Here is a 55,988-nt window from a genome sequence, read left to right as displayed (position 1 = left end):
AAGAGGATAATAGAAATGTAAATGAAGAAAATAAAAGCAATAGGGATAAGGAAGCAAATGAATATGAGAATGTGAAAGAAAATGAGGAAGCCGATTTTGATGATGACTTTGTGACGAGCCCAAGAGACAAGAAAATTGTAGAAGCTGTTCGGTGAGTATAGATCTTTCCAATTTTCAATTCTCATGAAATTTTACTTTTTAAAGTTTTCATATAATATTTGCGTAACTCTTTGTTAACTATATGCATTTAAACTCTACAGAGATGTTTCTCAAAAAGAGGAATGTGGTATTGATCAAAAGAAAGAAACCTCATCCATCAAATGGGCTGTCAGAAAGAGGAAGAGGAAGGATGGACCTTCTGTTACTTCACCCTATTTGCGTCTAGATCAACCCAAAGAAGGCACAAAGAAGAAGCATGTCATCCAGACATTGTATAGTCCTGAGGGAGCTACTAAAAAAAAGTGCAAAAATGAAGAAAGCTGTATGCCTACATCTTGCAACTATCCAGGAAAGTTTTATACCTCGTTGTTCTGGAAAAAAATTTGTACCCATTTATTCACATTTTTGTACCTCTTTAGCATACTTTTATACTCACTTATTCAAGTTTTATACCTTGTTCTTCTGAAAAAAAAATTTGTACCCACTTATTCTGATTTTATACCTCTTCAGTATAATTTTATACCCACTTACTAAAGTTTTATACCTCGTTCTTCTGGAAAAAAAAATTGTACCCACTTATTCACATTTTGTACCTCTTTAGCATACTTTTATACCCGTTTACTCAAGTTTTATACTTCTTTCTTCTGAATAAATATTTGTACCCGCTTATTCATATTTTATACCTCTTTAGCATAATTTTATACCCACTTACTCAAGTTTTATACATCGTTCTTCTGAAAAAAAGAATTGCATCCACATATACATAGTTTTTGCTCAAATTATCACATTATAGCGAAGCACATCCATATAACCACATTATCAACTTTGCAAACAAAATGTACTCTTTTCTAAGAACACATAATTGCATCCATACACTTTCAATAACATTCTGAAACACATGATTATTTTTAAAACAAAATGAAATCCACCAAATCCAAATACTACTTTGTTGTGGCCCTCCATTAGCTTTCTCGACCTCCATATGCAGCATTTTTCATCTACAAAAAAAACACCTTTATCAACACACATGCATTGAAATGAATTATCACATAAAATTAAGATTAAATATAATACCTTAGCCAGAGGACAACTCGTTATGTAATGTCATTTTCCCTTACAAAATCCACAATCTTTGCTTTTTATACTCTTTTCCTGTGCTATCTCCATTCCGGACTTAATTCTAATAGCATGTGCTGGTCGTCGCTTCGTGGCAACATGCTTATCAGGATCACGAATAGTGATTTGAGTTGTTTCCTCTATAGAGATGAGTATGGATGAAGTATGCATCTTATTGCTGGCGTTGCTCTCATTTCCATTATCCTTAAGTTCCTTCTCTTTCTTATATGTCTCAACTTTAAAAATGTGTCTAAAAGAGCACTAAACTTATCATGAAGTGTTCTTGATATCAATGTATCTTCTAGTGCATTGTTACATCTACTCCTAAGGGCCCATTGTTTAATGATATAAAGTTGGTATTCACTATTTGTAATGCAATTTCTAACAACTCCGAGATCAACATGTCTTGCGTTAATTGTCCATCGTTGCATAATATATCTTGATTCTTGATGGGATTTCTAATACTTGATTTTTTACCAAAATGTGCAAGCTATGTCTGCATAATATCCTTCCATCTCAAATCGCGCACAAGAGCACTTAATTCTTTTTTCTTCGGATGCATCGAAGACTACATGATGCTTTAATATCTTCTTGTTTTCAGCCTCCCCATCTATATTCCAAACGGCATGAGTAGCATTTGCGCCATCCTTCGACAACCTTTCATGAAGCATAGAGTAACTGTCTTTGAGTTTTTTCTGAAATATAGTAAACATATTCTTTGTATAATTATCCCTAGCTTGTTTTTCAATTGGATGCTCGATTATCAATGTAGGAATTGAGTTTGTGGACTTAAAATCTTGCTCAAGTTCAGCGGCTCGACGAGCTTCGACGGTTTTATCATATTGCTTAACAAAATCATGTAACTTAGTATTGGCATTCACAAAATGATCAAAAAAAGCATTAATTTCCTCATTCCGCTGAGTAGATGTCATTCCTGCAGTAAAAGTACCTTTAAAATACACAGCAATCCAATGACCTCGATGATTGTACAAATTTACTAACCAACTTCTCTTATCTGCCCTATATATGTCCCTCATTTCTTCCCAATGTTTTTCAAAATTTTCTATTGTTTTACTCAAATACCATTTGTTATACTTTATAGAAACTTCCTCGCCATAATCATTATGCACAAATTGAAGATTTTGCAAGGCATTCCTATGAAGGTGCCAAGAACAAAAGCAATGACAAGTTTGAGGAAAAACTTTGTGAATTACACAACACATAGTTTTATCTTGATCAGTGATGATTGTTAATGGTGCTATACCTAACATACATTTTAGCATTGGCTAAATAACCATATAAAGGTCTCCTCTGTTTCATCGGCCAATAGTGCACACCCAAATAAAGTGGATTGTCGATGATGGTTGACACGTAAATGGTGCAAACGATATTTTTTTAAATTATTTGTTCTATATGGAACATCAAAACACATCTCCAAATTGCAAGTAAGAAGTCCTGACCCTACCATCCATCCAAATAACACTTCGCATCGTACCATCATTTTCTAAATCTAGTGCAAAGAAAAATTATGGATCAAATATCTTTTTCTCTTGAAATTGACGAACGATGTTCACGCACTCATGACCGACATTGTTTATTCGTTTATTTCTAAGATGACGTTGCCATTTTTGTTGAGTGAGAGAGCCTTGTTCATTTCCATGAGCAACGTCTACAACCTTACAAATGGTAGATAGGCATAAACCTTGATTGTCAAGAGTATCTATCAATCTTTTTATCGATTGAGATCGATGAAACGTCTGATGTGAGTGGTGCTTCTTTACCCGGTTTGGAGTGGTTAATGGATGACCATTATGATTAATGTTAAAATTTCGGACCACCCATTTTCCAGTGCTTCTATCAAGTCCAATAATCATCCTTGCGTTGCATCCACATCTAGTGTCGGACTTTCGAATTACATTCCGACCATCTTCTCTCTTATCTTTTAAAAATTTAAAGCATTCTTTGTCACATACAAACGTTCTAGATATGATTGCATCTTTCTTTCTCGACCAAGATGTATGACCCTTGCGAATACCAAATCCCTTAAGTCGGGCATATGCATTGTAGAAATTATAAGCTTCCACATGAGTAGAGAACTCCATACCGATATATGGATCAATAGCAATATGTTCGCCATTTTCAACACCAATAGGCTCATTAGGCTCATCATATCTAGAACCATGCTCGGATGCCTATAAAAATAGAGAAACAAAACTTATGAAAAAAAATACTCAATTCAAGCTTAAAGACAACTTGTTGTAGATAGTGGATATTTTCACCTGAGACAAAAAACTTGTTCTAGATAGAAGATCATGTTCCTCGCCTTCAATGACAAGGGTTGTAAGATTGTTTTCATCTTCATCGATTGTTGTATCACGTGAGAGAATTGTTGGAGTGTCCATAGCTGAAATGAATTTACGTATAAGTTCATATTCATATAGCAAATATTCCAAAAATTCATATAAGTTCATATCCAAAATCAACATAAATTACAAAATAAAAATTTCATAACTATTAGTGGCAGTCGTCATCACAGCACTTTTCACCCCTCAATGCGCAAGGAAGAGAAGTATTTATTGAAGCCTATCATACTCAAAACATTATTCTCAAAATTACGAGTGACATTAAAATAGTTGAAAAATGATAACTTCTACAAAAAGTACTGAGGAGAATTACTTGCAATTGAGAGGAAGGGAGGCACGGCGTCTCGTCGGTGTCGTCGGAGGAGGGGATCGCGTCGGTGGGCGCGCTCGGCGGAGGGGAGTGCGGACGAGGGAGAGGTCTCGTCAGATCTGAGCTGTGCGGGGAGACACTATTCGTTCGGAGGCGGGCTCAGACCTAGTTGTGGCGGGGATCGTCCAAGGTCGGTCTCAGCGGAGGAGGTCGAGCGCGACGGAGGGGAGGTGAATGGGGGAGCTGTCGAGCGGATCTGAAGGTGCCGCGCGATCCAGATCTAGGCTGTGGCGGAAGAGAGGAGGAGACGAGGACAGGGGTGGGTGTTTGGGGGGAAATCTGGGAAAAGGGTTTTTTAGTTTGGGGATTTTTTAGGTGATTTGAGTTATTTGAATGGATGGTTGAATCCATTTGAGGAATAGTAAATGGACGGTTGAGATTTCGCAACCTTAGATGGACCTAAGGAGTCACCTTAGGAAAACATTATCCATATATATATATATATATTATATATATATATTATATATTATATATATATATAGAGAGAGAGAGAGAGAGAGAGAGAAATATGGGTATGCTTGGTACCAAGCACAAAAAGTTATGCTTGGTAGTGAGGTGTCACATTTCCCTCCACTCATTCAAATGTGGGACCACATTCACATGGGTAATGAGTGGATGAGGATGTGACACATCACTACCAAGCACAAAATTTGTACTTGGTACCAAGCATACCCATATTTCTCTCTCTCTCTCTCTCTCTATATATATATATATATATATATATATATATATGCAATATGTGTCATTTGCATTGATCATGGCAACTCCTCTATACAGATAAAACCTATCAGAACTTACCTGTCTTGATGTGTTTGAAACCGAAATTGGAAGCAAGTTTTCAAACCTCAGTCCAAATGTTGCTATAGTTGGCCACCAGAGACCGTTTTAAGTTGATAGCTCGCTGGTGTTTCATATGCATACCCATAGGCAATATTTGGTTAGGCTTGTATGCTGGAGTTTTGCGTACCCATAGGCTTTTTTTAGTTAGGCTTGTATGCTATAGAGTTCTGCCTTGAATAAGCCAGGAAGTATGTGCTAACTCAATACCAATAGAAGGCCCATTCAATGTAATCTAAGAAAATCCTCACATTTAATGTTTGCCATCTGCTTTAATAAGTGAAGTTCCTTAATCTTGAATCCTATGTTTGAGCTGTGGGCTTATCTTAAGCAAGCCTTTTTTGTTAGGCAATTTTTATTTAGGCTTAAGTATGTTGGAGTTCTGCCTGGAATAAGCTAGAAAGTACGTGCCAACTCAACGGTCGTAGTAAGTCAATTCAATATAATCTAAGAAAATCCTCACCTTTAACGTTTGCCATCTGCTTTACTTAGTGAAGTTGCTTAATCTTGAATTTTATGCCTGAGCTGTGGGCTAATCTTAAAGCAAGCCATTTTCTAACCCTCTATCTATTTCTTGCATTCTTTTTCCCCCGATAGGCATTTACGATCACCTTCCTCATCATCGCCGTACTCGATTCAGGTCTTCATGTGGAAGGCAATCTCACCATCTTAATCACCCAAAAAAATCTGAATGCCAATCAAGCACGACTTCTTCATCAGAAGCTTGTTTCATTGTGGATGCATCAAGCATTAGCAAAGCAACCAAGAGTGGCAAAGAAGCACTCCCATATCTCCATCATTTTGGTATGTTTAACATGTTTCATGGGTCACTTTTACCATCTGCATTGAGATGCTTAGTAGGTTAGCATCCTCCTAGGATGGTGACTCTGAATTCCTGTTGTTCATGGTTGACATGCATGCGATAGCATAATATGGGTCAATTATAGGGAGATTTAACCTTCCTACAACCTTCACTCCTTATTCCTCTCATGCTAACCTTCCTACGACCTTTACTTCTTATTCCTTTCATACTAACCTTCCTATGACCTCTAATCCTTATTCCTTTCATTGCCCCCTCCATATTTTAATCTCAAAACAGTAGCAATCAAGATCACACTACTACTACTACTACAAAGCTGCCTCTATCCCAATTTTTAGACATTGGCTTCATGAATCCTGTCTACTGATTGCAGTTATTAATTTACATCTGTGAAGTGGCAACTAATCTTAACCGAAGTGGCATCCCATACTTGCACTATCTATGGTGAAGAAAAGAAAACACGTCATGCATGAATCACTTCTTTCTTGTTTTTATTTAGCTGGTCCTACTTGATTGTGCCTGTGATAACATCAAATTAGATCATATGAAGTGAATGTGGAATTTTTTATGTTACAATTTGTCTGTCATTATGTTTACATATTCATTTTGCGACTTACTACTGCGACATCTTGGTGGTGGTTTCATTCATTGGTTTTTGGTTCTTTTTAGATCATTCTCAACCCTGATTTTATTCTTCTCATACAGAGGCTCGATACAAGTTCTTATCTGCACTTGAGGGAGATAAACAACAATTACAGCGGTTTTACAATGCATGCCGGGGCCTTTCTCAGGTAAAGAATATATTTCATAAGAATAAACCTGCAACCATGCGTGATTGACAATGAGAACAATTCTGATATGATTTTGACTTTTTGTGAATTTCTTTGGTTTATAGGGCAAGTTATAGTTATATTAGTACAACGATAGTGTTTCTCCGGGTGAAATAGATTTCTTTTTCCAAAATTTTAAATGTATTGGAAATTGAGAGACCCAATTCTGATAAAGATGTTTATCCATGAGTTCACAAGTCTGAACCAATTAGCACTTCAACTTTTGCTTGAACGTGGCTTCAATTTAAGTTTTGGATGAAATTGTTACATCATTAAGTATCCTGGAAATATGAAATATAAGAAAGAAGAAAAAAAGATGATGGCTAGGTGACTCTTGGAAAAGTAACTATGATATGTACTAGGCTGAGCGATTTCTTCTTCTTCTTCTTCTTTTTTGGGTTGACAATGATTTGAAATTTATAGGAACAATGTAGCATAACCACCATCACCCAGGCTATTAATATTTTGCAGTATTTAGTCAAAGAATTGCGTAATAGTTCTTTATGCATTATCCTATGTCTTATGGCATAATATTGTGAGGGGGTGAAAGTTCTCTGGTGTTTGGGGTCCATTTTGTGACTGATGATTTTAGGGGTACTTTTCCACGTAGATTAGCTTGAGGGGACAATACCAAATTACTCTTAGCTTGCTACTAGTTAGTGGAGACAATACCAAATTACTCTTAGCTTGCTACTAGTTGCTTATTGCAGCCTGCACAGAAGTAATCCAATCTATTCTTCGTCTTATGTATTGTTTTCTTATTTCAGCAAAACAGTTACGTTCCTGTAGCACCACCGGACGCAAGACCAACTCCCAACCCATGTTTTCTTATTTCAGCAAAACAGTTACGTTCCTGTAGCACCACCGGACGCAAGACCAACTCCCAACCCATCACATATACACTCAAATGTGTCAGCAGCGCACCACCGGACGCAAGACCAACTCCCAACCCATCACATATACACTCAAATGTGTCAGCAGCACCAGCACCTTCACATTCTCCTGTTCCTGAAGATGTACAACTAGCCATGGCTATTAATGCCTCCATTCAATCAGCCTTAGCTGAGGGAGTCCCTATTCCTAATCCCCAACCTGTTAACCTATCAACTAACACCAATGGCTGGGCTCCCTCAGAAAATACCACCACCACCACCTACAATGGTTGGGGCCAATCAAGTGGAGCTCCTCCGCCATCAAAAGTAGCAACTACTTCAGATCCATTCAACGGGTGGTCTGGAGTGAGGCCAAGCAGTAGTTCACCCCACCTTCACAATAGCCAGCTTGAGACTCCATCAGTTCTTCCTTCAGCTCATGAGGCACCTCCTACTGTGACAGTTCCTTCAGCACCTCCTACTGTGACAGTTCCTTCAGCACCTCCGTTGGCTGAGGAAACATTCTATCCGGGACCCGTCCAATACCCAACAATAGATTCCAGCCAGGTGGACTTAAGTGTGCCAGCTGCTGGGAGCAAGGCAGAACCTTTTGATCCAAAGGAGGACAGCAGCGGCGGCGAGTCATCCTCTTGTGTGATATGTTTGGATGCTCCGGTGGAGGGAGCTTGCATTCCTTGTGGTCATATGGCTGGATGCATGTCATGCTTGAATGAGATCAAAGGGAAGAAATGGGGTTGCCCTGTGTGCTGTGCCAACATAGATCAAGTTATAAGGCTGTATGCTGTTTGAGAGTGGAAACTCAAGTTCTTCACTGAGTAATGTCTATATGAAATTATCACATATTTGGTGCTTTCCCGCACGCTATGTTCATAGAAGTTTCCAAGGGATGACATAGTGATGTATGTATATAGAGTGGACGTAAAAATTTGTGAGGATTCAGCAGGGCTTATTGAAGGTTTCAGCAGCTGAGATTTGGGAGGGCTGATCTCATGAAACCCTGGTGGTTTACCTCGGCCATGGTTTTTTTTTTTTTTTTTGCCAAAGCTATGTCGTTTCACATGTTGGCTTGTTATGTGCAAGTACATGACAGTTTAGCTCGAGGTTCTTGGTGCCAATTCTTTTTGTATCATGTTGTTAAATGTTATGACTTTTTGAGTATTTGGATGGAGTGGAAATGTTGCATAGTATAGATACTGAAAGGAGAAGTGGAGCTCTTTCATATTATGTTCTGTCTATGTAGCTCTTTCAGTTGAAGATATCTCTAGTTGTCTGATCGTTTTTGTTCGCGAACCTTATTCAGAGTCGAATCTATTCGGAGTCAAATCTGTTTGCATTTGTTGCATAAACTTTATTCAGAGTTGTATCTGTTCGTTTTTGTTGCAGGAACTTTATTTGGACGACCATTCTGGAATCATTTACTTCATGACACAGACCTTGCATGCGGCTGAGTGAATTCTCTAGTACAATCACAAAGTGAGCAGCTGTTTTCGAGTGGACAAATTTTGAAAAGCATCTCATTTACCAAAAAAATCGCAAAAAAACGACCTATTCTAAAAATAATTGTCAAAACCGGCCTACTTTTAGCCGTCGGGCTGAAACTGGGTTGGTTTTGACTAAAAAATATGAAACTTGAAGTTTATCAGTCTATAATGACGTTAATTAAGGGCGACAATTCTTTCACGGGATTTCAAGTCCCGTGAAATTTTTTAGTTGAAAAAACTTCACAAAAGTCCCATGAAGTTTGAGCTGAATTTCCAGCCTCTGGAAATTCAACCTGCAACTTGACGGTTTTCCTGTGAAGCTGCATGTTTTTTATATACACGACGGTTTTCCTAAATATATTTCACAACAATATACATGAAGTTTTCACCATGAATCAAACAATATATACCGAATTACAAAATTATTCTTAAATTTTCGGCCATGAATCAAACAATACACACGAAACTACACATGTGAACAACAATCAATCACATATATATTGAATTACAACAATATTCTTAAAATTCAGCCATGAATCAAACACGAATCAAACAATACTCAGAAAATCACATATATAAACAATAATCGATCCACAAAAGTGTAGTATTTGAAAAATCATAAAAGTAACAAATTTCAACAAAAGAAAATCACATACAACCCAAAATTCTCCTCTCCTTCCCTCCATCTCTTCCCCCTTCCCCTCACTCTCCCCCTCCCCCCTCCCCCCGGTTGTGTATGAGGCTGAGAAGTACCAGCTCCATCAGCATGCGCCGTGCTATGAGAAGTGCCGGCTCCATCGTCACCTGACCTACGTTGTCGTGTGTACATTTGCCCAAATGATCGAGACTTGTCCTTACGGCCTGCAAACTCGTCGACACGAGTCTTATGAAACGCACTTGTTATTCTCTGTTTGATCCTGTTGAAGACCCCTAAGGCCGTCGGATCCTGGATGTCACTGATGTGCTCATCTATATCAGCTTCAATGTCATCAAATGCTTTGATCTGCGAGTTAATAAATATATACACAATTTAGCAAATAATATCTTAATAAAAAAATTGTCGTTTTAATTTATGTTAGAAACTTACATAATCTCTCTCGATCATGGCACTAGGGATGTAACTATCTGTCGGTGGACGTGATAGGTATCTAGCTGATGGTTGTGGGTCGCGTGCGATCCATCTACGTGTGATATCCCAATACCAACGCTACGTGGTATAATCAACATATGTATCTCTCTCATCATCCTCGGATTCGACACTTGCACTATCATCTTGATGGGCCGTGTTAGTATCAAAGGCATTTGAAGTGCCCAGATGCAAAGGACCATTCAAGTAATGTGACTGTGTCCAGCTTTCATCTTGTTGCGAAGATCAAAAGCAGATGGAGTCAACTTCAAGGTCCTCCAACATGAGAGAGTATATTTTGTCGTGATTCACCAATTTGCCCAAATTTCTCTGATGTTTTTCAATAAATAATTCCACTGAACGCTTCTCGTCATGTAATACTCCAATAAGACTCATATCATAGTCACTTGAGATTTGAATGCCGCTTGTTCTGTTCCCAACAACAGGATAATTGTAAATAACATTGAGATGATACTCACGTGAGTTGGTTAATGTAAGTTTGTGTAAGTCATTAACCAATTCATTGAAAGTACACGATTTTGATATAAACAACGGCTTCATCACACCTCCTTCATAAACGGGCATATTATTTTCGAGATAGTTAATCTTCCCATCATATGAACAAAGAATTACGATTCGATCGCTCATCGTTAACTCTGAAGAATAAAATTTTCAATATCAATATTACACGAAAAACTTAAAAAAATGTTACTTACCATTAATCTCTTATATCGATTTTAGAAACCCATAATTTTAACCAAATGTCAAACCTTTGTAGCAACACTAACTTTTACATTTTTTGATAATTTCCCCTCTGAATACACAAAATTATTTAATTTTTCTTCACAAAATTCGTAAATAATTCAAAAATTATTTCAAAATCTAATTTTTCATAAGTAATCACCATGAAATAGTGAGAATATATAAAAAATTAGGAGATTTTTTTAAAAAGATTTTACCTTAAAATTGTCGATGCCCTAGTTTCAGGTGAACTCCGGCGATGACTGCGACGGTGCTATCCGGTGGGGGCCGACGGGAGGCGACGATAGGACCAACATCGGCGGCGGCGATGAGGGGCGGCGGGTTCAGGTTCAGTGGGCTAGGGTTTGGGTCGCGTGGGGGTGTGGGCCTGAGTTCTCGGTTGTGCCTTGTATATGCAAAGCCAAACTCCATGGGGCTTGAAGTCCTATGGAGTTGTAGGCCGCATTTTCTAAGGAGTAACTTCTCTGGAAAATGAGACTGAAGCTTCATGGGACTTGAAGTCCCGTGAAGCTTCGTAGTTGAAATAAACTTCACGGGACTTGGAAGTCCCGTAAAGTTACACATCTTAATTAAATGGCTACTAAACTTCACGAGAGTTCAACTCCCGTGAAGTTTTAGGGGTTTTTTTATCAAAACCAACCCAGTTTCATCCAGATGGCTGAAACTATGTCGGTTTTGACAATTATTTTTAGAATAGGTCGTTTTTTGAGATTTTATTTTGTAAATAAGATGGTTTTCAAACTTTGTCCTTTTCGAGTCGACCAGGGTTCAAAAGTGAGAGCTTTGAGCGCCTGTATTCTCGTAGACATTGAAGGGTTTGAGTTTCATCGTCATCTCCGTGTAATGCTATGCAGATTAGATGTTGATTTGTTATGAAATTTGATCAATTTTGATTATATATATATATCACGATTAATATATATATACTAGTAGGGTCAACAAGCTGTAAAGTCAACTTGCAAATGTACAATTAATATTTTGTTTTCATGAAACTTCATAGCTCAATGTTGCCATATATCACGATCTTGAATTGTTTTTTGTCGTTATTTGTCATGAAATTTGCAGCTAAACAAATGCATGTGTGCTGGATTTTGAGGTTGTTTCACTGGGCTACCCTAGTCCATGTACGTATTTCTGTTGTTTAATGTGTTTCCTTGCTAATTTATTTCCAAAAGATTATGTTAGGTTAGCTCCATTGCAACTTTAAATCTTCATTTCATACTTACAGCTTGAGACCCAAGTCTATTAACTTAGAGCTTTTCAGATGTTCTGCTGAGTTATAGTTACTGATTTGTAACATATTTTATTTTGTAGGCTTTTGGATCTGACAAGGAGACTACATTGAGATCCTTATTTCAAAGTGACAGAAAGATGATAAGGAGTTTGAATCAATGGCGGGTTCTCTTTTCTGGGTGGTGTGTAGTGTTGGAGATACAATTTATATACATTCATGTGAACAGGATAACTCGTATGCATTCAAGTTAATATGAATACTACTGGAGATACAATTTATATACTTTGTTTGGCAACACCTTGCTTTTATTGTATTGACTAGCCTTTTCTGATACCTGCAACTCTGGATTATATTGATTTTTGGCCAAAAATTCGGAACTGGATTATATTGTATCACAGCGGTGTGCAGTGTTGGAGAAATATTTCTTTCTCTGTGCTTCTCCTGGTGCATTTTGTGGTTTTGGCGTAAGCATTCTTGTTCTTTTGTAAATATTCAGTTATTCCTGCATTCTTCCTCATGTTTCACAGTGATTGTCGCCATGCTATATCAATAAGTGATTAGTTTGATTCTTGCAATAGAGGATTGGAATGCGAGAGAAGGCTGAAAGTTGAAACTTGAAAGTACTGTGAGTTGAGATATTTGTTTAGTCTTTGTCACCTAATGAAGACAATGTGAGCTTGTATGTGCTATTTGCTGGCTTCAACTGGCATCTCAATACTCTTGGAGATGTCCACAAGTCTGCCAATGGCTCCAGCATCTAAAACTTGGTCACTGTCTCAGCATCTTTAACGATTTCAGCCTCTAATGGTGAGGTTTTAGTAAAAACCTCCTTAGCCTAAAAACTAAAAACCATTGTGGGTCATTGGATCTATCTCATCCAATGGTTGATATTAGATCTTATACTGCAGTGAATCCAGATTCAGTGATGACAATAAATGCCATTATTAAAGAGTGTAATAAATTTATTTGCCATTAAAGAGTGCAATAAATGTCATTATTCTTTAAAAAAAACACTTCACATAACCGAATCTGGATTCACTGCAATAAATATCATTATTCTTCAAAAAACAAACACCTCACATAACTGAATCTGGATTCACTGCAGTGAATCGAGATTCACTCATACGTGTCTTCGTTTTTTCAACTGGAAATCATCTGTGACGCCCCTGGGTTCACACAAGGCTGCAGTCCAAAGTGAAACCAAGAATGTCAAACCTGCCATGCACCATACCGTGCAATAACATGTTTCACCATCACAATTAACATCTATCTAGTAGAGTCAACAATAGGTGTAGGTACAAAAGCAAGTAAAAGATAGTGCAAGAAGTAACTGATGAAGTGAAAGTGATCCCATTAATATCTCATCATCCAACATACAGAAATACATAGTCAATATCTGAATAGATAACTGAAATACTCAACAAGTCTCAAATACAAATATCCGACAAGAGGAAATAAGGCACAAAACCTTTACAACTTCTAGAATAAGATTCTCAAATGTCTAACAAAACTACAGTGGAGCTCCAAAATAAAACATAGCTAAAATAGACAGCTGAACACTAAAGTGTGTCGCCATCAACCTGCGACTTTCCGGGCTCCTGGCTCGTTACCTAAAAGGGGGAGGGACAACGAGCGTCAAAGTGCTAGCGAGCAACATCACAACCAACCCCAAGGGAACAGGGCTCGTTGTATAAGAAATACAGTTAATACATATAGATCTAAAATCATTGATCTTACTAAAGAGGATTTTAGTGTTTAGAAATTTACAACACGAGCATAGGTACATCGAGCGAAATAATCCAAACAAGGAAACCCTCATGTATATACCTTGTATCTCAAATTGTAAATCCCTAAAATCTAAACCCGAGGTTCTAGTACATGAAACAATAATAAAAGGAATACAACTAATCTCAGAGCATAAATACAGTGCCATATCATAGCTTACATGAGTATCATGTTATAACTTACATGTATGTCATGTTATAATCTACATAAGTGTCATGTCATAAACTCCTGTGAGAAAGTCATATACAGGGTTAAGAAATATGTCCGATACAGGAACTAAATACTGTGGTTTCCAAACACATGGAATAAGTGGCAAATGTCCAACACGAGGACTGAAATAGATTATAGTCCAACACGAGGACTTATATGGATTATAGTCTAACACGAGGACTGTGTAACTGTGAAAAGTATATGTGGAAAGATATACGTAATCTAAACTCACCCGCATCTCGGTGTACATGTCTAAACTTATGTCAAAAGTCAGCCCACATGTACAGATAAATCATTAACATGGTAAACTAGGGTCAGGTTATCGAGGCGACCCCGAAAAACAACTCAAACAGATCAAAAATCTGTAAAACAGCTCATCAGTCGACTGATGACGTCGGTCGACTGATATGTCGACTGATAAGGTTCAGGCAGCACAGCCTCAGCTCACCAGTCGACTGATCAGTCGACTGAGAAGCTGAGAAAACAAAATCAGCCCGTCAGTCAACTAATCAGTCGACTGATGACTGAAAATTTCAGCCCGTCGGTCGACTGATCAGTCGACCGATTGACTTTAGAAACTCTGCACAGGCTATTTTTCACCCAAAATTTTGATCCAAACTCATCTCCATCAATCCCAAGCATGAAAAATGCTGATATCAACATATTTGCACTAAACTGAAATGAAAAATCACATAGAAACATTTATCAAAAACCTTAAACACATAAAAACATGTTTAATACGTTTTGAAATCAATAAATCATGAAATAACTCTTGTCAAACGTTTTTTCAGATCTAGATCTCTTTAATAAAACATTGATGATCTTTTTCTAAACTGAGAAACTCAATACTTCACATCATATACCATAAAGATTTATTCTTTGTACTAAAAATACGTTTTTGGCTCAATAAAAACTCATTAAACTCAATAAATTCGTGTAAAACAAAAAGGACAGAGTTGGGAGAGATGTTACTCGCCTTTGGGTGATGAACAACTCCTGGATCTGAGAGAGAGTGGATCCCCTTTGCTGCAATGAGAAGATTTCACCGAAAATCCTCCAAGTTCTCCCCCAAATCACCAAGAACAAAATTAGGGTTTAAGATAGGGGAGAGGGGGCTAGGGTTTTCTCAGTTCTGAAGATGAGGGGGGTGATTTCGGGTGAGAGGGAATATATACGAACAGTTAAACCCGAACCAAATCAAAACAGACCCGAAACCTGAAAAACTGGAAATCAGCGTATCAGTCGACTGATGTGTCGACCGATACAGTCAGTCGACTGATGTGTCGACTGATCTGGAAAAATTTAGTTTTTTGTGCATGTTTTACTTATTTACAAAACCAACACACAAAACTCTACACCCAAACTCTCATATCATCTCAAATAACTTATTATAATGTATATCGATGACCTCAAGCTATTTATCATAAAAGAATTATTTATTTACTAATAATTCACATATATTCATATAAAAATTACGGGGTTCTACATCCTCACCCTATATATGAGTGAATCTAGATTCACTATAGTGAATCCAAATTCACTAGAGTGAATCGAGATTCACTGTAGTGAATCCAGATTCAGTTATATGAGGTGAAACTGGATTCGTTGGATTGAATCTAGATTCAATCCAGTGAATCTGGATTCATTGGTTGTTTGTTGTCCCCTATTTATTACACTCAGTATAATAATGATGTTTATTACACTCTTTAATGATATTTAGTGCAATAAATAGGTTTTTAGTTTTTAGGTTAAGGAGGTTTTTCTTAGGAGTGGCACTACAAGCATACTCTCCACCACACTCTCCACCACACCCTCTCTCCTGCTACAGTACATGAGGCCCACCTGAGATTTTTTAAAAAATCTCAGGTGGGCCCCCCTGCACTGTAGCAGGAGAGGGGGTGTAGTGGAGAGTGTGGTGGAGAGTGTGCCTGTAGTGTTTTTCTTTTATTAGAAGCTCATCGTATATATATATGCACACACTGGTTCGTACTCTGTACTACTGTCACCACCCAGTAACTTTACCGTACGCTAGGTACAACTATTCACACTCCCAAACAGTAACTTTAGGGTGTGTGAGGACTAAATTGTCATTCTCTCAAATCAAACCAGGCCAAGACCAAAAGGGCATTTTTGGCAATCCGACTCCCAAAGTTACTGTTTAGGAGTGGATATAGCAAACATGCTCACTCTGGGAGATTCTTCTCTCTCTCAAATTTTCAAGTTCTCGAAAGCGCCATTGATAAGAGGAAGCTTTGGGGAGATTTTGGACGAAGGAAATGAGTAGGCGATGAGCTGGTGTTCTCTCCTCCCTTCGATCCAGATAGCGATGTCCGTCGTTATCTCCCCCTACGAAGTAGGAAGCCAAACTAAAATTCTCAAAACCCCCTGTTTTTTTTTTTAAAAAAAAAAGGGGAAGAAAAGATAAATCCACAGAGAAAAAGTTGGAGACGTGTACGACAATCTTGGTTGGAGTTCCACCACGTGGGCGACTTTGTTGCAAAAACCCTAATGGCTACCTGGGGTTTTTAAAGCCTCCCAACTTTTTTCATGCTTCTCACCTGAAACTCTCTGCTCCCTTTTATTTGGTGTAGAATTTAGGTAAAAGGTTGGATTTTGGGTTCTGGGTCTTGCAGAAATTTGAGGGTTTTGCTCTGGTTCTTGGATTAGAGCTCTGAGATCGAAAGGTAACATACTTTCTCCTCTTTTATTATTTTTCACGCAGAGTTGTATAAATGCGTTAATTTCCATAGTAACACGCCCATGATTAATACTCAATTTAGTAAATTTTTTCAGAAAATGGTCACTAGAACAGTTGTAGACCTTCGATCTGACACTGTCACCAAGCCCTCTGAAGCAATGCGGGCTGTGATGGCGACCGCCGAGGTCGAAGATGAGGTTTTAGGCTTCGATCCCACAACCCACTTGTTAGAGTCTGAGATGGCGAAGGTTACAGGGAAAGAAGCAGCCCTTTTTGTGCCCTCGGGCACAATGGGGAACCTGATATCGATCATGGTTCACTGTGAGATTAGAGGGAGTGAGATCATACTTGGTCATGATTCACATATACATGTTTATGAGAATGGAGGGATATCTACAATTGGAGGCGTGCACCCGAGAACAATCAAGAACAATCCTGACGGTACCATGGACCTGCGTGCGATCGAAGCAGCAATTAGGCAGCCTGCGGATGTGGTTTACTACCCAACGACGAGGTTAATTTGTTTGGAGAATACACATGCTAAGTGAGTATCCATTTATCATACTCTTTGTTATACTTTTGGTCTTCATGCTTATATGGCGATTAAAGTATATTGACATCTCACCATTTCATAGCAGATGTTGTTTAAATGCGTTTGGTTTACTGCTGCATCACTTTCTTGATATAACCAAATTACATTTGTATAGATGATTAATTTCAGTTACACCCCTGTACTGTGGTGGTGCAGACACTCATGTTCCCCTAAACTATTTTATTAGGACTTGTGTTTTCTGAATCTGCACCACTATCTTTTGTCCTCAATTTAGAGAGCAATTTAAAAAAAATTTGGGGTAAATTGAGGGTAAAAGGTAATTTGTTGTTACGTGATTCCCACGTCACATGTCGACCAAACAGGAAAAATAGTGTTATCTGGAGTTTAAGGGGTGTAACTGTGTACATGCTATGAAATAGCTTCGGGTGCAAGTGGCTCGTCTCATAGTCCATGGTTGTATCTGCAATCAACCCTTTTTAATTTAGTTATTCCAAGACCTTCTGCATTGAATATGTTTATTGTACCTTTGCTGACTTCACTAGGTGCATCCCACTTGTGGTATTTGTATCCTACTTTTGGCAGAATATATATCTTTGAAAGTAGTGGGGTGGGGGGTGGTAGTGCGAAGTATGAATGTTGCTCTCACCCAAAATTATGCTCCATTGGTGTCTATTACATATATTCTGTTTGGTTATTTATGTGGATGGAGTTTCAGGAAAAGATACCCAATGTTTCCATTAGGAATCTTTACGCAATTTCTTGGACAGAAAGCATCGCTCCGTCTGTGTCTAATTAGGCCTGAGAATCATCATATAGAAGTATCATATCAGCAAGTAATATTCACTAATCTTGGGAAATTGACCTGCCACCTATTGTTTTTCCCCCCTTCCAATTTCTGGGGATTAAAGATGATTCTGAGATAAGAGAGTGGTACTTTAACGCCAGGAAAAACTTGGGGCGCTATTTGATTCTTGAAGATGAAGGGAAATGCTTTAAGTTAAGGATGCTTAAAGATGTTCTTGTATTCTCCAAACTACAAAGCAGTGACACTTGTTCTCCTGTCCTGTAAATATCCATGATGTTCTCTTAATAGTTTTTTCTTAATGGAAGATTAAATTAATAATAATAATAATAACTACTCAAATAGATTACTTGTGCAACATCGGCAAGTTGTTCAATGATCCATATTCTTGTATAGGCTTGATGGTAGGCCTTTGAGTCTTTCTTTAAGTTGCTGGGGAGCGTGAAGGATACCCTTTTTTTAATTGCATGTTGTGCACTGCACATGGCTTTACCTTGTGTTCTTTGGTACCCTTCATTTATCTGACTTTTCTTATATGGATAAAGTTACTAACAGATAGCATAACTACGTATATTCATTCTAGGACACACGTGTCTGATGCTCGATATTGAATATTAAAATTCATTATTTATGATTCTCACTACATATTGTGGCTCTCTAGGTATTGCAGTTAAGCTTATAATAATAACAACAACAAACGCTCGAGTCCATTTTTCTCGTGATTTTTAATATACACTATCTCGTGCTTTATTGTTCGGGATAAACCCTTTATTAATTTATCATTGTACTGCTTGATTGTTGCTCATCCACTTCCATGACCTTTTTGTTGATTGAATATTAAGCAACCTTATTTCTTTGTACCCCGAATTTGCTGTAGCCTTTTGGATGTCAATGGGGCCTTATGCACTATCACTTGATCTGAATCGGATCAAACTTTTTGGATTTGGATCATTAAAAGTAGATTTTACACTAATAGGTAGCTATCGTTTGGTACTACTCACACAACTGGCTTGTTGGATCCATACATTGATCTTTGAGATTGTTAGAATTAAATATTGGGTTATCGGGTTAAGACCCAATAACCTATTACTCATTTGTACTCCTATATATATGGACCCATGAGGAGAAACACTAATACAATTTCTGTTTTACCATTTCAACATGATTTTAGAGCCGTCACACTCCAAACCCTAAAAAAAATCACGGTTCTATTCTAACCTCTGCCGCGGACGAAGTCCGCCGCCGCCTCTATCCTCACCGTTCGAAGTTCTACTTGACCTACCTCCTACCAGCATGCCTCTTGTGCCCGACGAAGTCCCGCCGCCACTTCTATCCTCCATCAGAGCTCTTGTCGACTCCACCGACGCTAGCCATCCAATTTCGCTTACAAGCGCCATATCTCTTCATCCCCAGGGCTCAGCCGACGCCACGACGCCTGTTCCCTTCTTCTCGTGGTGCTCGCCGACCCCAGATCTATTCCGTCGACGCTCCCGTCTTGTCGCTAGATCTAGTCGCCGACCCAGATCTCGTCGCCCGTAGCGCTGAGCCGTCAGTCTACGGTCTGCCGTGTCGCATCACTGACTCTCCCTTTTTCTTCTCTCGATTTTTTGTTTAAGCTACTGTATTCTTTTTTATGTTTGTTGATTGAGCTTTTTGTTTGCTGGTGTCTGTTTTGTTGAAGTGAGACTGAGCAGGAGTGATGTTGCTTGGCCGTTTTAGTGAAGTGAGGAGGGTGTTGTAGAATTGTACAACACTTTAACAAAAAAAAAAAATAATCAAATATATTAATTATATATATATATAATATATATATAGTAATATATATATATTATATAGGTGTTGTTGTGTGTGTGTGTGTGTGTGTGCTGTACAAATAAACTACCTATCGACGGTTTTCTATTCTAACCTTCGGGTTATAACCCGGGTTCTGACCTTCGGGTTCTATTCTAACCTTCGGGTTTCTGTTTTAAACCTTCGGGTTTTATACAATAAGATTGTGATCCTCCTGCTATTGTACTATTATGTTCTATAACAATGACAGGATCTGACATCTCTTCTGTTGCTATTACTACCCCTACTACTGCTGAGATCTCTGCCCCCAAAGTTGTACTGAGACTACGGTGAAGTTAAATGGCACCAACTATCTACTTTGGGCACAAGTCTTCCGCATCTTCATTGATGCTCAGAATAAATTAGCTCATCTTCTGGCCCCACCTCCAGCATCTACAGATCCTACGTATCCCGCGTGGATCTCCAATGACTGTTGTGTGATGACTTGGCTTCTTAATAGCATGGAAGCCCAGATAAGTAGTAGTGTCATGTTCTCGAACATTGCTAAGGAGATGTGGGATAATTTAAAAATTATGTACGGGTGTTTGTGGAAAATTTGGAGTAAAAAGAATGAAAGAAATTTGATTTGTATTCTCTCGATCTTAAATACAATTGGATTTCTTGATTACAAAAGAGAGGAGAATGATCTGGATTCCCCCCTTTGTTTAAGTCTGGGTTCTTCACGGTGGCGAAAACGATATTATCTTCTATTTGATTCTTGACAACCCCAGACAGTTCATTCACAAGCAGATATGTAGAAGCAGCACACCCTCAGTGTAAGGAAACGATGGAAACCGGAGATAGGTAATTAATTCATCTAGTATACACACACAATGGATACCACAATCTGGAAACATAGTCATATGATCCAATTCATAATGGAAACCATTAAAAGACAAAAATTTACTAGTGTTTTAACACAATGGACCCCCGATCTGGTCATGTCCAATTAATGATGTATTCACCATCCATATATCTTACAATTTAAGACGGCCTGCAAGTCTAATTGTACGTGACCCAACCCAACCTCTGTTCCTCTACTATTGTGGTCGTAAACGTGAAAACTATTATATGCATCATTTAACTTGCTTTTGTGTAAACATTGTAAAATAATTCTCTGTTGATTGTGCTTAGTTAACCTACTGTTCAGCTGCATGCTTTGTTATTCCTGCTATCTGATACTTGCAACTTCCATACTTTCTGCAGCTGCGGCGGGAGATGTATCTCTGTAGAATATACAGACAAAGTAGGAGAGCTGGCAAAAAAGCATGGTTTGAAGCTCCATATTGATGGTGCACGTATTTTTAATGCTTCTGTTGTGAGTATCTGAATTCTGAAGCTTCCATAATGTTAGGGGAATGGTCTTAATTCGTAAAGTGATATTCACATCAAGACCTTTTTCTATTTGATGTAGTTCATTCTTTCCTAGTTACCACTTATTGCGTTGAATCATGTTGTGCATGTCCTGGAAAAGTTGTACATTAGTTTTAATGTTATAACTGTTTATATTTTAATTCATAAGTTGAAATATGCGATGGAACAAAACGCGGACTAACTATACTGTGTAAATTCAAAATCACATATTGTTCTTTCAGTCACTGTCCTCATTTTAGTCATAGATCCAAATATGCATCATAGCAAAGTGGATGATAAATTAAGGCCATGTATTTTATTTAGATCACATGGATCCTTGCTCATACATGGATGTTATGATAGCATCTTCTGATACCCCTTTTGCGTATTTTTCTTTCATTCAAATATTTTGACCAGTGTCTTCGTCTCATCTTTCTATGCTATCTGTGGGTTTGTTATTCCAGGCAATGGGTATTCCAGTTCACAGGCTTGTAGAATCTGCTGATTCTGTTTCGGTATGAATGAGATTCCTTAATTTCCTAGCTATTGTTTAAATTTCATTTCTTAGCCCTAACCCGGATTTCAATAATCATGTCAATATCATTATCATTATCAGTATCCTTTTAGCATAATTTCAACAGCCGAAATGTACTCTTACCTTTGCTTTCTTCTTTTATTTGCATATCTAATTTTGTATCTGTGATGAGCTAACAGATATGCTTGTCAAAAGGTTTGGGTGCTCCAGTTGGATCTATTATTGTTGGATCAGAAAGTTTTATTGCCAAGGTAATTTGTTGGATTTTTCTATTGAAATTGTATACACCATTGATCATCAGTATCAGAAAAAATTATTGCCAAGTTATTTATTTTTTAATTCATTCTCTGACTTCATTTCAGGCTAGAAGGCTTAGGAAAACCTTAGGTGGAGGGATGAGACAAGTTGGAGTTCTGACTGCTGCAGCTTATGTTGCTCTAAGAGATAATGTAAGCAAGCTTGAGGATGATCACAGGAAGGCAAAGATACTTGCAGGTCATATTTATTCTCTGGTTTATGTGCCAAATTTTGCCTCTTTTCAGTTAAAATATAACGCCCAATATCTTTTGTTGCATAAATATCTCTGCATTATGAAGTTATTATGAAGTTCTTTTTATTTGATAATTATGAAATACTGACTATCAGTCTGGTTTAATTATTTAGATGGACTGAGTCAAATCAAACAACTATCTGTAGATACAACCTCAGTGGAATCAAATATGGTTAGTCACCCAGAGCTTTTTGCTGACTGATCTTTCAGATGTCAATGTTTAAGATTAGGAATAGATTTTTCCATATGGAATACCATATACTAAACATGGTCATGATGTTTTTTGCTCGTCTCGTGGATAGGTATTTTTTGATATCATAGGAAGCTCAGCTATATCACCTGAAAGGCTTTGCGAAGTCTTGGAAAAACATGGGGTCCTTGCAATGCCAGCAAGCTCAACTAGGTGCATCTCAGTTCATTTCTAGAAGTTGATTTTGGTTTATGATTTTCTTCTTAATGCAATTTTTTCTTATTTTTCAAGCAAATTTATATTGGTAATAAATCCAGATGCACTCTTTGCATGCAGCATGACTAAGTCTCAGCACATTGCTGAGTTCTGTTAATTGCATGAAGGGAAATTATTTACTAATATAATGAACAAACTATTTGCTTTAGTTCTCACTTGATATATGAGTTGCAATTTTCTTTAAGAGATTTTAAAAAATACTACTAAGGTGCACAAAAGACACCTGAGGATTTTGATTGCTGATGATGTTTTATAGAAATCCTATTAAATGGTTCATATCTTACAGTAGCAAGCAATCCTATTGCCAAACTTCAAAACTCAGATATGCAATAATTAGTTTATGGAGTCATTTCTTTCCAAGCACATTTCCTATTTTCAACCTTATTTTGAGTAAATGAGAGAAACTATTTATATAAAGTTTGCATGGTGTGCTTCGAATTATGGGGGAAAAAAGAAATCGGTTGGAATCATTAAGAAGTATATTATAGAAGAAAAAAAATATAACAATAGTTAACATATGAGATGATATATAACAACAGAACTGAATAAATAAAGAATAGGATTCATGCAAGCGACTCCATAATTTTAGCGCAAAAGCTTTATTGTTATTGTCGTAGTTGTATGTAGTAGCTGAGCAATGTGCGAAAGATACAGAACAGCCGGAGAATTAGACCATGTTAGTTGACTGTTGTTTAATATTATTCTCAGTGTCCGGCTGGTTCTCCATTATCAGATCTCAGAGACCGATGTTCAGTATGCCCTGACATGCATAAAGGTAATTTTGCAAAAAGACTATTATACTGTTCTTGATTTTATAAAAAAAATGATACGTCTGCTTAATGGTGTGATGACCTTCTCTCTTTTCTTAATCTTTTCAGCAAGCTGTTCATCAGATATCAAACGGAGTTATGCCAAAACAAGATGCATAAGTCATCAATTATCCCTCCGTTCTTCTCGCAAATCTCACTTATTTCAAGTTAAACTTGTGCAAAATTTCCATTCTCTAATTCTAAAAGATCAATGTGTGTGTTAGTTCAGAACCATCTTCAGCTTTGTTATTCCAATGAGAAAAGTTTCTTACCCATCATCCATATTCTCTGTGACCCTGCGGTTCATTTTCTGTGGTTGCATGATTATTTATATAAATTAACTAGTTGTACATATGGACCCAATTGCCCAACTAGATGACGAGGATAACATGGATGGATTGTGTTTAGTTGCGTAAATATACAGGAACTTAATGCGGTTGATTTTAGTTGATGCCCAGATGAGCATAAAATGAGAACCCATATATGGATGGATCAGGTTCTCAGGCTCTCAGCTCATGTATAATATCATCAGTAGATTTTGTTTACTAAAAAGTTTGGAGTACTACTATCGTTTTGTGAAAACCAAAAACTAGTCAGTACTTAATTTATAGTGTAGACTGAGGGGGAAAAACATCGAGTTCAAATTCCCTCGTCAAAATTCAAGAAGAAAGTATATTCATCTAATTTGTATTTTGGATTGTTAGAGCTTATTGAATGACAAAACAAAGATACAATATTAAGCAGGGAAAAGCCTACTCGCTAAAAATACAAAACTAGTCGTTGAGAATCACAGACACCATCATATCGTACCTTAAAGCTGTTAAGCAGGCAAAAAGCTCAAACGCAATGTCCTCGCTACCAATATCATGGTACAGGGTGATGATATATATGTCCAGATACAATATTATCGTATCATGTACATGTTCGTTAGTTCTAAACGGTAGCATTAAGGATAAAGATTGCATATCCAAAAACATAAGGATGTTCCAGAAAAGGAAAAAGATGAATTTTCTCGAATATGAAATAATACATTGAAGCCAAAACTTATCCTTTACCTACATTTTCTAGATCTCAGGATACAAATAAGTATCCTGCTTGTCTTGCCAGCAGAAACACTACAGTCAGGTTTACGTTATTGTCCTCTAATCAATCCGTACAGCAACAAAAATAATAATGTAGATAGTGATACAAATACATTGCAGTAGTAGCTGATTATTATCATAATGCTTCTTCCCACGCAAGAATCCAACAGAGCACCTCGAGTTATTGAAGTTATGCTAGCGCAGATCAGGCTAGTGCTTTTTATCACCAACAGCAGAGCATCAAATACGCAAGAATGCTACCGATATGGCTTCAAATAGTTGAAAAAGTACAGCAGAAGCATCAGTTAATAAAGCCACCGCCGGCAAACTCAACCTCCTGTGGCAAGAAACACAAGTTATGAGTATCATGGCGGTTCACTCTTTCATAAGATGAGGGGTGCACACCCACAAAAGTCGATCAACTGCAGAATTGAAATTTTCTCTTTTTCTTAAAAGCACATTAAATTCATTCACATAGAGTAAGATGATGGAAACACCATCAGATGAAGAAATTCACTAATCTGCCAATTTAAGTCTAAATCTCTTGGGCACGCATTACTTTCTAATTTGTGAAATTGATTAATTGGTCTACTGAATTCATAAAGAACTTTAATGAAGCTCTGCTAGCGGAGGGACGAGGGAATATTTCACAGGCCATGAGCATTGATATGATCTAGGAAAGCCAAGCTAGTAGAACTACAGACTATGGTCAAAACCCAGAATCTGATCTACGCTATTTCCATTCTCAGCTCAAGCTGACAAGCAAAGGGGAATTGAACAAAGACAGAATGTTGGGACATAGGATCGACATGGTTCTTTTTAAGATGTAAATAACCGAAATACACAGTCTCACACAAGCTGTGTTTAAACGGATGGATACTGATCCTAGAAAAGTATCTTGTAATCAGCCTCAGCTTAATTATCACGTAGTGTTTAAACGGATGGATACTGATCCTAGAAAAGTATCTTGTAATCAGCCTCAGCTTAATTATCACGTAGAATAATGACAACTTCATTCTATTAACATAAAATACTAACAAAGCTTCTGACAACAGGTTTGGCATAAAACCACCTTACTATCAGCAAAGTTTTCCAAACTTCAAAATAAATGATTGTTTGATATCGTTAAAGGGCTAACATAAAAATTGACTAAAAGCAAAGTTACAACAAGGTTAGGTAATAACAGGAGGGTCTTGACATGTCCTCACAGCGCAGCTGTTTAACGGCAACGAAAATACATTTATTTTCACAGGAATATTAATTGTTGACCAGGAACCACCGTATTCTATCACAGCTCACAACCTTTCTATCATAAACACACACAAAAAAAGAAATGTAGAATTCACATATTCACGGCGACAGCTAAGTTTGAGGAAAGTGAATATACATTAAGAAACTACTACAGCCTAAAAATAAAAGAAGAAAGACTTTCAGACTTAAGAATTAACATAAGCCTGTTCATCATGCAACACATGCATAAATTTTCTTGGGGAAAAAAGTAAAAACACTTGAGAGTTACACTCAAGATAATGAATTGACCGGAACCAAAGAGAATCAGGCATGAAACAGATTAGAATAGTGAGCAACATCCCTCCATGTGCGGACATCGACAACCCACATGCAATTATATTGAACAATCCGTACATTTTATATAGAAAAAAAATAACTCTAGCAACAGCAAACACGACTTATGTGTTAAATCAAAGAATATTTGACATGTGGAACTATCTTTTGTGCCAACCAAATATTACAAGAAAAGAGCACAAAGCAACAGGAGGACCACTGAGCCCAATTAAATATAGGAATAACGTAATACCTGAGCAGGAGATAGTGATGAAACCCAATCTGATGCATGAGTTGGAAGAAGACCAAGTGTGTTTAGCTGCCAAAAAAAAGGAAAATAGAAAATGGTGCACAATGATTCTATGTTCAATATATAAAATTGATATCATAAAATAAATTCGAGTTGGTATAACTCACCTTCCACACGCCCAACGCGAGCCCAGCGAGGTTCAGGGCAATGAAGACTAATTTGGGTGCTAGAGTGTCTACTTTTGAATCTTTGTAAGGTTCAAACACTGCAAGGAGAAATTGCAAATAATAATAGGGCAGATACAAGGCTAACCAACGTAACAACAATGGATAAGGTCTTTAATAAGACCATGCTTAAACATACCATATATGATCAATAAGATATATCACTATATAAAAAAGCACTACATCCCCAAAACATCATCAGTAATTCAATAGCAACAAATTCATACCCATTTGAATCTACATGCCTACTAGGGCTGTAATTATATAATGCGAAGAATAAATAAATAAACATTATATATAGGGCTACTGCAAGCAACCTCCTTCACTTGTGACTGTTTCTGAAATAACCAAAAAGACCCCTCAACTATTAACAAACCTTGATTAATGACAACTTTGCATTTTTAGTATGTACCAGTAAGAAACATGTAACAAAGGCATAACTAATACAAATGTAATTGTGTACTACGGATTCATAGTCCTATAAAACTAAAATAAATATAAAGAATAAAAGCACACCTTTCCCCACACTTTGAAGGGCACTTATTGGCTGCCAAAGAGCTGAGAATGTGATACCAATACTAAACAAGTGCACTGTGCTTCCAGCCATCCACATCATGAAGCCCATCATCATCAAGTTCTTGAAAGGGGCTTGAGCGACTTCCCAAGCTTTCTTTTCGCCCAGAAAAGGAACAAACAGATGCATTAGATGTAACCGTCGTAAGTAACTCAATTGCAGCATATAAAAAAGGTACATACGGGCACAGGGGCAACAGAACAAGGAGGTATCATTTGGCAAAGGGTTAAGTGAGGGGTTAAGGAGACTTAACCCCTTCTTAACCGCCAAACACAAAAAAATCTATATAAGGATTAAAGTGAGTTAATCCTCTATAATTTGCCAAACATAAAAAATACAGAAGAGTTAAGCTAACCCCTCTAGAGGGATTAAAATGAGTTAACCTCTCAAAATGAGGGGTTTACTAATACTCATATTTAGAAGGATTAAGAGTTAACCCTTCTAATTATAAAGAAAATGGTCAAAATCATTGTTATTCCCGAACACTAAGACTGATCACAAGGGCTAAAATAAAACTTATTTAACGGGTTAATAATTTAGTCCTTCAAAATTATCGAATGGACTAAAGTACATTAATTTTTCTATTTAACCCTTTGGCAAACGGGGCCGGAGGGTTTCAGCAGTACAATCCTAGAGCATACAGATTCATCATTCCAGCAAACAAAGTTAATGAGTCCAGCAAATGAAGAAGAAAGAAGCAAACACATCATTTGAAAAGGGACATGCCTAAAAGAGCAAAACTGCAGCAAGAGATATTACTGCAAAGGCTCTGCCACCCTACTTCCCCCTAAACCATTAAATTTGTCCCTTCTCTTATCCCCTGGAATTATACATGACAATGACTCTAGAAGATCAAAGAAAGTTGGATTCCTTAAACCGAATCAAAAATTATTAGGGCACCAAAATTCTAACCTTGTTTATTACTTCGAGATTCAAAACTAAGCCCTAATTAACCAAAATAAGGAAAACCCTAGGATTTCAGCACGCACCTGCGACTTCCAAGCGACCTCGGCGTCCTTTTTCTGACGGCTCGTGTTCGCGTCGTCCTGGAAACAAAAAAGCCCTAAATAATTCACCAAAAATTCAAAAAAAAAGGGAAAAATTAAAAGACGAAGAAGATAGAGATGAAATTGGAACTGGATCTTGATGAGGAGATCGATTGAATCCGGGAGGATCGGCGATATCCGATGTGTAGGAGTGATCCTCGAATTGTACCGCCCATTTACGAGCCAAACTCTTGCCCTTCTCCATTTTTTTTTAAATTTTATTTGATGCTAACTCAAGAGATCGAGTGGAGAATGGGACTCGATCTTTTCTCTGTCGTTCGTTGAGGTTTTTTTTCTAAAAAAAGATATTTATGGGGAGAAGATCCAGAGCCCTTGGAGTTCTGTTCTGCTCACTCGCGGTTGACTTTAATACGACGGCTCTAATTAAACCTACGAGTTATTCGCACATTATTAGGAACGATCATTAGGGTAAACTCGAACCCAAAAAAAGGCCCAATAACTTTGGGCCGTATCGTACGAAGCCCCTCAATATAATATCCGTCCAGCAATTCATGATCAATTTCATACTCTGAATTAGGATCCCAATTCTTGATATTTTGAAAATTAGTTCTCCGAATCTTTATATTTTCAAATTAGACGCCAAAATCTTTTAAATATTTTGAAATTAATCTATCTAGGTAGCTACTGGTTGAAAGATTTGGGAGAATAATGTCAAAATCTTGTAAATATTTTAAAATTAATCTTTCCAGTTAGATGCTGGTTATAAGATTTTGGGGGAATGATTTCAGAACGATCAAAGAATTCGAAGGTCTAGTTTGAAAATACAAGTATTTAGAGGACAATCTCAAAACAATTAAGATTTGGGGGCTTATATTGAAATAACCGTAGAAAATAGGTAAGACTAGAAAACTTTCGAAGTAAAGATCAGAAGATCTAACCTTGCCCTGTGTGCGAAAAAATAAGAGAAAAAGAAAGGAAGTTCAGGATTTGATGGAAAAGCTAAGGGGTTTTTAACGTACTCCTTACTATGAGCTATATGCATAATAGTCCTTGAACAATGACATTTCACTAAGATCGTTTACAGTAAACATCGTATCTTCGGTCTCAGCAGTGAAACAAAAGAAGTAACATGGATCACGCTCTTATAACAATTGAGCTCACAAATACAAAGTTCATGAAGAATTAGAATTACAAAATTCAACCACTCATATGACTTTGGTTTCACATCCGCAATACAAATGCACAGTAACATATACATTAAGGGGGCAGAAAAAAAATAAAAATAAAAATGAACACATTTCCCTTGCCCACTCCTACTAAGAAAAAGAGAGGAGAGCATTTGGATGTCCTTCAATATGACAGAGAAATGATACACTCCGACGACTCTCACCAATAAGAATCACAAGAATAATGATATCGAACGTGCACCGAACCAGAGCATAATTCACACTTAAGCTAATTTTCATTGTGCAACTCCTGATAAGCTTTGCATCTTTCATCTGTTACTATCAGGTCACAGCAGTGAAATGTAGGTCAAGAGGCATCAAAGCACCTTGAACTATCTCTTGAACTTTTCTATTGCGTCTACAGACATCTGAGAGCTCTTCGAGGGTATCAGTGAGTGCAGAAGTATTTGATCCAGATGCAGCATTTGAGAGAGCCTGAAGGAAACTTGCACTTTCCACCTCTGTTATGGCTGCAGATGGTATTAGTGAAAGGCTTCCCTTTGCCCACTCCAACACCTTCATTCCGTATGTTCTTGTTAGGGCTAGAAGGACATAAGAAACCTGAGAAGATAAATTCAAAAGAAAAAAAATAAATACAATTAGGGGACGGATAAGTTGATACATTATATAATTAAGGGTTTTTTTTTGTACACGCGCCTTAAATCATGCTTATTTGCAGAACTACACCTAAAATCTGAGTATTTGTAAAACTGCCCCAAATTCGCCAGCTTTGAACCAAATCAACAAATCATCAACTTTGTCAGACACCACAAGTGAAAATTTGACTATTTTGTTGATAACATTGCACTGAGAAACTTATCCTATCAAAGTTGATGATTTATTGATTCGGAAGGTATTCATTTTCCAAAGTTGATGTTTTGGGGGTAGTTCCGCAAATACTTGGATTATGTGGTAATTATGCAAATACATTACTTAAGGGGTATATATACAAAAAAGCCCTATTATTAAACAGGGTAGTAATACGATCCAACTAAAGACAAACCTCTTCTAGCCTGGAAGATGGGAGTGCTCCGGTTAAGGAGGCTATCAATATTCTAGTGAGGGTGGCACCTCTAGGAAGTACCACACCGTCAATAATTGAACGGTACTTTTCACCAGCAGAAGAGTTTGCAAGATCAAGCACATCGGATAAAAATGTCAGTATAGATTTGCAAGCATCTCTGCACCAGTATCAAAGAGAATTAAAATAAGAACATCAATTTTGCAGCTTCTACTCAAATGCTTGATAAATTCTAAACAATAAAGAGGATCACAAAGAAATTCTAGTTACCTATGTTGAATAGTAGCGCCAATCATTGAGCAGTCAATTAATGAAGGAAATACAGAAGAAGGAATAAATAGATGAGGACAATAACGAATGCATCTTGAGGCCAACAAAAAACAGTCATCTGCTATGTCAGGTCTTTCTGTGAAATCCTGTAAGACATCGAAAGTAAGTAAGTTTAACAACCGTGTAAGCAGAATTCTTTTAGGTTTGCAGGATGGAGAAAACCGGATTATGAAATTTAATTACTTTAATCGTCATAAGAAGTTTGGTTGTGTGGCTGAAAAGTGCTTCAATTAAACTACCAAGGTAGTTTGCACAAGATGGATCAGATCCGAATATCTGCCAATTAAGATGCCATCAGTAGAAACACAAATAGAATATATTGAGGTTAATTACAGTTCAGCAAATTATACTTTTATCACTTCACTTGATAGGTAAAGGAAACATGGTTGGCTGTGTTGCCGATATAAAGCTTGAACCTCTTCCAGCATAACTCCAATTGTGATCCCCATGTACCTTCCTGATGTTTTCACCTTAAAACCCATTCCAAAGCTTATGTCAGATAGATTTATAGTATAGCCATTGTTCAATTGCCGATTTATTCATTTATAAAAGTTAACAAAGTATTTGTTCAAATGACTTTGGTGACGGTGTATTTCATGCATTTAAAGAAAATAAAACAATTCACATATCTACATGTGTGAATCTTCAGTTAGATGTATAAAAGTAATGTAAATCCTCCTTCAAAAATTCAACCGAATCTGAAGCATCTATATATGCAACATGATTTTTTTTTCATTCTTCAAAGATACATCATATAAGAGGGTAAAACCGTAAAAGATAGAAATCAAGCTAGAAATGCAAATAATCTATCCTCAAACGATCTAACAGAAATAAGATATAACACACGGATAAACTGGAAATGTTTGTTCATTTAATAAGAGATGTGGGAACCTCAGAAAGTAAATTGCTAAGGAGATTTCAAAGTACAGACAGATGGAAAGTATAATAATGCCAACAAGCCACTTTGTTTATTCGTTTCTCTAGTTCTTTCTTTGATTTATTTTTCCCTCAGTTTTCATTGCATAAGTTTACAACTCAAACTTGGGACTATATACATCGTTCCATCACCATCCATTTACCACTTGGAAGGCCTCAGTGGCTTATTCTCATGAATTATCAAGACCACATACCATATTCTGCTAGTCTGATTTTCTTATCTTAATTCAGCAAAAATTCCAAAAGCATGACAGGTAGCATATCGTCCATCGAGATAATGAATCATTCACCCTTTCAAGAAGATCTTCTTGTTGGCTGTCACAGACAAAATCTTGTTAGGAGAAGGGACCACTGGTGAAACATCTTACCGAGGAGGTTAAGTCGCCACCTGACGTTCTTCATGGGTGAAGTTATATACTAAACGGAAGGTCATGTGATGGACTGGATTCTAACAAAAAGGAGATGACAATTCATTAAAATGAAAAGCATTACTCTTCACGCTAGTTATGACAAGCATATTGGCAGTTTGCACTGGAGAAGTTGGTCATAGGAATATGGATATATACCGACTGAGACAGAAATTATCCTGCAGTGCACCCCCAGAAATATAAGAACGGCTCTGACATGGATATTCCACAGACTTAAACATTAGCTACGAGTGCTATACTACCTCTGCATGAAACACCGTTTACTTGTCAATCACGAAGGCATACTATGTTCATTGGAAACCATTCAATTCCGGACCACTTTGATGCATGGAAAAATCATAGTCAAGTGTACAAATCATCCATGTAGTCATGCATGACAACTTTTTTGCCGAAGTACAGGAAGCACTGTCAAATAACCCTTTTTTGTCCATTTGCATGTCTATATGTCCATGTGATAAAACATGAGAAGAAGCCTTCACCATCACCCTATGTGCAATTCATGGAACTATCCAACAAAGAACTACCTTAACACTGAAATAGTCTTCCATGGAAGCATCAATTTCTTCATTAAAATTATGGGGCTTAAAAAATGTCTGTTCACATCAGTTGTTTTTCAATGTCTTTCAACCTTTTAAGGCAAGGCCAAATAAGAGGAAACTAACAAATATAAGGTTCAAAGACTAACATGCTTTTATACATTCAAGGGCACCTTGGGCTTTAAAAAGTTATTGCATGATGGACCCAGTATGAATCCAGCTCAACTCCATTCATATCCATTTTCCTCATTTTTCAGACTAATATTAGACTAGTAATTCCAAGAGTTATCACAACAAGTTCGCTCTAATAAACAACAAACTCAGTAATACAGTACAAATAACCTAAATTACAGGGAATACTCACAGCATATTTGCAGGCACGGCATAACGACTCCATCGCCCGCATATCCCAAGCACGACTACAGTGAAAGGACATGATCAATTAATCTTTTTTTTTGCACAAAAGCTCGGGGCCTTAGGGGAGAAGGCGGGGGGGGGGGGGGGGGGGAGGGTGGAGGGGTGGAGCGGAGGGCCGTGTGTTGTGTTTGTGGCATCGTTAGTGCCGTACATGCATGCCATTGAATATATTTCCCAAAGGAATTTGTAAACGAGTGCCCCTGGGGGTGTGGGGACCACTGTTTCTCATCAAACTTCACTCTCCTCCCAAACCTCTATCTCACTCTTCACTAACCCAGGGCACTTGTTAACAAAACCCTTTCCAAAAAGAGCATCAAGAATGTTATGCTTACTGATCAAAGATAGATTTAAAGATTGGCCAGAACTTCTGAATCGCATCAGCCACAACTTCTGGAAGATCTACGTTCCTGAATGTAGTCCAGTTAGATAATAGATATCAGACAAAAACTATTTTAAACTCAAGGTCCTTACCTAAAAATGCATGCTAGACGATCAATGTGCATGGTCAACTGCCGTGCGGGTAACTGTTGCATTGCTACTCCACCTTGAGCAGTAATTTCCTGCTGTTCAGATGAAGGGTTACACATACAAGGAATAACTTAGGATACGTGTACAAAAGACATTTTTTAGTCGATTTACCTGTAAAGAAGAAACAGATGGCAAGCAGACTAATTCTAATGCTTTTTTAGCATGCTCTGGGGGTAGTTCTGTAATAACCACACTGCAATAAAAAAACATTATTGTTCATTTCTCCTTAAACACACGGTTCTATGATTGACATACATGCACTAAGAAAACAAAGTAAAGCAAAATATTTTTAAACATCCCTAGAAATGATTTAAAAAATAATACCTCAATGCCTCAACCAAATGCATGGAATCGTCAACAGATATTTTGTAACCCCCCTCCCCACTGACTGCTATGTGATAGATACGAAAGAGACCATCCAATGATCCACTGAACTGTTTGCTGCAGTCTAGGAGATCAAAAAGTAACATTTAAATAAAACAAATTAAATAGAAAAGGTCAAGGTTTCAAAAAATAAGTGCTCATAAGGCGTCATCCTTAAAAAGATATTTAATAGCAATGTTGAAAACAAGGAGTCGCTTGAATATTCATGAAAAAAATACAGTACAAATATATTAGGCTAGAAGATAAGACAATTTAATATCATGCTGACAAAAAGGCTAAAGAGAGATATTATAAGCAACTTTGTTTGAGGAAAAGTACTTAAATATTTTAACCTTCCTAATCTTCTTATGTCATTGCAAATCCTAAGAACAATATTTACTGGGGAAATGGATGCCAAGTTTCCTGGAAAAGAAAAAACTGATGATATATTGGGAGAACAAAAGATCTTTCAGAAGTGTTTGAGTTCGTGCGTGACGAAATGTTGAAGATAAGAAATTAGAGAAAAGAGAAAAAAATAGTATGTCATCAACAAATGTGTTACACTTTAGTAAGTTGCATGGAAACGGGCACGGGTACTGATACGGGTACGGGTAGGGGACACGGCAAAACTATAAAATGTTGGGTACGGGGACACGGCTACATATATATATTGAATTAATAATGTACATGAGATAAATTTTTTCCGCTTCATGTGTCATTAGAATTAAAATTTCGATCACATTTTTGAGTTTATTTTATCATATTGATTATCGTGAATTGTAAACTACTCATTTTTTTACTAGACATCTAAACAACTCATTAACTATATAGTTTTGAACTTGGGTATGGACTGAAACGAACCCGACCCGTATCCCATTAGTTTCAAAAGACGGATGTGAAGTGTAAGCTCTACGTCCAGGAAGTCTTTGACAAGTGTTTTAAATTAACACATATATCGTATAATTGAGTACATGTTGTAATAAATGCATGCATATATTCAAGAAGTGTCCATGAAGGTTGGGTACGGGAAAGTGTCGGGTACGTGTCCGGTACAGGTACGTCTTCAATAATGAAGTACCCGGGTAACATAGCACCTTACACATAGTGTGGGATAGAGGTACAATGTGTATATGTCCTACCTGGAAAAAATTGTCTGTCTGCATTTCATCATCTGAAAGGGACTCAAGCACAGTATATAAGCAAAAATCAGACCAATTTTAACAAATATTAGCAAATACAATCTACCTTCACATATGTACTTGAATGCGATAGCTGCAGCTGCTGAAGAATCCTCAGATGTGCTCATACCCCTTGTAAGAATATCAACAAGTGGAGGCAGGATTGCAAGTTCAATTGGAGCAGCGTTGATCCATTTTGAATATGCTCCAATGGTCGAACAGACTGATGAATTTCATATTCCAAAAGAAAACAATTCAAAACACGTCAATACATCTAGGCCTCTGAATATGGTGAAAATAATGATCCATAAAAGAGGAACGCTTTAAAAGTTTGTTGCAAATACCAGTTTGTAGTAACCGGGGCTGACAAGGAAGCTTTGGAAGTAATGTCATAACCTGCATGAATTATATTAATTATTCTACAGGATTAAAGCTTAAACCAAACTAAAATAACCTCAGTGATTGGATGTATCTATCATTGTTCTCTTGAGAGAGGACCCCAAAAAAGGGAAACCCCTATTTTCCTGAAGAAACTATATCAAGCAGTCACATCCATCAAGCTATTTCCCAAAAATCTAGGGGGGGAAATTGTTGTTCAAGGTTTCTGTTGTGCATGAAGAAAATGAACCTTCTGCTATCTCTATAGAGTGTGTATAAGAAGCATTACTGATACTCCAGAAGATAAATTGTTTGAGATAGAATAAATTCATCTAATGAAGAGCAAAGAAAATTTTGACAGTTGCTAGAGATAGAACAGTCTCAAATTTAAGGATGTCTAGGAAGCCCAGTGCATCTCAACATATTAGATGTGATAAACAGCACTTTGCCTTTGCTTCCAAATTGGTAAATAGATACTTAAATATCACTACCAGCATGCAGTATATCCTCCTGAAAATTTAAAAATGAAAGGGAAAAAAAGAGAAAGGAAGATCACTTAGGAAAACAATAACAAAAAGATTATGTTCTTCCTCACCAAAGTCAAAACCAAATGCATCCAAAACAACTCCTTTTTTATTTGAAAAGGAGAAATATAACCATAAGAGAAAGGGTAATACAGAAAAGGGCAGACACAAGTCGTGAGTGTAGATTATACCAAATATTGATTAATGCAAAGTGATATTGATCAGTAATCCCTCCCATTGCTTTTTATATATTCTATATTGGAGGGACTAATTTCAAAACAAATCAATATTTGGGCGACCTGACAATAATTTTCATGATTTGAGGCACTAATTTCAAAATAACCAAAGAATTGAGGGTCCTAATAGCAACTTCCAAGATTTGGGGGACTCCTTTTAAAATATGAGAGATTTAAGAGACTAATAAAAAAAACCTTCCTTTTTTGATTAGTTTGCATTTATGAACTGGTATGGTTTGCTTGTGGATATTTGCAGAAATGAGATATGGGAAAAGAATTATAATTAAACCGTCTACTTTAGACTACGTAGTATAGTAGCTCCATTTTTGCCCAAAAGCTTACCCCAACTTTATTTTTTACCCAAAAAATACCCTAAAGTCCAAAAACATCTAAGTTTGATACCCTAAATTGACTTGACTAAGGGTGCCAAATTATTATTTTTCTCTTGAACTTCAGGGTATTTTTTGGCAAAAATGTAGTTTGGGGTATCAAAGTTAAAATGGCAGGGGGCGAGCTTTCGGGGTATTAAAGTGCAAATAAACCAAAACAAATGAAGGATATCGACAAGCAAGGAACCCATATGGGGAAGGCCAAGTAGATACATCCACAGAAACATCTACATGTAATACATCCATAGAAACAACAAGTAATGCATCCACAAGTAATTGAAGTTAAATTATAATGTACATTCATATCTTAAGTTAACAAATTCAACCAAAATGTTAACTATTAAACCTACAAAATTATCTACTATGGAGCACATATAAAAAAAAGCAAGTAGATAACTGACATTAACCTATAAACTTATCTACTAATAAACAATCTATAACCAAACAAATTATACGCACTTGACAAAAACTTTGATTAAAAATCCAAAAAGTTAGAAATAGAGTTTTCCTAATACAAAAGTTAACTTCAGACATTTATACTTTATTTTCCTAGTACAAAATAACAACTAAAAACAGATTAAATGATGAAAGCTTCAATCTATGTAATGTCATCACAAGAGGCTATGGACATAGAGGAGACAGCGAAGACCATATAGAACATGGGAAGCTGAAGTTCCCGACTCAAGACCCGACTCAGTATCCAAGGACGGAGGCAGGAATGATGTAGAAGAGAGTTGTGCTAGTAAAGAAAGTCGTGGGGTTTACAACGAAGACGAGCTAGCCCGACCAGCCTGTATGATAAATTTTATAAAATAGAGAAAATAAAAAGAAAACAAACACAAGCAAAAATAACAACTCCTACAACTATCGATATTTGAACCATTTAAACAACCACTGTAGTTAGGCCTGAGGAAAGAACAAATAGAAGATAATGGAAAAGAGAGAAGATAAGAAAAAAGAGAGAAAACAACGGAGAAATGAACAAAGAGAAGATAAGAAAAAAGAGGAACAAACAAAAAGAAGAGTAAAAAGAAAAAAAGAAAGAAAAACAGTATTAAAAAAAGCCTAAGGACGAGATATCCAGATTTGCCCTACTAGGTTGAGGCTAAGAAGAAACTAATAATAAACATTGGCAGTACCCCACTTTACCTCTTGTTAGTTAAAATTTTTAACGGTTTATTTAGATATCAGTCCCTCAAACCTTTGAATTGCTCCTTAGTCCTTCAAATCCTAAGGGATCTTGCAATTTAGTCACTCAATGACAAAAACACTCTCATATATATTTCCCCTCACAACACCCATATTGTACCCAAAAAAAAAGGTTATTTGGACTTTGGTATCCAAAAATTTACACTTTGTTAACTTTAACACCCTAAAGTTTTTTTGACGCTTTAATACCCTAAAACTTATACTTAAATTTAATCCTTAAAGTTTATATCTAATGTTTATATCTTTTTAACTGTGATACCCTAAAGTTTTATTTTTAACACTTTAATACCCTAAAGTGTGGATATCAAATCAAAATTAAAAATTGCATAAAGTTTGACGTAACAAATTTGGAAAAATGCGAAAACTTTAGGATATGAAAGTTAATGTGTAAACTTCAGGATATCAAAGCGTCAAAAGACTAAGGTAAAGTGAGGTACTGCTGGATGACCTACTCCTAGTCTCTTCCTCGCCTCGATCTAGTAGGGCAAAACTAGAGCATCCTTTTCTTAGGCTATTTTAAGCTATTTTTTCTATCTCCTCTTATTTTTATTTCGTGTCCTGTCGTTGTTCGCGCGAGTCCGTTTCTCCAGATCGTCGGCCCCGGCGCGAACGCCCCCGCCCCCCCCTTCTCTTTGTTCATTTCTCTTCTCTTTATTCCTTCCATAGGCCTTGATATGTAAATTTTAGAGTATCAAAGTGTCAGAAAAACTTCACCGTAAAGTGAATTATTACAGCATATCTATTTTAGCCACTTCTTCGCCTCAACCTAGTGCAGCACAGCTAGAACGTACCTTTCTTAAGCTATTTATTATTATTTCCTCTCTTATTTTTATTCCCTTTTCTTCTCTTTGTTCCTTGCTCTTTTTTCTTCTCTTCTTTTCGTTACTTTCTCTTTTTTCTTATCTTCTCTTTGTTCATTTCTCCTCTCTGATCCTTTCTTAGGCCCTAACAACTCAAGTTAAATATCAATAGTTGTCGGAGTTGTTGTCTTACTTGCATTTATTTTTCTTTTGAATAATCTATTTTATAAAATTCATCATACAAGCTGGTCAGGACAGCTCATCTCCACGCAATCCCCACCACTTTCTTTACTAGCACAGCTCTCTTCATCATCTCTGCTCATATCTTTACTCTTTAGATCTTGAGTCGAATATTGAGTAGGAAACTTTGAAGTTTCCCCATCTTCTACATTGTCTTGGTTATCTCCTTTATGTCCGTGACCTCTTATGATGATGCCACATGGATTGAAGGCGGTAATCGTTTACTTAGTTTTTAGTTGATATTTTGTACTGGGAAAATGAAGTATAAATGTTCGAAGTTAAACTTTTTTTTGTATTAGGAAAGTTTTTTTTCTAGCTTTTTGAGTTTTTGAGCAAAGTTTGTCCAGTGCATATACTAGTGCATATACTTGTCGATTACATACTATTTTGGTTACAGATTGCTCCTTAGTAGATAATTTTATATACTAATATTAGTTATCTACTTATTTTATTACATGTGCTCTATAGTAGATAATTTTATAGGTTACTCGTTTTGGTTGAATTTGGTAACTCAAGATTTGAATATACATTATAATTTAATATTAGTTACTTGTGGATATATTACTCGTTGTTTCAATGGATGTATTACATCTGGATGTTTCTGTGGTTGTGTTTCTCGTTACTATTTCAATGGATGTATTACTTGTAGTTGTTTCTACTTGGTCTTCCCCATATGGGGCTCCTTGCTTATCGATGTCCCTCATTTATTTTGTTTATTTGCACTTTAATACCCTAAAGTTTACCCCCATTATAACTTTGGTGCCCCAAAGTTTGGACTATCCCAATGATAATAGGATGCCAGCAACAGGTATCACTCTGGAGGCAAGGAAACAATTCTCAATTGTGGCAGCCATGCAAGAGGTGTGCTTCCATATTATTGCAGTGTTTCATTTGAGAAATCTTCAAACTTGTGTGAGAGGAAGGGTCAAAAGAAGAAATATTGTTCATGTTGGTGGAAGATGCTTGGGTTGATTTAAGTATATCTGAATAACGCAGAGTAATTTAGACTCAATTAAATTGTGAACACTTTGTATGCAAGCACATTTCCAGATATGTAGAGAAATAAAGTATCAAGATATTGAATTATACAAAGTTCCATCATCAGAATTATTGAACATAATCACAATGACATCTGGAGTGATAAATCTTCTACTAGTTAGGTGTCGCTCATATCGATAAGATAAAAACAAATAGGCACCATGGTCGACTATAGATTTTCAAAAACAGAAGAGAAAATGGCTTTGAATAACAGAAAAGTTTGCATACTAGGCTATCTGATTAAACTTTGTGTAACACGAACCTGAGGCATTATTTCAGCTTCCTGCGTTGAAACTGATTTAGCGATAGCTTGTATACAGTAGAGTGCTGCTTCCACAGGTTGCCACTTGCAGTTTTCATTACTGCTACAATTTCCAACTGCCTATAACATCAGAACACCCTTAATAAATGACAGAAAACAATGTCAAGCATCATGACTAAAAAATGAATCTCCGCAAACTTCCCACTCATCATAAGGATAGCAGGCATTTGTTAATTTATGCTTATTTTAGTTATTAGCCATCCTATCAAACTGTTGATGCCTATAAATTGCTGCAAGAGCAATGAAAATACTGGGAAACAAAAGAGCTTGTTCGGCGATCTCCAATATGTGATAATTAGATAACTACAGTTATCACGCTTCTATGGATCATTATTAATGTTTAACTCTTGAGGGAAGAGAGACAAATCACAATGGACAGCAACAACCATACTAACAGCTCCCTACCCTCAACAAGATAATGAGTAACATTGAAGTACAGAAAATTATGCCCTCATGAAGAAGGGGAGGCTAATGCATATGCCTCTGTCTTATTGATACGAGTCGCCGTGCGAGCACCATTTGGTCGCGGAATTACCAAAAGGTGGGTTGAGAAGAAGACAACTAAAACACAAGAACAATTCAGTATGGCGAAGGAAAATACCTTCTCTAGATTATGAAGAATCAATTATTACAAATCTCTCCCTCACAATCTCACTAGAATCGAGAACAAGCTCTCAATCCTCACTAAACCCTAATACAATGATTAGAATCTCTCTTAATTACCTCTCTGATTCTAAGATTTCATAGATCCTCACAATCTAAACCCTAATCCTTTTGATTAGGATCTCACTTAGACCTAAAACCCTTTAGATCTACATATTGGCCTCTCCTCCCTCTTCTTTAGAACCCTAAACAATCCCTATTTATAGGGTTTATAACGTGGTGGCAATCTGATAAATAACCAAGCCAAACCCAAACAGGAAAACACGTAAACAGAATCCTTAACGAATCTGGAAACCCCTGATGAGTCGACTCATGACCTCACATGAGTTGACTCGTAACTCATGGGTCAACTCATCAAATGATGAGTCGACTGGTCAGAGCCGAATTGCTAACAGGGCTTGATTTCTTGAGTCGACTCAAACATACACATGAGTCGACTCATGAGGCTGAAAACTGAGGCTTCGAGTCTTTGATTCTTCGCCTCGCTCCACGCTCCATCCTGTGCTCCGTCGTGTCGCTTCACACCACTATTCTCAAGATATCATGAAAATCACCTATCCTCAAGCTCCCATGAGGATCGCTTTTCCGAAGAGAAGATACACCAGTATCACTTATACATTAGAAAGTTCCAGATCCAAAACCAGCTCAGTTTGCCTATCCCACTATATATTCACTTCCACTGTTCCAACCAAAAATTTAGGGCAATCTAAAGAATCCATTAAACGGCATGTGACCTGTAGAAATTATATGACAGTTGCTTTCGGCAGGTGGCACATTTGTATATAGAAGATAATGAGGAGAAGACAGAACCTAGAAGGCTAGAACTACTAAGTTGAGGCTAGTATTGAACATTTGCTCACAAGACTATATCAAGAAGCATGATAATGGTTTAAGGAGCGAATGGAATAAGAAATGCGGCACCATCTGCCAAAGGAGAAGATGGCACCCAATTGCAGTTACATATTTCATACACAAAAATGCACAGTAAAGCTTCCCTTTATTCATTTCTTAGGAACAAACTTGGTCAAGTGAATGATGGGCCTTTCCCACAGGAAAATTGACACGGTTTTAATTACCAATCCGCCTTATTACATCAACAAAAAAAATACATGCTTTTGAAAAAAGTAGTACATTTGTTCAATTATTTAAATGTGTTTATCTTTCAGTCACTGAAACGAGACCAAAAAATCCCCTAAAGAGCATGTGCATTTAGACATACACACAACATGGTGGTCTAAACCATGAATATGTATGACTCCATGCATTTCAAGTTTTCAACAATCACAATGTAGAATTTTACATACTTTCATAAACAAATAGATGCAAGAAATTTACAATTCTGAACTAGTAAGACATGCTGTTGTAACAAAGACATATAATGGAGCATGCTCACAGGGTAAAATCTTACTAGCTCTTTAACATATAGGCCTCGAAAAAGAATTTTGGAAGGAAGATCTATGGAATGAGAAAAATAATCATCCAACAATTAGGCACACAGACAATTTGCTTCACCTGTACTAGCTTCATAAAGAGAATCTTCAAAGTTAATTCGCCACCCAAAACTGCAGTTGCATCAACTAGTATATCGCTGACAGCTGTCAAAGTGATAGTTCTATCAGGCTTGAAAATTAGCAGCTTGACGTACTAGAGTCTAATATTTCAATTATTTATAATGCAAATATTATTATTTTTGAGCTTTTTAATTTGTCAGACTAAGCTAAATTCGCATTGAGAGCAACTAGATTAGTTTTTTATTTAATAAATTCCTTCAATAATAAGGTTTGCAACAATGGAAGCGTTATGAAAGGCTCACAGATAATATGGTATATACATGTATTTTACCTATTAGCCTATGTACGTTTAATCCATGTGGATCATGATCAACGAGGTTGATTTATAATTAACTGTCCAAGATCTAACCCCTAGCTAGAAAGACACCTCATACAACTTATGGAAATAAAGAGAAACTAAAAACAACTTTCTCTACATATATCATCAACAGATATTAGTTAATATAACAGGGGGAAATTTTTGTGCTAAACAATCCAGAGAACATTTCCTGTTTGTGATGTTACAGTAGATGGTTAGCTAAGAGTCTTGTTTAATAGAAATATATCAGTTACCATATCTGATGTGCTTGAAATCCTTGTGATCTTCCTCAGAAAGGTTCTGATAGTCTTGTGGATACTCAACCCGATAGCTAACCTGCCAAAATGAAGTATGATCAAAATTAAGGAGAGAAGTTTTTAGAAAGTCCATGTATAGATGTCTTGACGATAAGCCCTAGTAAAAAATGTATGTGGAAGGTTTCATTTTATAAAAGTTATTTCACTTTCAGCAATATACCCTTCCGTCTTATGAGAAACTACACGTCGCCAATTTTTGGGAAATCACATGTTCACCCAAATTTGCCAAATTTCCTGCATGACCTTTTGAGGATTTTAAATATTTTTGAAGATATTCATCTCCAACAGCCAGAAGTTGATGTAAAACACAATAGCAAAAAACATGACTGTAAGCTTGATTTTTTACTTTTCACAGGATGAATACCCTAACATATTGGTCAGTCATATGGCTCGCCCTCACTTAATCCACATTGGAGATAGGTAAAATTTAATACCAAGGATGAACACTTTCTAAAAGATATCTTGATATTCCTAGTCAGTGATTGTTTCTCTTTTAGTTGCAAAAATTAAGTGAGACTATATTTAATTACTTAAATAATATCAGTAATGCAGTTTTTTGTTCATTGGAAGAATATCTTTCCTAAATAACCAAAATACACAAGATTATGTAGAAACATAGGCAAAACACAATGCAACATATATAAAATTTAATTCTCAAAATATTACCCTACTTTACTTAAACAACACTCACCAAAGACACCAGCATTTCAAATGATGGACGAAAAACTTGCAGTCTCCGGTTCCTCTCTTCCTCACCTGAAGCTTCTGAACTATATGAAGAATAGGAGTCCCTGTGCCAATAAGGATTAATAGAATTTTGTGCTGATAATAATCAAACAGCCAAGATTCCTCCAACTCACATCATCTTTACCTTCTAGTCAAGTTAACCTGGAGGTGGTGCCAGAAGTTATATGTCATGGAGGAAATATCATAATCAGGGTGAGAAGCAACTTCAAGCAATGCTTGAATGATTAACATAGATTCATCAGAACCTGGGGAAAACAACCAAATGAGCACTGCAGCAGCAGAGAAAAGTAACCAAAGTTCTTTAATGAGCATCTGTCCTAATATATACAAGAATGTGTGTAACGGAAGTGTTGGATTAGACTTAAAAGAAAAGATGTGATTCTGCAAACATTATTTTATACCAGTCGCAATCAATTCTACATAAGAATCCCCCATATCTGCAAATAAGCGAGCAATGGCCTTCACATCTTCTTCATCCTGGAATAATAAATATTAAAAGATAGTGACAGAAAACAGTAATTAAAACAGTCCAAAACAATGTATAAGAAAAGCAACAGCAAGAAGGTACCTAGGAGTAAGCAAAATGGGGGGTGGGAGGTAGGAGGTGGGAACGAAAAAAAAAAGTTACAAAAGATAATATTGACTGTAGCCACATTATCACCCTTACAGATCCTCATAAGACAAATCATTTACATCCAAAACAGGATCATCTGTGGAGCATCATCAAGAAGGCTCCACATAAGAATTGACCATGATTTATGATCAGGTTATGATTCATGACAACCCTAGTATGAATCCCACATTCACAGCAAGTTGAATGGCAACTCCTCATGCAAGCAATAGCAAAGAAATAAGGTGAAAAAGAAAATACTATAAGGAAAACACAATCTAATCCAACATTTTGGAATTACGGTTGACCATCAATGTGTGAAAACTTGTCCATGAGCCAATGACAATAAATGTCACTGCAATTTTAAGTTCAACTTCCAGAATGCTCTTATAAATGAAACAGTGCCTAAACAAAGACAACCACAGTGGACCCTGTATGATCAGATCAGCATACCTTAGAAGAGTCCCTAAGTTGATCTTTGAGACCCATAACACGCGGAACAAGTAATTGAATCAGAGGCATTTGTGCAGAGAACCCACCGGAACTTCTAGCTACACTATAGTGTATCAATTCTGATATAACTGCATGAGTAAAGAATGTAATAATATAAATACATAGCAGAAATAACATCTGTTTGTAGCCATGCTTTTAGTCCTATTCAAATGCAGATGTGAAAAGACAGCATCTTCAAATTTTTGCTCAGTTATGGGATACAAGGAGCATCATTGGCAATTAAAAGAAAAGAGCAACTCCAGCAATAATTCAAATGTATAGAAATCTTGATCTACTGGTAATCAGCAAAAGTAAGACCAGTACTAAAAGTCCATCCCAACGCTTTTAGCAATATCTGAGGATATAAAAATTCATTAAACACATTTTTTGGGTGATTGTCAGGATCCATGATGACATGAGTGAATGCAACCAAGGCACATTGCTTGAGAATGCGAAAAGGGTGATGCGGCATGCTGGTACATCACCCCTCCCCTGATAGAATATGTTTCTTCTATTAGTGTCAAACTAGCAGAATAAGAGTGCAGGTAATACCGGCCTATAGAACACAAGAAAAAGAGAGATCAGGTTTTCTTGGAGTTTAATAAGTAACCTATAATGTTCTACTTATTCATGTCCCAACTCACAACGTTATAAACAACATGTATACTTTGGCCATATGACAAGTAATAACATAAGGAAGATCAATATTATTAGTACAACAATATAACTTCTATAAATTGCTTTATTTGCTGGCACAAGAACAGGCTCTTGATATAAGACAAACAACTGAGATGAGCCATACTCTATGTCTTCACCACTGTACTAAAGACGTGAAATAGTGCTTGAACGGCTTGTGCTGAACAAAATATGTATTCTGTGCCAACACTGTCAAGATGACACAAGACCTTAGCCAACAAAATTCGATTTCCTTTACAACAAGCTCAAGGTTATGCAACAGTATGAGAAACACAACCTGCCAAAACTGAATCCACTTCATGTATAACAGTATGTCACTGCTGATTTCACTTGCAAGATCACTAAACCTATATGACAATTATAATGCCGGAGGAGTCAAGCAAAAAGAATATCACATTACAAGTAGTTAAGACATAAGATTAAATCTAGAGACTGCTCATTCCTGCATCTTTTATTGATCTCAAAATGTCAGTATATAAACTTTTGATTTCAAAAACTTGGAAAAAACAATATTATGTCTATAATCCTATTATTGTTGAAACTCAACATCCTCATACGTAATCAATAAAAGTACATCAGAGAAATAAATCAACTGATTATGGATATAATCTATCATGAATGGTAACTGAAACAAACAAATGGTACCTTAATGCAAACATACAAATAGAACAAAAAAACTAGCTAACAATTATTTCAACATATTGATCCCAGTTAACTGCTTCAATAGAATGGACGCGATCTATAAATATAAGCTAGATACATAATGCTGAGTATAAAGACATGAATAAGGAGCAAGTTGCAAAATGTGCTAAGTTGCAAAATGTGCTAAATATGCTTATCTAAAGTACCATTTACAGCTGGTTCAAGAAGCTGCTCAGAGTCTAAAGATGATAAGGCTGCATGGACAAGAGGATGAGAAGCGAGAGAAGATGCAGGAATCCTGAAAACCACACCCAAATAAAAAAGATCTATAAATCAGCAAGCAGAAACCTCACGTATTTTACATAGCAGAAATGGGCACATCTATAGCATTTAATGAATAATAAGAAGAAGAAAAACCATTAGACAGTGCTTTAGACTTGCTAGGTGAGCCGGGGTGCCAATATTTAAAAATTCCTAATGTAATGCACTCAGAATACTTACCCATGGCTCAGTCGTAGCCATGAAGCAAAAGACTCCAAAACCTGAAAACAGAAGATACGAATGTAGTAACAAAAGGAAGCCAAAATCTGGTGAACTAATCCATATGGGAAACTATGAATGCACCCAAATATATAACGTTTTTTATTGATTTATTAGTTATTAGACTGGGAGAACATAATCCTGCAATCCAGATCATTCAAGATTAAGACTTCTCATACATGTTTTTGCCATTACTGTTTCTTCTTTGTTCATTCCCATCTAGATCTGATGACATCATCTACTCCTTTTGGACCTATCTTTTACTGCTTCCAGAAACAAAAACAACTTTGTTCCTTTATATCGTCCATGACCTTTGAATAGATCTTCACCCATTTATTTTACCTTCTTAACCCATACACCAAAATGAAATGAACTCAAGATTACTGAACGTTCCCTGTTCCCTGACTTGTTGAAAAATCAAGCAACCCAAAAGCTAATGACATGAAAACTTATTTGATGCATAGTGTTATCTCAATAACTTCAGTCTGAAATTTGAACTAAATCCTACCTACACCCATGCATGCAAACTAGATGATAAAAATCAGGGTACCAACCTGCTCTCTGAATTCCTCAAATCCCAAACATGCGGTCAAGAGACCAAAAGCAACCTCGGCTGATGAAGAAATCTCCTTCTCAAATTGGCGGCGCCTTTCAGGACGAACTGCTATTTTATAGCTTGAAGCTTCCTGATAGAACAAAAAAGGAACAAAACAAAATATAAACGCATATCAACATCTAGTATGAAAGAGAGTTGTAAAGGTGAAAAGGGGGGAAACTAAGAACGTGAACATGCCTACCAGCACATTGCAAGTGAAATTCCTCATTATAAAGAGCAGTCACTAATCTAATATGGACTATGTATGGCATTGCAATGCCACAAGGTCCACAACAGAAATATAAAATTGCAACAATATAGGAGAGCACAAAGGAATATGATAGTGACTGTTTAAACAAAGTTAATTTCAGTACAAATTCTGAAAGATAATATAATACTGCTTTTGTTTGCAGATACAAGATTTAGATATGTCATATACTAGCAAAAAGATGTATAAATTTATAAATTGTTATCTTCAGGAAACTTCATTATCTACAATCGACTCCATAGTACTTTGAATTTATCATCAACATGTGCATCAATATATCATTCTCAAAGAATTCAAGAAGTGACCTTACACACTGATGGTTCAATATGTAAAAGTGAAACTCTGGCATTATGGTTCACATTCAATCAGAGAAAAAGAAGGTACTTAATTTTACTTCATAATCCTAGATAGACAAGACCCATAAAGTCATTGCTACTACACAAAGTGTTCCAATTCACCTATCTAAAAACAGATCTTCTGAGTGGACAAGATTTGCCTATTAAAAATTGTATAATTAAATTAACCAGCCATATGAGATATGACAAAACTAACAACCCAAAAATGTGCGTGACATCTAGACTTGAATGCATACAAAGAACTCTGAGAGAGGTGTTGTAAATGGAAATTGAGTCCCCTGAAATGCAATATAGCAAAAGAAATAGGGTTTCGCTCAGGAATATTTCTTGTTCATGGAAAATATATTTTTTTTAAATAACGACAAGAAGACCAAGGAAGTTTGAACAAAATGAAAGAATTGGAAACAGAAATCCTATAGACCACAAGATTTTCAGCTGCTAAACCCCAAGAGGAAGCCATGCAGCTTATATCCTTCCGTGACTATCTTAACTTACGATTATAGCCTTTTGTCCCAAATTTGACAGCTTATTTTTCCCTCTAACAGAGTAGCCAAGCGTACAAGATGAACTAGTACTTTCTTGAATGTAGTAGACTTTAAAGTGAACGACAGTAATAGATTTTACTTTTAATGAATCTCAGTCCGGAACATTTCAAATATTCCATTTCTTCACTGGGTTGACTAAATATGCAACACTTCCCTAAATTATCAATATATATTGCCATTGCTGAAAATTTCTGCACCTCTGAATATTTATTTACCTTCTAAATGTCTACTTGTAATCCAGAACACTCCTAAAAGTGGTAACAACTTCTACAACAACCAAAACCTTTTGATCTTCACAAATTTCTTTACCTAGTTGCAGGAAATACACAAAGCCTTCCCCAAATCAACAACACTATTTCATCTGATGATACCTTGATGGTCTCTCTCTGCCTAAATGTTCCCTATATCCGTCGCAAATATTTTTTAAAAAAAATCAAAAAGAACAAATTTTCAGAATACACAAAAACCAATACAGGTCTTCCAATGTCAAATCATAAGCCTTCCCCATTACTTCAGTATGTATCCCCTAAACTGAAAGGTAACAGTGAGGCATAATGTTTTGTCATTTGACTTCGAATTTCCTCTGTTCATCCACTCATCTAAATTGAAGTTACTCTTATCATAATTTTAGTTCTAATAAAAATCAAATTAGCATTAGAGACAGGAGCACAAAAAGGTGTTAGTGAAACGTATATAAATAAGTAGCACATATATACAAAGATGTGCATCACTTACTCGCCTTATGCTTCAGGGACAATAATATGCACTATGAGAGACAGAAGTATAAATTAAAAAAAACAAATACTAGATAATTAACTATATAAGTTTTTATTACTGTATACTTTTTACTTGTACCTGTGGCAAGACAGTAAGTAACTCCAAGAAACTCGGGATGTATTCAGGGTGAGATTTCATCTCTTCACTGACCCAATTAACAATGCCACCACCGCCCCAGTCTTCTACAGAGACATGCACAGCCAAAGCAGCAACTGCAATGCTAATCTAGAAGGTAAAGGAAAATAAGTAGCAAACTCGAACTAAAGGCATTGTTGACTTCTTTAGTATTTATCCTCAAAGATACCTGTGTTCTAACTTTTGGGGGCCCTTTGCTGAGTTTCTTCAGCAATGTCTGCATTAGCAATAAATTTACAAAGATCAATAAATATGAATGCAAAGAGATCCATGAAGCGGAGGAGGAAACTAAAACAAAAATGAGACACAAAAAATTCATGTGCAACTCTATAATATTAAGTACAAAAGTACTAGAAGGAAAATATGAAATTATGAATCTTAAATTTGCAGGCTCAAATGTTTGATGCAATGTACATAAAACATGATCATTAACTTTCTGAATTTCCATAAAGACTAAGATTCTTAGATTCACTGACCATCTATAATTCTAGTATTACTATTGTTTGATAAATTCAACATACTAAATGATTTATATGTCAAAAAAATAGACACCAAACCCCCATGGCATAAAACTAAGGTATCAAATCCATATCCTTCCTTGTGTGGCTTTTGAACTTATAAATCTCATTGCCATACTGATTCATGTCCATTCCATAGCAGGCAGCCATCTTTAAAATGAGGTCTTTTTGTTTCTAAATTTTGGTTGTTAAAAGAGGAAGCCAGGTAAAAATGGGAGACACCAGAGAGAGGAATTTGGGGGGAGAGGGGGGGGGGGGCTTTTTTTTTGTTTGTACACTTCTTCAGACTTGGAAAAGCTTGTAGTCCTTTCATCATATGCCCTTCCTGAACTTACTTCTCTCAGCTGAAATTTTGGTAACAACAAAATGCTTCAAGCTTCACTGCTGCATCATCTTTATACAACCAACAGAACCTCAATTAATGGGTTCGTTCTGCACTGGATCTTTGAGTCTATGAAATATGCCGAAACTTCATGTCATAGTTTCTGAAGGCCCATCGTCAAGCCTTTCTCATTATTTTCCTATCCTGCAGCCTTTCACATTATCTTTGATGGCTCCTGTCTTTTAAATATCTTCTTTGAATATGTACTTATGGTCAACGCACCCTGAGAAATTGTGTTGTGCGCTAATAATATTATGATATCAATATTAAGTAAATTGCAGGCTACACTTTCATCATTTAAGCAACTAGATTTGATTGAGTTATCATTTCAAATTCTTAATTTGTTATGACATACACCTTTCCAGTAACACAAGCCCTACAATCATAGGACACAAATTTGCACAAAAGGTGAACTTGCAGTGGATGGTACTAAAAATCGAAATGATTGAAGTACTAAAAATTGAAATGATTGAACGAGAAGCTCTGAGTACTAAGTGATGAGACCCATGTACATCCATGAAGCTTAAGAAAGATTTTCCAGAATGTATGGATATAAACATTAAGTGGTCAAGAAAAATGTATTTTAAAAAATAAAGATTTATACGGATGAAATGAGAATGCTTAGATCGATGTGTAAGCATGATCAGGAATATAAACAAGACATACATGGCAAAGCAGTAATTTATTGAATGTAAGTCATGGAAACAAGGCAACACAACTATAAATATTCATATAACAGTGGTGATACTGGTGACAATAAGAAGAAATAAGAATTGACAATAAAGAAAGAAAGATTAACTGAAACATACACATATAGAAAATCATGGATGTTGAAGGGGTACACTTCTAAATGTAAAACATAATGTTAACATTACCGATACAGCTTTTTCATGTTATCTATATTATCAGTTAAAACACACACACATGCATATATTTACTTATATATATACATATGTATATTTATACACACACACATATACATACATACATACATACATGCATACACACACACACACCCCACTTGAGTCCTCAATTTTCTATAAAATTTTTTGATTACACACACACACACACACTTGAGTCCTCAATTTTCTATCAAATTTTTTGGTTACCTACACGCACCCAACCCCCACTACACACACACCTACTCTACATACATACATACATACATACACACACACCCGCTTGAGTCCTCAATTTTCTATAGAATTTTTTGATTACACACACTTGAGTCCTCACTTTTCTATCAAATTTTTTGATTACCTACACACACACAACCCCGCTACCAAGGTTGCTAATAGCGGATCGCGGCGCGTCGCGGCGAGGTACCGCTAAGGCTATATCGGGCGATCGCGGCGAAATCGCGGTAAATAGCGCACAGTCAAATAGCGGTCAAATTTAAATATATTTAAATATCCTAAATAATAAGAAAATTCATTAAAAAATCTAAAAATTCAATTAGTTGTAAATTTCTTGTATTATCAATAAATAACAATTAATAAGCTTGTTGTATGAATGAAACTATGAAGAAATTCAAGAAATATAGCATCATAATGTGTGATAGCGGATTTAACGGGTTTAGCCGCTTTTAACAACAAAAATCCGCTTTTAACCGCGAAAATCCGCTTTTAACCGCGAAAACCCGCTTTTAACCGCGAAAACCCGCTTTTAACCCGCTAAAATCCGCTTTTACGCGCTATTTGAATGAATAGCGGATTTTCCCGCTTAAGCCAGCCGTGAAACCCCTACGCGTAGCGCTGAAGGGTCGCGACCGCTATTCGCGCCGCTATAGCCCCGCTATTGGCCGCTATTTACAACACTGTCCGCTACACACACAACTACTTCTCTCTCTCTCTCTCTCTCTCTCTCTCTCCCCCCCCCCCTCAATTTTTCTATAGAATTTTTTGATTACACAAACTTGAGTCCTCAATTTTCTATCAATTTTTTGATTACCTACACACACACAACTACCTCTCTCTCTCTCTCTCTCTCTCTCTCTCTCCCTCCCTCCCTCCCTCCCCCCCCCTCAATTTTCTATATCTTTTGATTACCTACACACACATACACACTTGAGTCCTCACTTTTCTATCAAATTTTTTGGTTACCTACACGCACACAACCCCCACTACACACACACCTACTCTGCATACATACATACATACACACACACGCACACGCTTGAGTCCTCAATTTTCTATAGAATTTTTTGATTACACACACTTGAGTCCTCAATTTTCTATCAAAATTTTTGATTACCTACACACACACACAACCCCCGCCTACGCCCACCAACTACTCTCTCTCTCTCTCTCTCTCTCATCTCTCTCTCTCTCCTCTTCTCCCCTCTCTCTCCCCCCCCCCTCAATTTTCTATATCTTTTATTACCTACACACTTAAGTCCTCAACTCACTCTCTCCCCCCCCCTCAATTTTCTATATCTTTTAATTACCTAAACCCACACATACCCACTTGAGTCCTCAATTTTCTATCAAATTTTTTGATTACCTACACACGCGCATGCACGCACACAGACACACATACAAACAGATATATATGTATATCTATGTATGTATGTATGTATATAGACACACAGAGACACTTCAGTCCTCAATTTTCTATCAAAATTTTTGATTACTTATAGCGTATTTAGAAATATATGCTAAGCATGTTAAACATTACAAAATTGAGAACCTCTATGCATGATATGCATGACGGAGGAATATCCAGGAATTAATGGTGTTCTATGCATGTACAACTTAGCAGAGATTGTCAGTTTATGGGAAGACAATGGTGCCCCCAAACATGGTGAACAAGAGCGAATTCCATTGAGAGAATAGGGATGCACAACAGATACTTCAAGTAGCTTGTCCATTAAGAATTACATGATTGTAGCTAATGAAGATAGTACAAAGATACGAATACCAAAACTAACTTGAATTGAAGCAGAATGTGGTTGTTCAGTTGTTGTTACGGTAAGGAAAAGATTCTTCATAGAAGAAAACAGAACCATGAGTAACTACCATAACTGTATAAAGACTATAGAGATCAAAATCTGATAAATTCGTTACCCTATTTGTCTATTTCTGCATGCACTCCTTCTATCTCTCCAAACTACCATCTGAAAGAGCAAAAACATTAAGAATTGCAAGACTAATGTCCTTAAGATCGGTCATCTCAAATATCCATGACTAGTGTCCTTAGAGTGATTCAACCATCTCAAATATCCAGAGACAACCATCAAATCATACAAATATGCAAAATGTCTCGTCAATTATGAGAACGTATGGTGATCCACCAGAAAATCATAAAAAATGTAGAATACATAAAACTATAACAAAACTCTGGCATTAATGTTTAATGTAATGGATGCATAATCACTCGTAACAAAATCAATACAACTAACTTATTCACATCAAGAGAGATCATTAAAAGAGACTGGTCACAAATTTTTCATCTTTATGTAACAATACTCACATATAAGGAATCACGTAAAGGTCGAAATGCTTCAGAAGGTAACTCCTCAAAGTCCCTTTGTACCTAGAATCCCAAGGCACGTCTAGCATGAATATTGAGTAAAGTAAGGATATAAACAATAAAAAAATGATAAAGACAAATGCACCTACGTACACCACTTCAGAATTTTATTAAGGGATATAACAATGAAAAATTAATAAATCATCTACCATAAGCAAAGCCCAATTTTCTTAGCCAAATTACCTTGCTTCTAAGTGTCTGAGAACAAAAAATGAGGGTCTCTATGTTGCTGTTAGCATCATGAAGAAAATTATCAGCAACCTGCAAGGAAACATAAATCCTGATAGAGTACAAATATATGTAAAATAATAAAATGAGTCATTAAAGCCATATATATTGCTACTTCAGTCAGTTAAAACAAAAGAAACATGTTAAACATTTATCAATCCATAACTATATGAATAAGTAGTACCATATGTCTAAATAAGTAGTACCATAGGTCTGCTACGTATCTAACCCACAAGATAAGTAGCAATATATATTATCTACAACCCTCATCTGCACACCTTCTTAGCATAAGAAAATATTACAGTTAGCCCCTTTAACCGAGTAACTCGTTGATTTTTTTCCATAGGCAAACTCACATATCCAATAGTTTAGCTAGCAAGGTACTCTGATATAGACTTCAGAGTTGACCGCAGATCCTTATTCAGAGTCGAGCTTAGTAGCAGGCACCATGGCTGTACAAAAAGGGGTTTGGGAAACGACAGACAACTGCTACATGAAAATACTGAAGCTCCCCCCATTTTCTAAAGTTTAAATTAGCCTGACGCCTAAGGACTACAAAGTAAAGATAGTCCTCTAACACAGCCAAATATTAGAGAAAGAGGAAACTATGAATTTACAGTGAACAATCCTCAAAAAGGGGCTAGCATTAGATTTTCGTTGTGAGCAAAGAATGTCATGTAACTATCTGCTAATAATTTCAAATTGTCCCCAATGTAAGTTACTCCATTCTCTTCCTTCTTTAAGATTATAAACTACAAACTTCTCTATTGCTTGAAATCCACCAGCAAAACCCTAGAATTTCCTTAAAGAGGAGAATGAACAGTTTATTTTCCAAATTGAAACCCTAGAAGAAAGGAATGAATCATGGCGACGAGCGTACCTGCCAAGCGTCGATGGAGTGCTGGAAATCCTGCAGCCAGCGATCGGCCTGCGCTCGAACGGCATCATCAGGGTGATGATAGAGTGCGTTGAGAGCTTCTTTCACTGTGTTCTGGAGATCCATTGACGACGAAATTGATCTTCGATTTTGAAAACTAGGGTTTTTCAGAGTTTTTTTGTATTTTTCTCTCTCGACCTCTTTCGCCGGTTCTTTTTTTTATTGCTGATGATGATTCACTGCGAAGTTACCTCGGTCGAAAGAAGCACGGCTGTTTTGATTTCGCTCTCGCTCTTTTAAATTTGGTCGACGGGTTTTGATCGGGTCGAACCATAATCCGTGGGATCCAACCCGAAAAGCAATTGGGGAACTATATATTTATTAAGAACAATTTTTCAAAACCGACTGAAATTTTTTTTTTTTTTTCAAAACCGACTGTTTTTTTTTTTATTTATCAAAATCGACCCGGTTTTGTGATTAGCAGGCTAATCACTATCCTAAATAGTCGGGGTTGGCAACCCCGACTATTTAGGAGGGTGTTAAACCCTAATTAAAGGGTGATTAGCAGGTTAATCACTATCCTAAATAGTCGGGGTTGCCAACCCCGACTATTTAGGAGGGTGTTAAACCCTAATTAAAGGTCGGGGTTGGCAACCCCGACTATTTAGGATAGTGATTAACCTGCTAATCACCCTTTAATTAGGGTTTAACACCCTCCTAAATAGTCGGGGTTGCCAACCCCGACTATTTAGGATAGTGATTAGCAGCCTAATCACAAAACCGGGTCGATTTTGATAAATAAAAAAAAACGGTCGATTT

General features: G+C 36.6%; 4 protein-coding genes across 7 annotated transcripts in view; 2 read left to right on the top strand and 2 right to left on the bottom strand.

The window, feature by feature from the left end:
- Positions 1-8,721, top strand: part of LOC109836230 — a 14,043-nt gene extending 5,322 nt beyond the window's left edge. The window contains exons 4-8 of the mRNA XM_020404098.1: positions 6-151; positions 261-508; positions 6,371-6,456; positions 7,333-7,390; positions 7,453-8,721. Coding sequence (XP_020259687.1) covers positions 6-151; positions 261-508; positions 6,371-6,456; positions 7,333-7,390; positions 7,453-8,177 — 1,263 coding nt within the window. The 3' untranslated portion in view covers positions 8,178-8,721. The remainder of the gene's footprint in view (positions 1-5; positions 152-260; positions 509-6,370; positions 6,457-7,332; positions 7,391-7,452) is intronic.
- On the top strand, positions 16,168-23,876 carry LOC109836358 (probable low-specificity L-threonine aldolase 1). 2 transcript variants are annotated; one of them, XM_020404238.1, is made up of 10 exons: positions 16,168-16,670; positions 16,767-17,228; positions 21,076-21,187; positions 21,687-21,737; positions 21,937-22,008; positions 22,120-22,252; positions 22,421-22,479; positions 22,610-22,710; positions 23,482-23,548; positions 23,652-23,876. In XM_020404238.1, the coding sequence occupies exons 2-10, from the start codon at positions 16,783-16,785 to the stop codon at positions 23,700-23,702; spliced, it is 1,092 nt and encodes a 363-aa protein (XP_020259827.1). In that variant the 5' UTR covers positions 16,168-16,670; positions 16,767-16,782; the 3' UTR covers positions 23,703-23,876. The 2 variants fall into 2 exon arrangements, with proteins under 2 accessions (XP_020259827.1, XP_020259826.1); XM_020404237.1 differs by having other exon boundaries at positions 16,169-16,670; positions 16,780-17,228.
- LOC109836357 (ER membrane protein complex subunit 4) lies at positions 24,565-28,662 on the bottom strand. The gene is made up of 6 exons (XM_020404236.1): positions 28,413-28,662; positions 28,265-28,321; positions 27,218-27,371; positions 26,645-26,742; positions 26,481-26,546; positions 24,565-25,001 (listed from the first exon to the last, which is right to left on the bottom strand). Exons 1-6 carry the CDS (start codon positions 28,524-28,526, stop codon positions 24,966-24,968), a joined length of 525 nt encoding a protein of 174 aa, XP_020259825.1. The 5' UTR covers positions 28,527-28,662; the 3' UTR covers positions 24,565-24,965.
- Positions 29,394-55,432, bottom strand: LOC109836355 (transportin MOS14). 3 transcript variants are annotated; one of them, XM_020404232.1, is made up of 27 exons: positions 55,173-55,432; positions 54,248-54,325; positions 54,005-54,067; positions 49,803-49,850; positions 49,577-49,723; positions 47,512-47,643; positions 46,919-46,959; positions 46,624-46,715; positions 45,041-45,168; positions 44,379-44,454; positions 44,102-44,222; positions 43,922-44,021; positions 43,168-43,249; positions 42,557-42,639; positions 40,322-40,441; positions 35,590-35,641; positions 35,313-35,468; positions 34,029-34,152; positions 33,816-33,897; positions 33,648-33,739; positions 33,509-33,583; positions 33,124-33,178; positions 31,210-31,329; positions 31,043-31,135; positions 30,800-30,945; positions 30,512-30,689; positions 29,394-30,069 (listed from the first exon to the last, which is right to left on the bottom strand). In XM_020404232.1, exons 1-27 carry the CDS (start codon positions 55,293-55,295, stop codon positions 29,791-29,793), a joined length of 2,886 nt encoding a protein of 961 aa, XP_020259821.1. In that variant the 5' UTR covers positions 55,296-55,432; the 3' UTR covers positions 29,394-29,790. The 3 variants fall into 3 exon arrangements, with proteins under 3 accessions (XP_020259821.1, XP_020259822.1, XP_020259824.1); XM_020404233.1 differs by having other exon boundaries at positions 33,648-33,736; XM_020404235.1 differs by having other exon boundaries at positions 43,922-44,000.

The sequence above is a fragment of the Asparagus officinalis genome, chromosome 4 (genome assembly GCF_001876935.1).
Source record: "Asparagus officinalis chromosome 4, Aspof.V1, whole genome shotgun sequence".
Lineage (NCBI taxonomy): Eukaryota > Viridiplantae > Streptophyta > Magnoliopsida > Asparagales > Asparagaceae > Asparagus > Asparagus officinalis.
Note: the sequence above shows the minus strand (reverse complement) of the source record. Positions and strands in the feature narration are given on the sequence as shown.

What these genes read in the sequence shown, in the direction of transcription:
- LOC109836355 (XM_020404232.1), bottom strand. Translation starts at nt 55,295, where the DNA reads ATGGATCTCCAGAACACAGTGAAAGAAGCTCTCAACGCACTCTATCAT. An exon ending in TCTTGAACCAGCTGTAAATG is followed by an intron (nt 45,169 to 46,623) that starts GTACTTTAGATA and finishes TTACTCATGCAG; the next exon opens with TTATATCAGAATTGATACAC. An exon ending in TTGAAATGCTGGTGTCTTTG is followed by an intron (nt 43,250 to 43,921) that starts GTGAGTGTTGTT and finishes TCATTTTGGCAG; the next exon opens with GTTAGCTATCGGGTTGAGTA.
- LOC109836357 (XM_020404236.1), bottom strand. Translation starts at nt 28,526, where the DNA reads ATGGAGAAGGGCAAGAGTTTGGCTCGTAAATGGGCGGTACAATTCGAG. An exon ending in GATCTCCTCATCAAGATCCA is followed by an intron (nt 28,322 to 28,412) that starts GTTCCAATTTCA and finishes TTTTGTTTCCAG; the next exon opens with GACGACGCGAACACGAGCCG. An exon ending in CATCACTATCTCCTGCTCAG is followed by an intron (nt 25,002 to 26,480) that starts GTATTACGTTAT and finishes TTCTTGCCACAG; the next exon opens with GAGGTTGAGTTTGCCGGCGG.
- LOC109836358 (XM_020404238.1), top strand. Translation starts at nt 16,783, where the DNA reads ATGGTCACTAGAACAGTTGTAGACCTTCGATCTGACACTGTCACCAAG. An exon ending in CAGAAAGTTTTATTGCCAAG is followed by an intron (nt 22,009 to 22,119) that starts GTAATTTGTTGG and finishes ACTTCATTTCAG; the next exon opens with GCTAGAAGGCTTAGGAAAAC. An exon ending in ATGCCAGCAAGCTCAACTAG is followed by an intron (nt 22,711 to 23,481) that starts GTGCATCTCAGT and finishes TATTATTCTCAG; the next exon opens with TGTCCGGCTGGTTCTCCATT.